At 42.7% G+C, this 72,089-nt stretch overlaps 2 protein-coding genes across 2 annotated transcripts; both read left to right on the forward strand.

Moving 5' to 3' along the window:
- The first annotated feature begins 4,442 nt into the window (after window positions 1-4,442).
- wbp1la (WW domain binding protein 1-like a) lies at window positions 4,443-11,012 on the forward strand. Its single transcript, XM_054600221.1, has 4 exons — window positions 4,443-4,615; window positions 6,572-6,674; window positions 7,471-7,632; window positions 9,126-11,012. Exons 1-4 carry the CDS (start codon window positions 4,547-4,549, stop codon window positions 9,602-9,604), a joined length of 813 nt encoding a protein of 270 aa, XP_054456196.1. The 5' UTR covers window positions 4,443-4,546; the 3' UTR covers window positions 9,605-11,012.
- Window positions 11,013-37,716: 26,704 nt separating this feature from the next.
- LOC129091905 (NACHT, LRR and PYD domains-containing protein 12-like) lies at window positions 37,717-54,651 on the forward strand. The gene is made up of 9 exons (XM_054599586.1): window positions 37,717-37,831; window positions 37,968-38,187; window positions 38,353-40,153; window positions 40,249-40,422; window positions 43,595-43,768; window positions 46,355-46,528; window positions 46,897-47,070; window positions 53,410-53,456; window positions 53,625-54,651. Exons 1-9 carry the CDS (start codon window positions 37,829-37,831, stop codon window positions 54,167-54,169), a joined length of 3,312 nt encoding a protein of 1,103 aa, XP_054455561.1. The 5' UTR covers window positions 37,717-37,828; the 3' UTR covers window positions 54,170-54,651.
- Window positions 54,652-72,089: the final 17,438 nt, after the last annotated feature.

Raw genomic sequence — 72,089 nt, forward strand, 5'->3', positions numbered from 1 at the left:
GGGCTGTTTTCGACTCTTACATTGTCTTTTTTGACTTTTTTTTTTTTTACATACATTGACTATATACAATGACTCTTAAAACTTTTTTCATACTATACTATGATGTTTATAAGACTTTTTAGACATACTATACTATGAACTTTTCAGCGTGCGACACTATGCCACAGGCTAGCCGTTTCCACCTGCTTCCAGTCTTTGTGCTAAGCTAGGCTAACCTTTATTCTGATTCAAGCTCTGTGCTTAACACACAGGCACGAATTTGACATCCATCTTTTTATCACATTCAAGCAGTTTTCCCAGAATGCTGAAGACATTATTTCCATGTTCTCCTGTCCAGCCAAAAACTGTTAACAGCATTAAGGAGGGTCAATGTTTTTGGTCAGTCACTCGGTTGACACCTCACCTGAGCCTTCGGTGGGAACCTCCACGGGTATCCACTCCAAGCATCACTCCAGCTAGCCTAAACAAACACAGAGCGACCACTGAAGGCACCTGTCACACATGGAAATCCACCATCCTCATGACTCATTCCCATTCACACAATGGCTAACCTGTAATTTACCCCCGGCACTTAACAGGACCGCCACCGTAACACGAGGAGATGCAAAGAATCGACCGCTGTTTTCTTTGGCCAAGTTCACTGGAGCTGAATGGAGCGGACCGGGTCTCTTTTCACTGGATGCAAGGCTTGCTTCCTCCAGCTCAGAGGCCTTTACTGGCCAGCTACCCGCTGCAGAGGTTGTGGCAGAGACGGTGGGGGGGGGATCGGATATCAGAAGCAAACATTCACTGCTCAGGTGTTTCTGGAGACATTATTGGATTCAACGTGTTGGTTCAAGGAGCAGACTGTCTTTCCTATGAACTGAGGAGCTTCAACTTGGCTTCAAAGGGGGGGCCACACTTCTACTTGGAGAGTCCTACTGAAGACATATGTGTACCAATGAGGCCATCTGGTGTTCACACGGTGAAGTTCACATGTTGATCACGTCAGCAGAATGATAGACATGAAAACACTCTATAACTTTAGATTATAACACTGTTTTTTGTGTGCATTGACTGGTTCAACCCATTTAATCCCTATCTTAATAATATTGCTGTTGATGTGAGAAAACTCTAACAAGGGAGCTGCATATTAAAATTAATTTTAACATTGGAAATAACTGAAAGCTACTTCATGCTTCTGTCATGTGAGTCCATAAACGTGTCATTTTATACAACTATGTATCACTAAAGCACTATTTCATAGGTGCGATCGATTTTGTCACATGTGATGTATTGCATTCTTTTGTTTTTCAGATATTACACGTAAGTGAAAAATCCCTGAATGAGTATCAATCCGCCGCTGAAAATAGTCCCAAACAAATGCTCTATGTCCTTCTGTTTGAGTAACGTTTGTTTAAAGCTACAGTGACCAGCTGTTTTAGGGAATTACTAAACTTCTTTCTCTTTAAATGTAAAAATATATTTGTTAGGTGTTTAAAAACTGTGGATTGACTGATTATGTGTCTCTTTTCTTTCTTTTACCAGGGAAAATATCTTTATGTATGCAACCACCGCTGAAGTGGAATATGAACAAACTGCCACACATGGGTGTGTTTAGCCGCACCTTCTGTCACATCAAGAATACACACTCATATCATCTAAAATACCTTTATAAGATATATCAACTGTATCTGTGCCACCCTCCCAACCCACACCCCCCAGACACAGCTTCCCCAGCCTCCCATACCAAACCCTCCCAGCTCTTATACCCCTCACCTGTCAGTCATTCCCGGGTCCCTGGTGCTCATGGGACCACAGGCCTGTCGGACCTCCAGCAGCCCCTCAAAGAAATATCCTCCCTCCCGTAGCCCTCCCCTACCTCACCCCCCATCCCTCTCGGGCCCTGCCAAACAAAAATAAAGTCACATTGAAGAGAGAGTGTCCGGGGCTCCTGCTTTGCAGATCAGTCAGTGGATACCTGATTGTCACTCACGGGGTCGGGCCCTTAATCCTATTGTCTCTCCGACAGGATTACTCTCTTGTGGTCCTTCTCTCCCTGTGGCTGCGCGCGGGAGAAAGGCCAGATTAAGGGGATTAGCGCGTATCCTCCTGACTTGTCAAACTGGGATGTAAGGAACCATTGACTTTCTTGGGGGACCCTGAATGAGCGGAGGGCAGAGAGGTGCCTAAAAGAAGAGGTCATGAAAGGCAGCGAACAAGCCCAAATTCCCCGATAGGACAATGTGATTTGTTTGCTTTTGTTCCTTCGAACTGGGCCGAAAAAGTTCAAAGGAGAAGAGAGCGCCGAGCCAAAGAGATGGAAGGGAAGAGGAAGAGAGAGGAGGGGAAGTTAACTCGGCCGATTTCATATCACTACAAAGAAATTCATGACAGTTAACATAACTCTGATCTACGGGACTATTAAAGTGGCCGACTTGTGGAGAGTAATAACGGGAGGGGTCAAAACTCCAGTGACAAGTTGATTATAAAGAACATAGCAGTGTAAAGGCACCTGAGTTATACTCCAATTTTAAGGGTGCAACGTATTAAATCTGACCAGAATTACGTTTTAATTATTTAAAAAATGAACTTACATTATCAACAGAATGTGAAGAGGTTACAGTGTTGATGTCATGTCAAAGACGTCTATGTATTGTGTAGCAGAGATACCAATACCAGCTAGCTCAGGCCCAATCCTGTCTTCTAATACCACTTGTAGCTTCCAGAGGTCATAGTGAGGCACTGTAGCGTCCAGTCTGTCCTCAGTCCAACATGAGAGGATGAAGATGTAGAGCTCCCTCCACCAGGAGGATGCTTTTGCCGGCAGTAGAGCAAGAGACTATGCCGGGAGACAGTACCCCCACTGAGCTGTAAACAGTTAGCTCAGATTTGGCCAGTGAAAACGCTAGCACCGGGGGTCTGATCCATGGAGGTCTGATTTCAGGGAACATGAATCAGCAAACTTTTTGTCACTGCCATTACACAGGTTAGCCACATGTGAGGATTATAAAATAGTTGTGTTATTTTCACCAGCTCAGAATTTGTTTTCTCATAATCTCGTTAATTTAAAAAAAGATTTTTGTTTTTCATTTAATAGTTTCATCTCATAATCCTGAGATAGTAATCTTGAGCTAAGGTAGCTTGTAATGCAATCATTCATATTTTCTCTGTTTTCCTGCAACAAAATTATTATTCTAAAAAAAGTTTAAAAAATATGGTCTTGTTTTTCTGGATAACTAGATACCTAAAACTCACAAGAGAGGCTTGTTTACTTGAGAACTTGATTAAATGAAAACATGTCCTGCCTGTTTGATATGTAATATACTACTGATGATATGTAATATACTACTGATTGTAAGTCGCTTTGGATAAAAGCGTCTGCTAAATGACTGTAATGTAATGTAATGTAATGTAATGTAATGTTTAGTTTAATCCATGTTTATATTGTTTTGGGGGTTTGAGAGAATAGGAGACTTCTGTCTTTAAATGGTATGATATTATTATTTCTAAGACGTTGTACGGGCACCTCAGGACTGATTGTCCAGATGTAGAGCCCATTCTGATCTGCTGGACATTGCAATGTTTCTACGGGATCAGTTAAACCGATTCACGGATAAGATGCATGAATGCATCTGAAATGCATTCATGCTGGCTAAGTGGTGACTCAGCTTCAGTTGCACTCATGTCATTTATAAGCATCTCAAATGCTGGATTCAACTAAACAGGTAAGACATGTTTGTTTCCATGAAATCGACCTCTGAAGTAAAATGCAGTGGTGGAAGAACTACTCAGATATTTTTCTTAAGTACAGAAATAGCACAATATAGAAACACTCTGTTTCAAGTAAAAGTCCTGCATTCAAGGTCTTGCTTAAAGGAGCAGTGTGTAGCATTTAGTGGGATCTATTTGTAGAAAAGGAGCATAATATTATAATATAAGTCTTCTTTAGTGTACAATAGTCTGGGGAAAAAACGTGTTTTTGATACCTTAGGACAAGCTCTTATATATTCTTCAGGAGCGGTGCTTCTTCACGTAGTACACACTGAACATTTAAGTCAAAATCTTTAACCATTTGCATCAAAATATAAACTACTCAAAGTACCAGAAGTATTCTTGCAGGACTTTGGGGTGTATCGTTAATTCAGATTAACACAGCAGATTTTACCCCATGCAAACTTTTCTCAGACTTACTGAGATGATTACCTTGTTCATCAGAAAAACAGGGCAAATATTTCTTTCCTTATGCAACTTGAATGCAACACTTCCGTATTTGAAAAGACTGTTGAATGCTGGTGCTGAGGTTAAATTGCCCCCGCCTGCCTGGTGACAGATGACGCGCCAGTCAAAGCACCGTTTCAGAGTGACAACAGAAACAGCCAATCGCCGTCCATAGAAACCGGCTACGTCGAAGAATGGACCAATGGCTGAGAGCGAGAGCAGTCTGATTGTTGAGGCTTAGCCGGACTTGTTTTGTTTCGGTTAGCCACCGAGACTGACTATTTGTGAACAATGCAACTGTTACTATACAGTATAGTGTTTAAGATATACTAGTATCTAATATTTTATGGCAATGGGGTCACTTAAGTTCATCGCTGGACAAGAAAATGCAGCCACGGAGGCCACAGTCGCAGAGGTAAAGGCTGACTTAGTCGACGTTTTTTGAACAGCTAACGTTAGCTTAGTTAGCCTGAAGGCTAAACCTTATTAGCCCGAGTTTGACTGACCAAGTTATCTTTCTTTCATTCCTTGGTTGCTAGTTACAAGCTTGTAGGTGGATATATACAATTTAAAAAAGTCCCTGCTTGGAGGCCAGTTTCTTTCGGTTACAAACAAGGGTAGTTAGTGTTACTAAACTTAACTAGTAGTGCTGTTTGAAATAGTACATTAGAAGCTAACTCTGGTAAAGTTAGCAGGGTCTGGCATTACACTCTTTTTTAAAATTTTTATTTCCGTGTTAACGCCACACTGTGTAATAAGAAGGATTAGCAGTAAGAATCATAACCTTACTGCTGAAACAGGAAGGACTGTCGTACACTGTGACGCTGTATGACGCTCCCGAATCAAGGTTATAGATATGAATGAAAAATCAATGTTGTTAGGGATAGAGCTAACATGGCCACAAATACTGAGGAGCTCTTTAAGGACATCTCAACCCTAGGGACACTAACTAGCTAAACGTGGTTACAGATATCAAAATACAGCATGTGAGCCATTGTGAATATTTATGCAATGGCAATATGGCTGACATTCATAATCAGCTCACACAATCTGAGAGGTGTGAAACCAGTATTGCAATAAACATCTGGAGTTTCATAGACTGTGAAATGGGACAAGGTCTGCAAGCACTAACTACAAAATCAAATTAAACAGTGATTAACTAAAGGGACACATAGGAATGTAATCTAATATGTGCTGGTTAGCTGTACTGCGTTGCATATAATTAGTCTTTGCTTGGGGAGTATTACTACTGCCTCAGATAGAAATGGTAGTTTAATGTTGGAGAGTATCCACAGTAGTGGCTGCCTGTGTTCCAGCCAGTTCCATTTGGGTCTGAGGAGTGATGCAGAAGTGTTTACTCAGGCAATGTGATATCTGGTTCCAGAGGCTCTGCCCAGTTTGATCCAGACAGGATTTCTGGGCAGCTGAGCTCAAGTTTGTTCACTTCGGCGGAAGAAGCAACAACATTTAAAACAGAGACATAAAGGTTAGAGGTCAAACAGTTAGTTTATCAGTCGATCTACAGGAAATTAATCCAAAACTATTTAGTTAATCATTTAAGTTGGGGACAACATGATTTATTTATGCATCACAGGGAAGCTTGTTTTCAATGCTGTAAATGTTCTACAACTAGGGTTGCAATGATACAAGAGTCTCACGGTAATAGAAGTTACGGTTATCATATCAAACTGTCAACATTTGCTTTTCTACGATATAGAAACTGGAGAACTGGAGAAACTGACACAAGTGTGTGTGTGTGTGTGTGTGAGGGAAAGATAAAAACAGGAGCAGTCTGGGTGTACTGTCACACACCTACAGTCTGTCAATGGTTAATAATCATAGGACATTATTTAAGTAGCTCCCAGCTGATGTTATTGTTCATTTAGTAGTTAATGTTACCTTCTATAGTGCTGCTAACATGTAAACTATGTTTTAGTATACAATAATATATAATCAGGTTTATAATTGTGGTTATTATTATAATTCTGTTCTCATTGTTAATTTTAACATATAGTGATAATAATAATTATAATACTTGAAGGGTAAATCACAATATTTTCTGAGATGGTAATTGTACCATGACAATCTCCCACCATGACAGCCCTACCTACAGCAATGGTGTTTGAATAAAAATCTTGCTCAGAAGTACATTACAAAGTAAGCACTTTGTGAGTGTATGTTAATATTTATTATAAAATGTAATAAGGGAAATATTTATAATGTGCTTGCCATGCAAGAAAGTGTAATGGCAAGTAAAGTTCTATGACTCTGTCAGGATGCTGTGTGTTGTTTCAGTTCGACCCAGTGTGTGTGACAGAGCGGTGTGTGTGTGTGTGTGTGTGTGTGTGTGTGTGTGTGCGTGTGTTTACAGGACAGGCTGGTGTGCCAGGGAGTAAACAACCAGAGCTACTTCTGTGAGTCAGGTCACTGCTGTGGAGAGACCCAGTGCTGCAGCTACTACTATGAACTGTGGTGTGAGTAACCAACCTCCCCTTTATCCACTCTGAGTGTTTCAATGGTTTTGTAATGTGTCAATAAATCAATCTGCACAGCTCATACTATGTGCATTTTCTATATTTTTACTTAACCTTAACAAACACGACACAAGAAGAAATCTGAGAGAAGACACAGAATGAGGAGTGGATGTTTGGAAAAAGATCAGGAGTGGTACCAGTTAAGCGAGTGGAGCCGGGTCATGTGACTAATCTATCACTTACACTCAGCACTTGTTTTGCTGTTCAGCTGCCCGGCTGTTTCTCCTTAAAATTGCATGTTGGTGCTTCTGTAACTTAAAGACTCCCAGCCCTTCAGAGCAATGTCTGACATTTTTGATACATCAAAGCCAACCATTAGCCAAAAATTGAAGAAGAACTTGAAGGGGTTAAACCGGTGAAGGGGCGTTAATAGTAACCAAGGCCCTCTTCAGACCATTATCATGCATTTTTAGTGATCCGATCACAAGTATGATCCGATCATCCAAGACGCATGTTGATGGCAGGTCTGAACAAAGACACGCTGTCAGATCTCGATACTTATTCAGCAGTGACACAATGTCAAAAACAATCACTGAAAGTTGGCACGTTATAGTAAAAACGAGATATTGGTCTTGTTTTTTCAATGAAAAGAATTAAGTAAAGGAAAAACGTGTTCATACTCTTTTGTCAGTACTGAAGCTGAGATTTTGACTGTTAAAAAATACTTTGTCTTTGTTCTTTGCACCATTTGTCTAGATTTGTATTAAGTGTGTTCTGCACTGTGGGCTCCCTGCAGGGTTCTGGCTGGTGTGGACTCTGATCATCATCCTGACGTGTTGCTGCATTTGTCAGCACTGGCGCTCCAAGCAGCGCTTCCAGCAGCAACGCCGGCAGAATGAGATCAACCTCATCGCGTACCGAGAGGCTCACAACAACTCCCAGCTCCCCCTCTACCTCAGTGAGAGTCTGGCACGCCGCTGCCTCTGCACATTCCACACATAGCTAGTCTCTACCTCCATGACACATTGTATAAGATCCTGCTCCTCATACAACTTTTCACTCACAAACAAGTACATGTACAACACACAAGACTGAACATAGGTTCACATTTACTTGTACTTTTCTATAACAATGCTCAAATATCCAGTATGTGTAGTTAAAACTTTATTGGTTCTTAGTACTTGATGTGTGTTGAAATACATTCTGAAGTTCAGCTGAAGATATGATGAGGCTTTAGCAGTTTGAGTAAAACAAATCAAGTGGGTATCTTCCAAAGTTACAGTCTTAAGTACAAAATTCCTGCCAAAAAGCGACAAAGAACTAAGAGGAACTGTAGAGTTAGTGATAGTTGACCCCCTTTTTCACTTAAAGTGGCCCTATTATGCTTTTCCACTTTTTCCCTCTTCTTTAGTGTGTTTATATATATTTTTTTACATGTCAAAGGTCCGTAGAGTGTAAAATCTGAAGTCTGCGCCTAAAAGGAGTTACCCTCCCCCTCATAAGCTCCTGAGCTGCCTGAAACGGCTCCATTTAATTCTCTCCTTCACTTCCGTAACTTTATGAGGTCACAATGTTACAGAAGTGACGTAAAACTCCCCGGCTAGTTTGGCCCACCCTCAAACAACAAAAGAGAGAGAGACGGAGCTGAAGCTCCGGAGGAAGAGTTTTTTGAAATGTGAAACGTTGACCAATCACAACAGAGCGGGCTAGCTGACCAATCAGAGCAGACTTTGCTTTCTGGAGGGAGGAGCAAGCGCTACAACGGAGTGTTTCAGAGAGAGGGTGAGAAGAGGGATAGGATAAGAAAAACAAGGAGGATTATGAGCATTAACACATGTAAACATGTTGTAACTGAAACTTGAGATAAAAAATATGCACCCGGAAAATAGCATAATAGGGCCTGTTTAATTTTAATGTTTCATTTGGTTCTTTGTCATCCTGATAAATGTTGAGTAGAAAAACTGTAAATACAGAGCTTACACTCGGCAAATTGGATGTTAATGCTGACATATACATTTCATACAAAAATATTGACATTAAGGATTCAATATGGTTCATAAAAACACATTAAATCAGAGAAATGCAAGCATAGACTATAGTATACACCTGGTTTACCCATCAAACCTTTTTTTTTAATTTTGTTATAGAAGCTTTGACAAAAACTAGTAAAAAGATATTTGACAATTACCTCTAAACTTGTGAGGCAAGAGCCTGGAAGACGTTCAAATCAGGGAGCAAAAAACATAAAATAAATACCCACAGTTGTGCATACCATGACGTGACGTGCTAGAGCACAGTGTGTCACTTCAAGCCCTTGCAACCTCTCACACACCATTTACCAGGTGACGTCAGTTAAGTCCATGAGGGTTCAGGTTTTAAGGCTTTAGGGGGGACTTTAGGACTCTGACATGTGATCCTGACATGACTTCTCTGTATTGTGTCACTCTCCAGGGTTCCTGCCCACCTACCTGCTGCCAGCCTATGAGGAGGTAGTGGACCGCCCCGTCACGCCTCCTCCTCCCTACACCCCTCTACAGTCATCCCCACTCACAGACCCACCTGAGGAATCACCATGCCTCCCCTTGGCCATCTCTGTCCCTGGTGAAGCCGACGCGTCACCCCCAGCCTCTCCGGAGGACGTGCAGACCCACCTCCACGGAGCTCACAACCCCAACAAGGATTCGACGCCGGGCAGGTACCGGCGCTTCACCGGGGACTCCGGGATCGAAGTGTGCGACGGCCAGGAGCTGTGGGATCAGCGCAGCCTTTCAGAGACAGAGGAAGAGACAGTGGAGGAGGGGGCGGGGCCAATGGAGGACCCGTGTGATAGCTGCGGTCCCGACACCTTCGAGCGCGGCCGCGTTAGCGCTGCAGTGGTTCATGACAACACAGATGGACACACGGCTGTGGAGACAGAGTCTCTTAGGTAATCCACAAGAATGTCTTTAATATCTGCAGTAAACTCTGCAGCGGTCTCTGATGACAATGTTCACCTTTGGTGCTCAGGGGTTTGGTCTGTTTCACTAACACCAGTGTGTGTGTGTGACAGGCCTGGACAGAAATGAAAGATATGAGTACATATTTTGACACTTTCTAAAATGTAAAGCTACATTATGCAACTTCTGGTCTGAATCAAAGTACGTTTTTAGCGAGGCTCTGCTCCTCCTCCTCCTCCTCCTCCTCATTTTGACAGTTTACGTTTGGACAGTTGCTCATGTTGACGAGCCTTGAAATGTTCTCCTTCCAGGAAGCAGCACTGATGTCCATGTTTTTTATACTCAAATGGTTCTTTTAGCTTTGCTCAACGGTTCTTTGAGTCCTGAAGGGGCTGTTGTTAAATTTGACCGTCTTAGAGTGGTAACTATGTAATGTAAACCAGCTCAAACGGTTTGTTTTGATTCTGGCTCATACGCAGAAACTGATATATCAGCTATAAACCCTACTATTAATTAACTGTAACTGTTATCTGTTTAATATCTCAGGTTGTAGTAGGGCATGTAGGGCATTGTAGTTCTTCAGCCCCAAATTATGATGAAGTACCTCAAGTTGTCAGGTATTTTTCGGCATATTTTTTTTTTTGTGTGCCAAAAACAGACAATCATTTCTGGTTATAGTATCCATAACGGTTTCCGGACAGGTTTTCCACAAAAATGACTGTAAAATGATATATGTCATTATCATGATCTAAAATTACACGTGGGTTTTATCCAGTTTTCCCACCTCCTTACTTCACGGTGGTTTGGAACAAGTTTTGAAGTTGGTAAATTCGGCTCTGTGCTACGTTTGGTTTTCAATTGACTGACCTATAAAACAACTTTATTTGTTGGACTCTGTCGCAGACACATTCTGAATCTATAATTACACAACACTTTGTTGAGTCCTGCTTAATATACATAAGCATTGCCATAAAGATGTCACATACAGAGACAGCATTCAGGTTCAGAGGACCATGTGACTGAGCGGATGACTACAGCTATGAGCTACAGCCTCCAAACTTGTGTTAGCTCATTATAAGATGCATATTGTAGCTTTAGAGGAAGGTTGTCACATGATTGGAGGTTTGGCAAAAATGTTTGTTTATTTCATTTTGATGCTGAGACCTTTTTTGAACGAGTGAGCAGTAAATGAGCTAAATGTTGCAGGACTGGGTCAGAATTTAAAGGGATCTCATTTTGAATTGTTCTCCGTGAATGACAAACTACAGCATCATGACCTGCCTTCAGTTAAGCCAGTGTCCGTCTTCATTTGCACCGATGCAAAAATATCACGAGTTATTGTAAATTATCCATCCAGAAAATGTCTTCAAAGAAAAATCTGTACTTTTTTTTTTTTTTTTTTTTTTTTTTTTTCAGATATATATATATTTTTTTTCCTATCCATCAGTTAGAGCTAAACGTTAAAGGCTGTGTCGTCTTTGAGGAGGGTCGTTGAGAGACCTGATGTTTGATTTTTAATCAGTTTGCCATCATTTGGAAAATGCACATGATACAACGTGCCTTCATGTTTATACTCCACACAGGATGGGTTCTTCAGTAAATGATCAGTTTGCTGGTGTTCTGTGAGGTGCCATAGTGCCATAATGTGTAGCCTTATATAGCCTTTAAGTAGCGAGTATTTAGGTGAACTTGATCACAGCTCTAGAGTCTCTGACTTAGAGTTAACTTCAGTGTACCCGGTGATACATTCATCCTCCTTTAATTCATGTTGTGTAGTGCAGGATTTGTGTTCACAAACCATCACCAAACTCTGAGATATGCAAAGAAGAATATCTAAACATGATACTGTAAGTGTGTTTATTCTGCAAAAGCGCGCACACACAGGTTTGTGTTGGTAGTGTGTTGATCCACGAGCATGTGTGTGCGTATACAAAGGGAATGACTGAAACACTCCATGTATGAAACGTGTCCTTAGGGTGCATTGAGGGGTCTTTTCTCCAACAGAGTCAGTTCAGCACTTTTCCACATCTACAGCATAGAATAGTGGTCTACAGCACCCGGTGCTACACTCTGTGTTTATATATGCTCTTTATAACCTGCTAAATGAAATTCTATTTTTCTGTTGCATTTTTGTACAAAATATGGTTATTAAACGTTATGGAGAACACATGGCTACTATTCTTTATTTTATAGACATAAGATGTTTTAAAACATTTGGTATTTATTTGTTTTCGAGGCAAAGTAAAGAACTAAACACTATATGTATAAATACTATACACTGTATGTATATATATATACACACACACTGTATACTGTATCTATACTGTATGTACATATACTATACACACTGTATACTGTATCTATACTGTATGTACATATACTATACACACTATGTATATATACTATACACACTGTATACTGTATGTCTATATACTATACACACTGTATATATACTATACACACTGTATACTGTATGTATATATACTATACACACTATAGTGTATATAAACTATACACACTATACTGTATGTACACTATGTACATAAACTATACACACTATACTGTATGTATATATACTATGCACACTGTATACTGTATATAAACTATACACACTGTATACTGTATGTATATATACTATACACACTGTATAAGGGTCTGAATACTTATGACCATGTGATATTTCAGTTTTTCTTTTTTAATAAATTTGCAAAAATTTCTACATTTCTGTTTTTTTCTGTCAAGATGGGTTGCTGAGTGTACATTAATGCGAAAAAAATGAACTTTTTCGATTTTAGCAAATGGCTGCAATGAAACAAAGAGTGAAAAATTTAAAGGGGTCTGAATACTTTCCACACCACTGTATTTACACTATACACAGTGTATACTGTGTATTGTATATATACTATGTAATGATGGCCCAAGTCTATCTTGATGTCAACAGTTGTGAATGGGGAACAAGTTCATGTTTACTTTCCATTGTATATTGAAAGTGTTGTACTAAATGTTATCAGTGGCCTCTAATGTTAACATGGCTATGAATTATTGTTACTATTATTTGTATTTTCCCCACTTGTATAAAATGGGGCAATGTAGAAGTGACGTAAGGGAGAGAATGGAGCTCCTGGCCATTGTATAGCAAAGGATCGGAACCAAACTTTGGGGATTATACATCAGGAAACTTCACTGGACTACTGCAAGAAAAGACCCACCAGCTAAACGGACTGTGGTGAGTTGGGGTGGGTTCTACAGATAATTGAAAAGCGGCGTCTCGCCAAATAAATACAGCATGCTGTGTTTTAAAATAAAAATATTTTTTACACTTGGAATCTGTGTGACATCATGTAGAAAGCACTGAAGGTCACTTACAGTTGGATCCTCACTGATCCTGATGTGAGGAGCTTAAATCATTAAAGAAGTAACCGGTGCTGTGCTACGTGCATAAAATGTGCACAGTATCTCTTTCAATTCGAAGACGCACCTATCGATCGTGCTGCTGTGTGATGCTATGATTCAGTGTGTAACATGTCGGATTAGTGAGTCATTACCAATACAGTCACATCACTAGGCCTCAATGTAATCCCTGTTTCTACTGATGTTCTGTTTGTTCCCTGCTGCTGTTTATATGCAGCCTCATAATGTCCATTAACTTCTTGTCTTACAACAGTAGAGTCCATTTGTGCGTCTCCAGATTGCTGTGCCACGTCCATACTTAAAGTGCAACATTTGGAGGGAACTTCATTCATAATTCATTTAATAACTTTAAGGCAGATGAAGGCGGGAGGAGAGGACGAGTGAACGAGAGAGTTCATTATGAACACTATTTGTAGAAGCTGCTCTCCTTCAGGACGTCCTGATTGAGAGCAGATACAAACCTAACGTGATGAAGGATTTCAGTGGAAGAACCCTTTAATGACCTACTAACATTCATATCTGCAGACCTGATGGCTCGATGTAAAACTAGAGACTGGTGATTCTTTTTAATGATCTACTTAATTCACTTTCTAAAGACTATCATTGATTATTACAGAACCAGCTCCTGTTGTTAACTAGAACCTTTAGATACAATTTAAAACATCTTTATGACATATCATTGATGGTTTTATTGATCAGCCTTAGTGTTGTTAATATCATAACTTAAAAAGATACCAGTACTTCTAGGTTATAGCCAGAATAATGTCATACAGTTGTATTTATAATGTAAATATATATTCAGAGTCAGACACAGTGAATTTTGATTTGACTGTTTATTTTATTTAGAGTGCGTTTTTTATTTTTTTCTATTTGTATTATTTTCTTTGGATTTTTTTTCTTTTAATTAATGTTTTGATTTCCTTTGGATAATTTAAAGTTTCCAATCTGCCTGAAGTGCATATCTTTGGATTGTGGGAGGAAACCTGAGCACCAGGAGGAAACCCACGCAGACACAGGGAGAATATACAAACTCCACACAGACAGACAGGTGGAGGTGTCTCTGTGAGGCTGCAGTGCTAATCACTCAGCCACTGTGCCGCCCTCCATCAGCTCCCGGTAGATCTGGAAGTCTGTGAAGTCCACCAGGGCCTGGAGAAAACCACAGAGAACATGTCTGGTATGAATATATCATACAGCACCAAAGCTCTATTAAAAATATTTACATTCAGAAGAGAATCAGAGCTTCAAACAGTTCACACCTCAGATATTATTCTAACATGTTCTACCACAAAGATATTTAACATCATGTGTGTCTCACCTCTGTGTCTTTGGTCACATGTCGTGCAGGTTACACAGCTCGGATGTCAGAGTCAGCAGGTGAGGCGGAGGTGCAGGTAGCTGGAAACATCTGGAGGTGGAGGTTCAAGCTGCACCTTTCTGCTAGTATCTGAAGGTGGAGATGAAGACTGCAGGAAGAATCTGAAGAATCTGGAACAGGTTGTAGGTGGAGCTTTCTCTCACAACATGCTGGTGGTGGTGGAGGTTGTAGGTGGAGGTTTGGGTTACAGTGGTCAGAATCTTCAGGTGGAGGTTAATGACAGAGGACCTAGGTACCTGTTAGTATTTGAAGGTGTAGACGGAGGCTGATGGGTTGCTGGTTAGGGATGCAGTTTGGAACTGTAAGAGGCTGAAGGTGGAGCAGGAGTCTGGAGTTGTCTAACAGAACCAACAGGTGGAGGCCAGGGCTGTAGACTGCTGGGGAAGGATGGAGGAGGCTGGAGGTTGAGGTTCGAGCTGCAGCCGTCTGCCAGAATGTGTAGGTGGAGGCAGTGGCTCTTGAGTCTGGCAGAGGGCTTCAACCTGAACCGCAGTTGGAGGCAGTGGCTTCATGTTGCTGGTGGAGGCTGGAGGTGGAGATTAAGGTTACAACTGCCTCCCAAAGTCTGCAGGTGAAGGCGGCAACTACAGGTTGCTGGCGGAGGCTGTAGGTGGAGATCTGGTTTGCAGCTGTCTGCCAGCAATCTACAGGTGGAGGCATTGGCTTTAGGTTGCTGGCAGAGGCTGTAGGCGGAGGTTCTGGTTGCAGCTTTCTACCAAAATGTGCAGATGGAGGCGGCAGCTACCGATTCTGTCAGAAGGCTGCAACCTGAACTGTAGTTGGAGGCGGTGGTTTCAGGTTGCTGGTGAAGGCTGTAGGTGGAGGTTGGAGTAGCAGCTGTCTGCCACAATCTGCAGGTGGAGGCAGCATGTGCAGATTGCTGGCAGAGGCTGTGGTTGTAGGTTGTAGGTGGAGGTTCAGCATGCAGCTGTCTGCCAGAATCTGCAGGTGGAGGCAGCACCTGCAGTTTACTGGCAGAGGCTGTAGGCGGAGGTTCTGGTTGCAGCTTTCTACCAGAATGTGCAGGTGGAGGCGGCAGCTGCCGATTCTGTCAGAAGGCTGCAACCTGAACCGTAGTTGGAGGCGGTGGTTTCAGGTTGCTGGCGAAGGCTTTAGGTGGAGGTTGGACTTGCAGCTGTCTACCACAATCTGCAGGTGGAGGCGGCACCTGCAGTTTACTGGCAGAGGCTGTAGGTGGAGGTTTGGAGCTGTCTGCAGGTGCTGTCTGTAGGTTGCTGGCAAAGGCAGAGGTGGATCTGGTTGCAGCTTACTGAAAAAGGCCCTAGTTGGAGGTTGGCAGAGGCTGTACATTTAAGGTGGATGTTTTCAGGTGGATGGTGGAGGCTGTAGGTGGAGCATGGAACAAGAGTGTGCATGGAACAAGAGTGTGCTGCATTTACTGATTCAAAAAGGAGAATTATGAATCAATCCTGCTTTTGATTTGAGTTGTGTGACTCATTAAGAAGACTTAAAGTATAGAAATACTTAACTTAAACTATGAATAATAATCTTAACTTAAACTTTTAATTAAAATACTTAAAACTACAAATACTTAACTTAAACTACAAATACTTAACCTAATAATACTTACTTTAAACTTCAAAATACTTAACTTAAACTTAAAATACTTAACTTATACTACAAGAACTTAACTTAAACTACAAATACTTAACTTAATAATACTTAACTTAAACTTATCATTCTTAACTTAAACTACAAATACTATTATCACATTTCATCTTATTGAGCTATTCAGATGTTTTCATCTGAACTCTATCTCTTAGCTCTTTTTGATGGAGGTGTCGTCGGCTTTGGTTCTCCAGAAGTGTCGACATGGTGAAGCGGAGGATGGACTCCAACCCCGTATGAGACTTCCATGTGGACACGTCCGTCTTCATCAGCTGATGACGTAAACGAGGACGGTCCAGTCTCTCCCACAGCTTCTGCTTTATACGACGTCCCAGCTCCAAACTGTACGGACGAACCCGGCCAGTCTGGAACCTGTGAGAGGAGGAAGAAACAGAAATAAATCATAATTATTCATTAAATTAAAAAGCTTTAATCTGGAAAATAAATCAGTGACATATTTTTAAGTAGCAATTATTGAATAATATAATAATATTCTGAATGAAAGAGTCAAACATACGTCAGCATATCATCCACCACATGATGGTAGATCTGCCGGTACTCTTCCACAGAGTGGTTGAGGATCGTCAGAGGGCCGTCGTGGTGCAGTGGAGCAGAGGAGGACTGGGGGCCGGGGGCCACGTTGGAGACCACTGGCAGCTCAGCAGGTGGGATGGTGGACAGAGGCCTTGGGGACAAAGACAACGGCATGTCATCAGCTGGAGTGGAGGACTGAGGAGACACACTGTTTACCACCTCTGGAGTTTGAGCAGAAGGTTTGGAAGGACGAGCCGCGGAGGTCCGCTTCCTCTTCTGGGGACGGTTGGCAGTGGGAGCAGAGTGCTGCTGGTTTGGGGTTGAATTCAACACCTGGGGAAGGTGAGCAACACACGAGAGGACGTCAAGCTCCAGATTACTAACAGTTAACAGTAGACTGTGTCCCTAAATATTCAATATGTTCTGCCATGTTAACTTTATAATTCTCTGGTTCTTAATGATCACATTGTGAACAATCTGGAAGATAAACTTTATTTAAATCCAGAATATGAAAGTCAAATGTCTGACCTGGTTGTCCCTGCAGCATGGACACTGTCTGCAGGCTGCAGGCTTCCTGTCTCTCTCTGGCCGGCGTGCACTGACTCTCCTTTGTCTCCAGTAGTCGTGGTCTCGCAGGTGGATCGGCTACAAAACACTCACATGTTAGAACGAGGCTTCACAAGAACAGGAAACGCAACAAACAGCACTGAAGAATGTGAACTTCATAACACAATGTTCTGCAGTAAAATTTAAATTTTCCCCTGAAATATGACGTTAGTTTTACAACCATGTAGCCTGTTAGTCCTGTCAACACATGGAGTTCTGTTGTTCCCTAAAATGTCCCCGTAAAAGGGACACATTAATCTGCCAGGGGGCCCGGAGATAAAAACATGCTACTGGTCCTCTATTAACTCCTGATCCGCACACACTCTGATCAATGTGTTCAGTTTATTTGTGCTGATTAAACACATTAATTTAGGAATATGCAACACGTCAGTGAAATAAAAAGAGACACAGGGGTCGTCTTCAGGACAAAGTCAGGTCATAAAGCAGAACCCACCTTAAGGCCCTTATAATATCAGTATCTGTTATGTTTTAATGCTTCATATTCATACAAAATAATCAATTCAATGAACACAAACAATAAGTTTTGTTTGGATATATAAGGTCACAAATCTGCTGGGAATTAAAGGCCTCTATAGTTGAAGTACTATGACTAGTATGACTACACTTAAATTCACAGTATCACTGTGTATCTCAGCTGGGAGCTGCTGATACATATTTGTGATATTAATTGTGTTATAATATATATATTAAGATAACATTTATATCAGAAAGGCAGCCATTATTATGAGTAGTTTGGTCTTTTTTAGTGATTAGATGAATTGATCCGGTTCAGTCCAGTTCTGACAGTAAACTAATGACTTTCTACATTGTTTATAACAATGAACTAATCATGATTTCTGCTTCAATATTAATATTAATATCTATTCCATGTGACCCCGGGGTGGGTTCAGTGTTCATGAGTCTGTTAACAAAGTATCAGTGAACTATGAGGCCCTGAACGCCTCAACGGTAAAACACAGAGAAAACAAGGTAGACTTTAAAGAGTTCAAATCTCACATTCTCCATGATGGAAGTCAGTTGTGTCTCTGTGAGTCTTTAGTTTAGTCGGGAAGCAAAAAGTCTTCAGTAGAGGAGATAATCTTTGAGAAAATGTCGATTGAAACTCGTGAACAAACTTTTCTTGACCGTCTGAGGTTTTGTTTTCGTTCAAATGATGAACTTCTGTAAATGCTGCACCTGAAGATGAAACCATAGCAACGATGGAATCCTTGACGGCCATTTTGTTACGAGCGTTCTTACAGTCACATCTCACCTCTGTAATGTAAAGTTTCATCCACTCAGCCTGCTAAAGCCCTGAGATCAAGTCCACATCTGACTAGGAAGAAATGACGAGCTCCTTTATTACAGACGGCTCGTTTGTAGCTTTAACTGACGGACGCGCGCGCACACAGACATCAGCAGTAAAACATATTCACGTCTATTACAGATTAAAATGCTCATCAAAGTGTGTAACATGTCAGAATATATTTACATCACTGGGTCTCAATGTAATCCACGTTTCTACTGATGTTCTATTTGTTCACTGTTTATATGTAACCTAATATTATTCATTTTAATTATGAGTTCATTAAATACTCGTAGTCATCACACAGCAGCAGAGTCCATAAATGTGTCTCCAATTCTTAACGTGCACGTGGCATGAAGACTGAAATCTTTATTATTCTAACTCAAGCATCCTTCTAGTTAAATCTATAATCATGGAGGAGTCAGATATTCATTTATATTTATGAATCATATTCAAGACAAGTTGCCCACAGTAACTTAACTTGAATTCTTTACACTCTTATAATGCTAACGATGGATTTAAAGTGTTGTGTTGTGTATGTGATGGTGGATTAATATTGAGCAAAACAACTGAGTGGGCCCTCCACTATACCTAATATTGTGGACTTTGTTGTCTTTTAGAGAAGCCCTGTTTTATGATCAGTCGGGGTCCAGCAGTGAACTTTTACCCTCAACAGGTTAATGTGACTTCCTGAGCTTCATACAGATGTTATGACAGAGATCATCTATAAACTGGATATCTTAGAGAAATAGAGCTAAAAGGAAATCCTGCTGAAGTCTCTTATTGTATTAATGACATTTCAATCAGTCAACAAAGGTCACTTTCCCTTGTTTCCCTCATTATGAACACTATTTAAAGAAGCTGGCCTCCTCCAGGATGTCGTAGCAGACCTCCACCACCTGAGGGCGCAGCAGTACCAGACATGTCAGGGAGAGAAGAGTTGAAGTAAAATCACAACACAAGAGCATTGAGAGCAGATACAAACCTAAGGTGATGAAGGATTTCAGTGGAAGCACCCTTTAATGACCTACTAACATTCATATCTGCAGACCTGATGGCTCGTTGTAAAACTAGAGACTGGTGATTCTTTTTAATGATCTACTTAATTCACTTTCTAAAGAGCCAAAGAGCTTTTTCACAGCAGACATGTTGAGTGGTCATAGTGTCTGATCTTAGTAGGAAAAGACCAGGAGTTACTGAGAACATTAACATGGCTGTGTTGTGTTCAAGTGACCCAGTGAGCCAGCACTCATTTTGTTATTCACACAATCAAAACGTCTTCTGTGAAAAAGGTTCATCAAGTCAAAACTATTACTACAAATAATGCTAATATCTAAAATAATCATGAGCCCCTCAGTGATGAAGGTCACATGTTTTTTTACTATAGAATATAATAGATTATTACAGAACCAGCTCCTGTTGTTAACTAGAACCTTTAGATACAATATGGAACATCTTTATGACATATCATTGATGGTTTTATTGATCAGCCTTAGTGTTGTCAATATCATAACTTAAAAAGATACCAGTACATATAGGTTATAGCCAGCATAATGTCATACAGTTGTATTTATAACGTATATATTTATTAAGAGGCACTCCTGCTCGAGTTGCAGTTGTCTGCCACAATCTGCAGGTGGAGGTGGCAACTGAAGTTTACTGACAGTGTTAGTAACCGTGCTGTTTGAGTTTTTGTTTTTCCAGCAACATGTGCTTTTTGTTTACACTTTGATCATGTGGTGTTGTCATGTGTTTTCTGTTTTTGTTTTGAAAAGTCATGTGGCCCTGACTCCACCCTGTCTCTGTTTGTTTTCCCGCCATTTTGTGTGCACACCTGATTTCTGTTTGTGGTGATTGGTTTGTGGGTATTTAAGTCCGGTGTGCCTTGGAGTCTCTGCCAGATCGTGCCAGTTAATTCCTGAGCCTTTCCAGCGTTCCGTAAATCTTGTTATATTCTGTCTGCCTGTGATTTTTGACCTTTGCCTGATTTTGACCTGCCCTGTTTGGATTCTGTGTTTTGGATACCTTTGCCTTGGACTCTGCTCTGACTTTTTGGATTGTTTGACCTCTGCCTGCCTATTGACTACGAGACTGTTTTTGCCCTTTGGATTGTTGCTTGAGAACTAAATTAAATCTACTCTGAACCAAGAGCTGTGTGTCTGCTAGTGGGTCCTTTTCTACTGAATCCCTAACAGACAGAGGCTGTAGGTGGAGGTTTGGAGGTTGCAGGTGGAACGGGGTTATTCAGGTTTAGCATATTAAAGCAGCTGTCTGCAGATGGAGGCTAGGACAGCAGATGTTTTGTTTATTTAGTTATTTGTTTCATGTTTGAAGTAAATAAATACATATAAATTAAACTAAATGTTCAGCATTTTCTCCTTTCCTTTCCTTTGGTAAGGTCCAGTGAGATAGGAAAGGAAGCATTGAAGCACCTTTCCTCAGCATGTAAAGGATTCAAAAAGCTCTTATCATGGAGGACTCTTAGATCCTTCAGACTCATTTCACTCAATGAGGAACCTTCCTGAGCTAAACAGACTATTGGACTGCAGCCTGAGGTCCAGTCCCAGGGTCCCCCTAAGGCCTTAGACCCTGAACCCTCAGGAACTGAACCTACGTCACCTGGTAAATGTTTAAGTGTGAGAGGCTGAAGGGCTTGAAATGGTATAAATAGGAATGTGACCCATCCTGTTAACTTGACGACATCATAACATGTCATGAACAACTGTGGGTATTTTCTGGTGGGCTTTTGACTCCCTGGGTGACGGCCACAGGACCTCTGCCAGGGCTGGTGGGTCTTGTGTTGCTGTAGTGTGTTGTGTTGTCTGTCTTTCTGGGTTCCTGGTTCCTGATTGCTTAGAGCTTGAGGCCATCAACAAATTGGAGTCAGCTGACCTCTGCTTCCAGTCTGTAAGCTCTGCCCTGCCCCATCCTTTTCCCCTGGAACCACCTTGTGCTACGTTGGACATTTGATTTGCTGTATTCTTTATTTTTCACTACCTTAGTTAACCTGACAGTTTGTTTCCCTGCTCGTATCCTTTGTTAGAATTCACATTTGTTAAACTATTTAAATCTTTGTTAAATGAAACTTCTTTCTTTAGTTAATCCCTCACGGGTGCTTCCATATTTTGCTGTGGTCTCAGAGCCGGACCAGAACAAATTAAGGGCTCGAACTATTTCAGATTTAAGCGGTGAGTATAGTTGATCGATGAGGTTTTGTTGGTAAGACCTTCATTGTTGACTCATCTTGTAATGTGGAGCGCTTTGCTGTAGGTTCTCTCCTTCCCTACGGTGATGTGGGCGGGGTGACGTAGTAGTAGTGGGTTCCTGTGTGGTGACGTCAGGTCCAGGGACTCCAAGGAGTTGTTTTCTCATATTTTCTCTAGTTTAGTGTTGTCGGGTCACAGGATCATGTTGTGTCTCTTTAAATCTCTTTTTTCTGCAAAATAGTCTCGGGACTAGAGGGGGGATGTTTTGACCTCTTTTGAGGCAAAGATGTGGAGCCGACTCCCCTGTAGGAATATCATGTTTCTCCTTTGGGATGGGTTCACTTATGAATATAATGTGTGTCATTTATTGTGATGGACAAATGATGTGTGAATGTGAACTCAGATGGAGAGCACTGCGTATTAACTTGTCTGTTTTACTGAACACTTGTTCTACACTCTGATTACAGATTACATAACAGAAAACTAAATCAACAGCGCCTCCATAGGTAAGGCATTAGTTACTACACACCCCAGTGTGGGTCAAAAGTGGTTGCGAGCAGTTGACTCTGGAGCACGTCGTAGTTTTGGCAGTGTTGCCAAGACATCCTGTTTTCATTTTTGGCCTTTGTTATGAGAGACGTGGCAACTTCCATCAAGACTTGCCACACCTGTCAGTTGAGACTAATCAAAAAATAAACGTGACATTCAAACTATTAGCAAGTTTAATTGTGGATTTCGTGGGCCCCCTTCCTCGTTCAAAGTCCAATGCTATGTATTAGTTGACAGTTATGTGTCAGTTGGCCAGGTACCCAGATGCATATCCGTTACGCGCACTGACGGCAAAATCAGTTGTGCTCTAAACCAGTTAATTTCAATCTTTGGGATACCAAAAATCCTCCAGAGTGACCAAGGGTCAAAATTTTCCTCATGTTTGTTTGCACAGGTGTTAAAAAAACTGAGTGTCAAGCATAACCAGTCCTCTGCATACCATGTGGAGAGTCAAGACTTTAAAATCGCTGTAACGTGCTAACTGTGTGCAGATGAATCACACAGATCATACTGTTCGTGGGCTGTTGGCTGCTTTGCAAGATAATTGGACCGGACCAGAACACTAATGACTGGACATTGACCAGCAGGATACTGGGCTGAGGTGTGCGGTGTTTCCGGGTCCTCGGCCTGTTCTGAACACCAGAGCATCTTCCCCAATTTCTCTTTGTGTTGCTGCTTCCTTTGTTTTGGCCCCTGTTAGCCAGCAGGATCTCTCCCAGCCGGTTTGGATAGATATACACTGAGTAACTTAAAGTCTGATGTTTATAAGAGTCTGGCGATCATAGGAAGTGTTAACCCGAGTGGTCTGTGCAAAAAAAGTCACTGAGTAGTGCAAAGAAAATGAGATATGAACACATTTTAACTATTTTGAGACCGTTTGGGACTAATCGTCATGAAAAAAAATAATGTTAATGCCCTTTAATCAGACCCCCTCCTCTTCTCTCACTACAGCGTCTTCAGATTTAATTTTTTAGGTAACCTCTGTGTAGCATTACAATCACAGCACAGCTAATGTAACCGGCGTGGACGTGGTTTCATCTTTCAGCCCTTTGCCAACTGTTTTTTGGAAAATTATGCAGTGGGTGGACTAAGCTCAGACCTGGAGGTGAAGCTACACTTTAACAACCAGAACCACCAACCTCACCGGGTACTTTACAGTAACTGCTCACTGCTCCTTAATCTAGGATGGGTTAAATGCACCGACTAAATTTCACCATGCTGTCTACAATGTGTGACAATAAAAGTTTGAGGGTTATATTATACAGCGACCAGGAATCTAAAATTAAATACATTTTTTTGTTGATAATCACTCAACATATTATTATATAACCAATAAATATTGTATTGTTTCACTGTTTATACATACTTATACAGCAGAACAACTGTTAGAAGTTAAACCTAAATACAGTATTGTGATTTTTATCTATGCATGTCTGCAAATCATGGAAATATTGATAATTTACAGTCTGAAAAGTTTATTTAATAAATGTTTGATGTTATACAAACAAATGAGATGCTGTGTGAAAGCTGCACATCAACACTTTGAACTGGATCTCTCAGCTTGACATAAATAAAGTTATGTCACTATAAATAGAACACACTCAGTGTGTTCACTGATGAAGAGACTGACTGAGCGTTGCTTTACTAGTTTCCGTGTAGGTTTACCGACGCTTACGTTTGCATTGAGGTGCTGTGATAGAAATTAATAAAAAAATGTAGTAAACAAAAGTAGTTTCTGATCTACTTTTAAGTGAGCTCTGTGACTTTCAAACACAAAATGTTGTTAACAGTTACTCTAAAGTGATAAAGTTGATTTTTTTTTTGTATACCAGCTGCTTAGAGAGTTTACTATATGATCAGTATTTAGTACATTCTGTGTACAATTATAGATTTGAGACACAGACTCTGGTGTTGTTCATCCAGCCGGGGGCGTCCTCTCACTGCACATCGAGTCCCAGAGTCCTGGAAAAACTGAAGAAGTTTAAACTAATGATTCAAACTTATTATTATCTTTAATTTAATAACACTTTGACATAAACAGAGGCACTGTTTAGTCCTGAAATGTAATGAGATTTTATGTTTGAATAAATAAATAAACTGACAGTGTGTGTAGGGGTGGTTATATGCAGTATGTCTATATACAGTGTACACATGTCAGTATACAGTGTTGTATACAGTGTGCAGGAGTTATATAATCATTTAATTTGTAGATATATATAATATATAATTTACAGGTACTATGTAATGTAAATGACAGGTAGTGGTTGTTTAGATTTATTGACACTGTGCCTGGTGTTCATCAGCCTGTGGAAAGAAACTGATCTTGGTCTGGTAGTTTTGGTGAACAGTGTTCTGTAGCGTCTACCAGAGGGGAGAAGTTTTTAACAAGTATGAGGACAATAACCGTTGTGTCCTCTGTAAATTTCAGGAGCTTAACAGACGAGTCTCCTGAAGTTCAGTCTTTGGTGTAGAGGGAGAAGAGCAGTGGGGAGAGCACACATCCCTGAGGGACTCCAGGACTGATTGTCAGGGTGCTGGATGTGATTTCCCCAGCCTCACCGCTGCCACCGGTCTGTCAGAAGGTTTGCAATCCACCGACAGGTAGAGGATCAGACGGTTAGCTGGGTGACAGTTTAATTTCTCAACAGTAAGTTAATCTGTGTCTACACCGCCTCACTGGTTCACTGTTTTTATACAAATGAAATGATATATGGCTTTGAATTTGTTGACTGTTTTATTTTGAAGATCCCTGCATCCCGTGTTTGGTTTGACTTCCTGTCTGTTTTCCCTCCTCTTTTCTGTGTATCACCTGTGTTGGATTAGTCTCACCAGCTTTGCTCTGTTCTCTTTGTTTCTTCCACCAATCAGCTGACCTCATGTCTGCCCACCTGTGTCTTATTGTCTGATTAGTTTTGTGTCTTTTCTAGTGGTTGTCAGTTTGTCGTTCATATTTTGTTGCCGTTTAGTATGTGACACACATACGCATCTTTTTATAAAACACATTTAAAAAACAAAGAATGTTGACCAAAGTTCTTTAGAGAGAGATCATTTCAACTAAAACACAGACATAATTGCAATTGAAAAGAGAACAAAACATAAAAACAAACATGTATTCACTGATGACTATTTAAAGGCTTAAGAGACAGGTAAAGATATTGATGGAGGGAAAGATCGATTAGTGAGAACTGGTGTAACGGGTGTTTTAGGGACCCAGATGCAGCACGACCAACACGAGGAGTAGTTAAAATGAGCTTTATTCAGGACAGTACAAGCAGAGGGAAACCGGGCAAGATCCAACGCACACGCCGAAGTCCGGCTGGAGAAACGCCAAGCCGTCACAGGAACAGGCACCAGGAGGAGCAGAGGCAAAACTCGTGGTCGGGGATAGAAGGCTTAGGCGTTTACCAGTGCAGAGACGAGGTAGGAGAATCCAGAACAGACGGGGTCGGTAGCGGGAGATCAGTCCAAAGCTGAATGCGGGAAGGTCTGGCATGGTGTGGAGAACAATCTGGCAGGGAGTGTGAGTGAGACAGGGGCCGTTTCTCAATACCAAGTATGGTCAAGTATGGACTTGCAAACTTGCAAGTTCATACTTGGATAGTTCGACTCGGGAGTACAAACTCCCGAGGACGGGAGGACGCAGTACGGTCATTTTGCAATTGGAACAGCAGCGAACTTGATGACGTCACCAACATCACGACGTCACCAACTCAGCTCGTCGGTCCCGCCTACTCCGGTTATCTTCAGTCATATATATTGACAATAAAACGAAATATGATATAAAACACAACCCTGCCTTTTTTCGTTTTCATTTAGAAAATATTAAAATATTAATATGTATATGTTTTGTGTTACATCTGCAACCACAACCACAGAGACACCGGAGCCAGCGGCACATCTGGAGAGGCCTTGCCGAGATCAGGCTGCTGTCAGCGGGCTGCATGAGCACCACCGCCCGGTCTCCTCTCTGGTCCTCTCATATCTCTATATCTATCTATATCTATATCTATATATATATATATATATATATATATATATATATATATATATATATCTCCGGTATATATATATATATATATATATATGGTATCATCTCTGGTCCTCTCATATCTCCGACAAACGTCGGCGCTTTTTTCAAACAGGCTCTATCTTGATAAATTGACCGCATATTTTAAGTCTTAACAACTACATTCTCGCTTAAAAAAATGTTAAAACTAAATTCCGTTACACAACAACAGCAGTATTTAGACAGTTATAACTGACAGTTGTGAGCCGTCTCCGCTACTGTCGGCTCTTGTTTGCTGGTGAAATGCATTCTGGGATACTTGGCTGTCCAAAGTCCACACAAGTCTACTCCGATGCATCCCCGATATAATGGGCGGAGCGAGGACACATCCGGGTATTTGGACCGTACTTGGCTGGATGCGAACTTGTGTATTGGAACAGTACTTGGGCCGCGCTAGATGACGTTTCACAAGTTCACGAGGACACAAGTACAGAGAAGTTCACATATTGAGAAACGGCCATGAGCTTAAATTCTGAGAGTTGATTACAGAGCAGATGCAGCTGGGTGGGCAGGTGAGTGTGGTTGAGCTAATGAGGTAGGAGTGACTGAGAGGTGAGTGTGAGGCAGAGACAGGGAGTGGCTGGCAGGTGAACTGAGTGAGCTGATTAGGTGAGTGTGAGGCAGAGTGACAGGAGTGAGCTACTGACAGGGGAGTATGGAAGCAGAATCTGTGACAACTGGAGTGAGATTATAACTGGGAGTGTTAAATAAAGAGCAGTGATTGGTCAGCAGATCTCAGAGTTCAGAGATATAACCATAACCATGTCAGTCCATGCAGTACTTTAAAAAATATGAAAATAATCTTGAAACTTTATTTGGTAGTTCTCTGGTAACCAGTGAAGAGAATCCAGTACATCAGTAATGGCAACCCAGGCCAGTGAAAGCTCAGACCCATTGATCAGCAGGTTCCTTTATATGAATCAATATTCATGAGATGTTTGGTTGAACATAATAATCAATCCTTTATTAGTCCCACAATGGGGAGCCCATTTAACCCATCCCGGAACATGAAGGCGGGGAGCAACTTGGGGTTAGGTGTCTTGCTCAAGGACACCTCGCTGCCAGTAGAGGGGTTTGAACCACCAACCTTGTGGTTACGGGACAAACGCTCTACCTCATCCATGATCCATGCGTGCACATTTGTCGATTGTTATTTATAAAGGGAACATTGCCTGCAGGTTTGCAAATGCACAGTTTTAATTGTTTGATTTTCTTTTGGGAGCACATACACTTTAAGTATGGATCCTAGCACTGTTTAATAAATGAGACCACTGATCTCTGTTCTTGCTACCAGTAAAGAGTCTCTGCTGCATCTTGAACCAGCTGGAGGTGAGATAAGACTGACTACTATCTGATTACAGAGACAGAATCCCATTAATCTAGACAAGAAAGTATAAAAGCATGAGCTATGGTCTCTTCAGTATGGTAACGGGACAGATAGAAATCATGGAAATAGGTTGTGCTGACAACAGAGTTGATTTATCTATCAAATTTTTAAAATCAGAATCAAAATAGTTCTCACGGGGTAATTTACATTAAATGACAGAAGCCAACAGTGTTGGTTTGTGTGTTGAAGAAGATTGCAGGGACGAAGATCAAAACCTCAGTTTTATTCTGGTTTAACTGTCAGAAGCTTTTTGACTTCCTTGCAGAGAAAGAGGCCATATTACCAACAGAGGCTGGGGAAACACTCTTCTTCCTTCAGATCATTTTAACTCATTGTTGTTCTCTCTCTCATTGAGTCTCTTTCCATAAATGTTCATGTCTGAATGAAGCTGTAAGGTCAATGTAAAAGTCTCCTCTGTCTGAATGAATAAATGTCATCACTTTAACAAATACATGGAGACAATGTTACATATTTAATGTCTGATAAGGGCTTAAAGACCCAGTCTGGACCCTGTGGTTTAAACGGACCAGAACCACTGATGGATTTTATCTCTAACTGGTCTACAACATGAAACCTTCCTGCTGGCTTCATTTATAACTCTAGAGGTGAATTCATGTCCTCTTTTAAAGTCAATAACAGTGTTGGAGTGTTGATGTTGTCAGTGATGAGGAGCTTTATGTTCTCAGGTTTGTTCCAGTGTGTCAAAGTCTCAGCAGGAAGAGGCTGTGGGTTAAACTTTAACATGGATCATATAAAGTCATATAAACATGATACAGCTGATCTTTGAACTGGGTGCTGCAGGTTCAGACTGGTTTATTAAATGTTGGAGTATGACAGCAGCCTGCAGAAGCAGAGGACTGAAGAAGAAGAAGAAGAAGAAGAAGAGGATTTAATCCTGATGGAGCTCATCGTCCCACTCAGATCAACAGAAAACTATTTTTCCACACAGACTGGGTCCAGACAGCAGAGAGCGAAGTGGAACTTTTATTCATTCCAGTGTGTTTCATGACAAACGAGCTGATCTTTGTTGGTTCATGTGTTGACCTCCTGTCTTTGATAATGACTCCACAGAACAAAGTTTATCTGACAACAAGTACTTGAAACTACAGCTGGCTGTCTTTAAAGTCTACATGCAGAAACAGATTAGATTTCCTGATGAGACACAAATCAAATGAGACTGAAGACTAATGAGGAACCCGTCTGTCTGTCTTCATCAGGTGGTTGCAGGTTATCACCAACATGAAAAGGTATCACACTCAACACTTTACTTTACATTTGATACTGTTTTACCCTTCAACATATTAATTCTTACTAACTTGATGTTTACTGTTTCTCTGCTACTTACTAACTTTGGATTACAGTTGTTAGTATCAAAGTTTGGATCTAATCTAACACACTCCAAAAATGAATGGTTTAAGATTAATGTCATATGAACAACTTCTTTGCTGAGAAATTTAGTTTCCTGTAAGAAATTTTGACTATGTTTTGAGTGGCTTTGGAAGCTGTTCATCATTCTGTAATTAGGTTTATTATTGGTGGTGTTTATAGCACTCATGCATCCTGTTGAAAACAGGATTTTCCTGGCTAAGACTATAAAGCTTTGGTAAACTACCACCTTACATCATCTTTGGATTGGAACTTTGGATCTAATCTAACACACTCCAATGAATGGTTTAAGATTAATGTCATATGAACAACTTCTGCTCTTTAGCTCGCAAGAAATTTTGACTGAGTGGCTGGTACTGCCCGAAGACGGTGCATATATTAACAGCTCTAAGACAGCTGTATCATTTAGGTTAATTTCGAGTTCATTTTGGGTTAGTTTGGGGTTCATTTGAGGTACATTTGAAAAAAAAAAGTGAGTCCAATCGCCAAGATATTATTATGGTGTCAAAAATATGAACTTCAGAGCAGATTAGAAAACTTTAACTAACTGCTTTCTTTGAGAAATTGACGTCAGATTTAACATGGAGTCTAATGGAGCATTTGGTTGGAATTCAATTTGCTTTCAATCACATGGAGTCAAATGTGTAAGACTGTTGGATTCCATAGACACATGTCTACGACCAGCACATTATTTCCTAGGTTCTTTTCACAAAATGGTTTATGAAGAGTGAAAATTGTGGCGATAGGAGCAAGTTGTTTGGAAAAATTACAGAAGATTTTACAGCTCATCTGCATTCATTCCATCCAATACACGCCCATTATAAAATCTGAAAAAGGCTTACATTCTTCTGAAACTTAAACCCTGATGTCATGAAATCTGTGCTATCAAAATACCCATTTTGCCCACGTTAAAGTATGACGAGTCAGTCTGAGCCCAAAGTTGAGTGTTTTTAAGCTCTCTCCATGCCCAAAACACATTCATCTCTATGGGGAAATTTCTCGCCGTTTTTCCCGGTTCCTAGTAGAAGAAGAAATTGTTGTAGTAATAGTGAAGTAGTAGTAGTAGTAGTAGTAGTAGTAGTAGTGCTGATCACTGTGTAAACTGCTGGGCGAATCTCTGAGAAAAGTCATAGCACACGATTCCCGATTTGGCCGCACGTTTTGATGTATTTTGATGCATTTGCTGGCAACGCTGTGGGAGGAGTAGTCGGACAAAATATGCAGCGGAAGATGGAGAATAAGTCGAACTAGAAAATGCATTTCCTGCTGAAAAGTAGTAGTAAAAGTAGTAGTAGTAATAGTAATACTAGTAGTAGTTATAGTATTAGTAGGAATAGTAGTAGTAGTAGTTGTAGTAATAGTAATAATAGTAGTAGTAGTAGTTGTAGTAGTAGTAGTAATAGTAGTAGTAATAATAATAGTAGTAGTAGTGCTGAGTCACTGTTGGCCATAACTGGCCAGAACTTAAAATCTGTAAGTCATATTGATTTAATAACTTCATTTTGAGAATCCCAAGAATCTTCTGAAGACGTAGACATGTAATTTGTGTGGATAGTTTTAAAAATGAAATTGGGGCTATATGAATTCAATTGAAATGAAATTAATTGAAGAAAACTGAAAATTAGAAATTATGTATGAGAGAGTGGAAGAGATCGAGATATAGAGAAACAGAGATTAGAGAAAGAGAGAGACAGACAGACAGACAGACAGACAGACAGAGAGGAAGAGAAAAAAAAGAGAGAGAAGACAGACAGACAAACAGAGAGGAAGAGAAAAAGAGAGAGAGAAAGAGACAAACAGACAGACAGGTAGATAGAGAGACAGACAGACAGCTGGGCTGAACAATTTGATAGTTGAACGTTTTCTGTAGCTGAAAGTATGCAGAACTAGTTAGATGCCAAAAACGTACAGAAGAAATATTAGAAGAAGAGGAAGAAGATTAAAGTTTAGAAGAACTGTTGGAATGCTTAATCAGCATTCCAAAAATTAAAGCTTAGAAGAACTAGCTGTCAAACTCCTTCCCCTAATCGTAAAACCATGAGTCCAATGGACAACATTTTGATATCTTCCGAAAGATAAGACTGATGAGCGCAGAGATGTACTTTTTATGTTTGCTTCAGAGCAGATTAGAAAACTCGTACTTTCTGCTTTCTTTGAGAAATTTGTCTTCAGATTTAACATTGAGTCTAATGGAGCAGTTAGTTGGAGTTCATGTTGCTTTCAGGCTCATGGAGTCAAATGTGTAAGTCTGTTGGATTCCATAGACACATGTCTATGACCAGCACAACATTTCCTACGGTTTGATCAGAAGAAAATTGTATAAGGAGGGAACATTTTGGGAAAGAGAGCAAGTTGAAGCAAGAATATTTTTCTCTCTCTCTCCACTCTGGTGATGACATCATACACTCTAGGTCTAAACATTCCGTGCAATACACACCCATTATAAAATCAGAAATGGTCTGAAAAAAGCATAAAAGTTCAATTGTGTAAAAATAAAAAGTGTAAAAGATATTTAAAATGCTGAATCATAGCTTAATAGTTGAAGGTTTTCTCACATTTTTAAAGTTTAAATGGTGTCTGTAGCTGAAAGTATGCAGAAGCATTAGGCTTTCAAAGTTGAAGAAGTTTGAGGATTTGAAGATTTTCTCCATAGCTTAACCAAAAAAGCTTAATCATATTAAAAGTTTAAGGGTTAGAAACAAGAAAAGTCATAGCACCCATGTCCTGAAAGAGCTGAACAATTTGATAGTTGAATGGTTTCTGTAGCTGAAAGTATGCAGAACTAGTTAGATGACAAAAAATGTACGGAAGAAATATAAGAAGAAGATTAAAGCTTTGAAGAACAATACTTGGAATGCTTAATCAGCATTCAAACAATAAGCCCGCAGGATTATATAATTTGTGCTGTTGTTAAGTGCTCATGTCTTAAATGTATGACGTATGCAGAACGGACAATCAGTGTTGTAGTTGTACATGTGGCGCTCTCAGTAATTATACACATAAAAAGGAACGTATGGCGTCGTTCTTTGAGTGTTCACTCGTCAGTAAAATAGACCTCTACAGGCATTACACTATGGACTAGCTCCAGATATCAGATAAAAGACTCAATCTGCAGCTTTTCACTCTGAACAAAATAAATATTTTGTTTTCTACTCAAAATACGACACAACCCGAGACATTAATTATCCAGTCTCAATATCTCAGGCGTAAGTCCTGATTTCAGTGACCTTATAGCTCCAACCTTTTGAATCAATATGACAGACAACGACTTGGCGATATATGGGTAATTTATTAAAAAGGGAATATAATGAATGTACGACAAGATTATTAATTAAAGAACAATACAAAACATGAATGAATGGATTTCAGATAATCAGGTAATATTATATCAAATAGTGAAGGAAAGTTGCGGGTTCCTCTTTCTCCTATCTCTGCTCTATCTGGTCAATCTATATTATTATTCAGAGCTTTTATATCTCCTACACCAACTCTGGATCACAGTACGGTACCTGTGGCTCTCAGCTGGCTCTCAGCTGGCTCTCCGCTGTCTCCGGGGTTCTCCCTCAGTCAGCAGGCAAAAGTCTCTGAATTCTTTGGGTCTTGCTTCAAGACGGGTGTTGGATCCGGTCCAGTGTGTGGAGAGGGATGGAGCTCTGAATAGTTCGCTAACTGAGGCTACTCGCTGATATTCTCTAACTAATCTCGTTTTGGCCTAAACGATAATAATTAAAGTTGATGTCTCACGAGATCAGCAGATCTTCACTAAAAATAAGGCGTGCTTGAAAGAATAATTCTAAGATGTTCCAAGGAGTTTGAGGAGGAAAAATACTGGCAAAACTGCTGTTCTAAAATAAAATAACACTTAACAAGACACCTAACACGGACAAAAACGAAAAGGACAAGAGGACAGGAGGAATAAGAGGAAATAAGAGGAAATAAGAGGGTGAACAAAGCAAATCTCCTGGTTTTATCTGTTCAAGATAGGTGTCGGGTCCCAGGGTGTGGCTTAATTTTATGGCTTTGTTTTTGTCAAGATTTGGGATTCCTTTGTCCCTAGTGTCGGCGGTCTTGTTTAGTAAATTGACTAATCTAACATTTTAAACAAATAACCCACATACTTTTCTTCACTATGAGTTTAACAGACCTTACACACTTGTACGGATACAGAGATGGAATTTCAGTTACATACATTTGGTATACAGGATTAACAGAGGTCATGCATGTCCGATATGTGTTATTTCCAATTGACCACTGGAGGGCAATATGGTCACATGATGAGTCCGATCTGAAATATATGAAAATGAATTTAACTCTGTTTTCCACTCCACAATTATGGGAAAAAGATGTGTCATCCTGAAATCAAATGCCCAATACTTTGATTGGGGTTATTGAAGGTTTCACAGACTTGTGCAGTATTATACAGGGATACAAGGAATAATTGCAGAGATACTAAGGGTCAGTTCCTCTTCCTTGACCCAAGTAGTTTATGATGTGACCTGGGAAGACCAGATGTTCAGTTATCAGATAGAAAAGAGAGGGGGAGGAGAGGAAGAAGGTTATTCATTGGTTCGGATTTTCCCGGGCTGACTTCGTATCTTGACTTGAGATCTTCCTCTCAGCCTGTGGAGTGTCAGCCCTGCTAAAGTGTATTGAAACCTCCTCTGTAGAGATGAAATGCCAGAGAGGGGGGGGGAATTAATGTCTCGGGTTGTTAGTGACTTCAGGCCTCTCCAACCTCGCTACAACTGTATACGTCTTTGGAGTATTCAATAACCCCACTCAGTGTTTCACATTTGGTTTCATGAAAATACGTCTTTCTCCCGTCTTTATGACGTGGGAAACAGAGTTAAAAATCATTTTTCTGATATTTCAGATCGGACTCATCATGTCACCATACTGCCCTCCAGTGGTCAATTGGTGATAACACATATCTGACACGCATAACCTCTGTTAACTTCTGTATACCAAATGTATGTAACTGAAATTCCATCTCTGTATCCATACAAGTTTGTAAGGTCTATTAAGCTCATAGTGAAGAAAAGTATGTGGGATATTTGTTTAAAATGATGGATTAGTTAAGCTACCAAACCAGAACACACCGAAACTAGGAAACAAAGGAATCCGAAATCTTGGCAGAAACAAAGCCATAAAATCAAGCCACACCCTGGGACCCGACATCTATCCTGAACAGATAAAACCAGGAGATTTCCTTTGTTCATCCTTTTGTCCTTTCGTTGTTCGTTTATGTTATATGTGTGTCTTTTTAGTCTAACGGAGCTCCTTACACGTGACCGTTATTTTATTTTTTGAAACAGCAGTTTTGTCAATACTTTTCCTCCTCAAGCTCCTTTGAGCACCTTAGAAATGTTCTTTTAAGCAAGCCTTATTTTATTTTTAGTGTACATCTGTTGATCTCGTGAGATATCAACTTTAATTATTATCGTTCAGGCCAAAATGAGATTAGTTTGAGTATATCAACGAGTAGCCTGAGTTATCAAACTATTCAGCGCTATATCCCTCTCCAAACACCGAACTGGATCCAACGCCCGTCTTGAAGCAAGACACAAAGAATTCAGAGACTTTTGCCTGCTGACTGAGTGAGAATCCCGGAGACAGCGGAGAGCCACCGGTCCCCGAACCCTCAACTTCACCCTCTTCACCTCCGACGGACCGGAAAGTCCGACGGCAGACCTGAAACTACCAGGATCGCTAAGCAACTGCAGGGACCCGCAAAAGGCATCTGGACCCCACGGCACAAAGAAAGGAACTATCAACGTTACTATGATCCAGAGTTGGTGTAGGAGATATAGAAGCTCTGAATAATAAATTAGATTGACCGGGTAGAGTAGGGATCAGATAAAGAGGAGTCCGCAACTTTTCTTCACTATTTGATATAATATTGCCTGGTTATTTGAAATCTATTCATTCATGATTTGTATTCTTATTTAAAAAATAATCCTGTCATCCATTCATTTAATTACCTTTTTAATAAATTACCCATTTATTGCAAAGTCGTTGTCTATCATATTGTTTCAAAAGGTGGGAACTATGAGGTCACTGAAATCAGGACTTACGCCTGAGATATTGAGACCAGATAATTTGTTACCAAATTATTGATCGTATTTTTATTTGTTTCTTCTATTCAGAAGTGGTGCCCTGCAATTTTTTTACGTAAGCAATCTTTTTATTTGAACGTTGTTATTAACAACGCTACAGCTTTATCGTTCCTTATTCAAGAAGATCAGAAACTCCTGCAGACACACATCAACCATCGGTTCCTCAATATTCAACGCTGTTGTTCAACTTCAAATCCAAGCCTAATTCCGCTAATCATCGATTCCCAGAACTTCATCATCGAAACCCTATCTCCCTCAACCTTGTTGTTTTACTTGGAAGAGTGTCCACTATTTCCACGACATGACCAGTACATCATTACCTTTCCACTGTTAAATCTTGTCACCATGACCTGTTTTTGTTACCTTTTCCCATTCCATGATACCATTAAAAATACTCATGCCATGACAGTTAACCTTATTGGAATACGCTTCCAATGCTTATTCCAATAAAACAGAGAGGAGGGAGTCCCGCCCTCTAAAACCACTCTGCGTGGGGAACATGACAGCCAGACCAAAGCTCAGAGGTGAGATGACCATCTCTAGCTGTCCAGGACTCTTCTCCATGTCACAAAGTCTTTGATTCACTGACTCTGTTTCTGAATATGGGATCAGGATCCACCATAGACCAGACTGTCCTGGGCCTGGACCTGGCGCTGGACCTGGACCTGAAGCTAGACCTGAACCTGAACCTGAATCTGAATCTGGACCTGAACGTGATCCTGATCCTGAACCCAGCTGTGTGTCCATGAAGAGTGACTGGTCTATGGATCGTCATATATCCTTCAAAGATGGACGCCGTTCTGTTGATCAGAGGTGAGGATTTAAACTGATGATGAAAACAAAGTGAAGATGATGATGATGATGATGATGATGAGTTCAGAAGGTCACTAAGGTAAAACTCTCTGCTTTAACACCACATCCTTCCTCTCTTCATCCTGATTGGACAGCATTACTCTTAAACCATTATGGTCACCTCACTGCATAATTTCCTGCCTTTGCTGCACTGAATACAGCTTCAACATCAACACTGAAACATTTCTAAATGAAACATTGATTTCATACAAAATGTCTCCTAAAACTACCAGGATACAAATACACTGAGTACAGTAGTTATATTAAATCACTGAATTTATCTCTTGTTTCTATCAGGAGGAAGCTGGAACAACCTGAACCCAGCTGTGTGTCCATGAAGAGTGACTGGTCTATGGATCGTCATATATCCTTCAAAGATGGACGCCGTTCTGTTGATCAGAGGTGAGGATTTAAACTGATGATGAAAACAAAGTGAAGATGATGATGATGATGAGTTCAGAAGGTCACTAAGGTAAAACTCTCTGCTTTAACACCACACCCTTCCTCTCTTCATCCTGATTGGACAGCATTACTCTTAAACCATTATGGTCACCTCACTGCATAATTTCCTGCCTTTGCTGCACTGAATACAGCTTCAACATCAACACTGAAACATTTCTAAATGAAACATTGATTTCATACAAAATGTCTCCTAAAACTACCAGGATACAAATACACTGAGAACAGTAGTTATATTAAATCACTGAATTTATCTCTTGTTTCTATCAGGAGGAAGCTGGAACAACCTGAACCCAGCTGTGTGTCCATGAAGAGTGACTGGTCTATGGATCGTCATATATCCTTCAAAGATGGACGCCGTTCTGTTGATCAGAGGTGAGGATTTAAACTGATGATGAAAACAAAGTGAAGATGATGATGATGATGAGTTCAGAAGGTCACTAAGGTAAAACTCTCTGCTTTAACACCACACCCTTCCTCTCTTCATCCTGATTGGACAGCATTACTCTTAAACCATTATGGTCACCTCACTGCATAATTTCCTGCCTTTGCTGCACTGAATACAGCTTCAACATCAACACTGAAACATTTCTAAATGAAACATTGATTTCATACAAAATGTCTCCTGAAACTACCAGGATACAAATACACTGAGTACAGTAGTTATATTAAATCACAGAATGTATCTCTTGTTTCTATCAGGAGGAAGCTGGAACAACCTGAACCCAGCTGTGTGTCCATGAAGAGTGACTGGTCTATGGATCGTCATATATCCTTCAAAGATGGATGCCGTTCTGTTGATCAGAGGTGAGGATTTAAACTGATGATGAAAACAAAATGATGATGTGTTTCTATCAGACTCTCTGTTGTGAGATCTCCAGTTTTTAAACCTTTACTGACTCAGATTAAGTTCTCTGAGCACAAACACTCTTCTTCATTGAAACACATTCACACTGGGAGCTACCCAGTACAAGCAGTCTGATACTGAGACACTCCACTGGAGCAGCGGCAGGTTCTGGGTGCCTTGCTCCAGGGCTCTTCAGCAGTGTACAGTGAAGGAGGGAGAGTTACATGGAGGGCTTGGTGAGAGCTGTTGGGACTAAACCAAACTGACTGGTGAAGAAAACAGTGAGCTGAAAGACAGAGCTGTTGAATCTCAGTGGGATCAGCAGGACTAGTAGACCTTTACCAGTACAGGGTGTTTGTCTCTGTGTGGACAGACAGAATGGGAGCTGATTCTTAATGATTCCTCCACAGAGAGGATCAGGAGAGCTCACAGGTTCCCAGAGGTCAGTCTGCCCAGCAGCATCAAACACACCTGGACTCCATATTTATGGTCTGTACATGTACAACTACTTTTACATCTATTCTGTTCACAATCATCTCCATGCTACACTTTTTAGACCAGTGGATTGTCAGTCTGTCTAACATGGATCTGATGTTTGTGTCCTTCATATAATATTACGTTCCAGCTGCTGGAGGAGAACATCCTCACTTTTGTGAAGAACGAGCTGAAGAAGATCCAGAAGGTTGTGAGTTCAGATTACCCAGAATGCTTGGGGGTGGATGAGGAGCTGTTGGACGGTGAGGATGAAGAGCAGAGGAGGAGCAGCAGAGAGGCATTTCTGAAGATCACACTGCACTTCCTGAGGAGAATGAAGCAGGAGGAGCTGGCTGACTGTCTGCAGAGCAGTAAGAGGATTTCTTTAAAGATTTAACATGCTGGATAAATGGGACGTTTACTAATGTCCCAGGAGATGGACCAAATATATTCAGATACTCATTCTTTGAGGATACGACATGTTGAAATATATTCTTTGACTCATTGATCTTCTTTGTTGTGTGTTCATTCAGGAGGTCATACGGGAGTTTGTCAGCGTGAACTCAAATCTAACCTGAAGAAGAAGTTCCAGTGTGTGTTTGAGGGGATCGCTAAAGAAGGAAAGCCAATCCTTCTGAACCAGATCTACACAGAGCTCTACATCACAGAGGGAGGGACTGCAGAGGTCAATGATGAACATGAGGTCAGACAAATTGAAACAGCATCCAGGAAATCAGACAGACCAGAAACAACCATCAGACAAGAAGACATCTTTAAAGTCTCACCTGGAAGAGAGGAACCAATCAGAACAGTGATGACAAAAGGAGTGGCTGGCATTGGGAAAACAGTCTTAACACAGAAGTTCACTCTGGACTGGGCTGAAAACAAAGCCAACCAGGACATACAGTTCACATTTCCATTCACCTTTAGAGAGCTGAATTTGCTGAAAGAGAAAAAGTACAGCTTGGTGGAACTTGTTCATCACTTCTTCTCTGAAATCAAAGAAGCAGGAATCTGCAGTTTTGAAGAGTTCCCGGTTGTGTTCATCTTTGACGGTCTGGATGAGTGTCGACTTCCTCTGGACTTCCACAACAATGAGATCCTGACTGATGTTACAGAGTCCACCTCAGTGGATGTGCTGCTGACAAACCTCATCAGGGGGAAACTGCTTCCCTCTGCTCGCCTCTGGATAACCACACGACCAGCAGCAGCCAATCAGATCCCTCCTGAGTGTGTTGGCATGGTGACAGAGGTCCGAGGGTTCACTGACCCCCAGAAGGAGGAGTACTTCAGGAAGAGATGCAGAGATGAGGAGCATGCCAGCAGGATCATCTCCCACATCAAGACCTCACGAAGCCTCCACATCATGTGCCACATCCCAGTCTTCTGCTGGATCACTGCTACAGTTTTTGACAATGTGTTGAAGACCAGAGAGGGAGGAGAGCTACCCAAGACCCTGACTGAGATGTACATCCACTTACTGGTGGTTCAGTCCAAACTGAAGAACGTCAAGTACGATGGAGGAGCTGAGACAGATCCACACTGGAGTCCAGAGACCAAGAAGATGACTGAGTCTCTGGGAAAACTGGCTTTTGATCAGCTGCAGAAAGGAAACCTGATCTTCTATGAATCCGACCTGACAGAGTGTGGCATCGATATCAGAGCAGCCTCAGTGTACTCAGGAGTGTTCACACAGATCTTTAGAGAGGAGAAAGGACTGTACCAGGACACGGTGTTCTGCTTCATCCATCTGAGTGTTCAGGAGTTTCTGGCTGCTCTTCATGTCCATCTGACCTTCATCAACTCTGGTGTCGATCTGCTGTCAGAAGAACAAACAACCTCCCGATTGTCTGAAGTCTTTAGAGACAAACCTAAACTAACACATTTCTACCAGAGTGCTGTGGACAAGGCCTTACAGAGTCCAAACGGAAACCTGGACCTTTTCCTTCGCTTCCTCCTGGGTCTATCACTGCCGACCAATCAGACTCTCCTACGAGGTCTGCTGACAAAGACAGGAATAACTTCACAGACCAATCGGAGAACAATCCAGTACATCAAGAAGAAGATCAGTGAGGATCTGTCTGCAGAGAAAAGCATCAATCTGTTCCACTGTCTGAATGAACTGAATGATGGTTCTCTAGTGGAGGAGATCCAACAGTCCCTGAGTTCAGAACATCTCTCCACAGATAAGCTGTCTCCTGCTCAGTGGTCAGCTCTGGTCTTCATCTTACTGTCATCAGAAAAAGATCTGGACATGTTTGACCTGATTAAATACTCTGCTTCAGAGGAGGCTCTTCTGAGGCTGCTGCCAGTGGTCAAAGCCTACAACAAAACTCTGTAAGTCCAGAGATGTTAGATTATTATATAATAACCTAAATATGCTGCTATCTTTCTACTTATTGCTTATTTTTTGCTCATCCTTGTCTCTTCAGACTGAGTGGCTGTAACCTCTCAGAGAAAAGTTGTGAAGCTCTGTCCTCAGTCCTCAGCTCCCAGTCCTCTAATCTGAGAGAGCTGGACCTGAGTAACAACGACCTGCAGGATTCAGGAGTAAGGCTGCTGTCTGCTGGACTGGAGAGTCCAGACTGTAAACTGGAAACTCTAAGGTCAGATCAAGTTAGTTTGTCTTCAGTGATTTAAATGTGTCTCTAAACTATCAGAACAGCCTCTCTCTTTCCGAATCTTTGAATTTGTTCATCAGGATTTCAGATTTCATACACCTCTTTTTCACTAGGAAATGATCCAGAACTATGGAACCAGAGGAACTAATCTCAGAGACTAAACTAGAGTCCAAAAGTCCTTTTTGCGAATTTATGTTTGTTTTTCCATCACGTCTTAAGAACCTTATAGAACAGGCAAATTTGATCCACAGTGGACTAAAAACCAATGACTGCGTTTAAAACATAATTTTCAATCACAATAAAACATCACAGGGTCATCCTGTTGTTCCTCTTATTTATGCTTTGTGATGATATGTTTGATATAATTAATGAATAAAAAGGAGAAATGCAGAGGTGGAAAGAGACTGAAAACTTGAATGTCTTTCTCTACAATGATGATCTGCTGAGAGTTTGATGGTTGTTTATTTCTGCTTTAGAACGTAACCGACATGGAATCAGCATATGAAGTTTAATTTCCCTTTTTCACTCACTTTGTTCTCTCTCTCTCTTTCTCTTTCCTAATTTAAATGAGTCAGGAAGATGACAGAAAAGCCTAGATTTGTATGTAACACTAATAAACTATATGAAAATAAATATCCACCCCTCATCCTGATATTAATACTACAGTACTTCCTCTATACAGTAGAGCACACTGAATTGAAATGTTCATCTTGTTTAGAGCAGCAATAATTTTAGCCACTTAACAAATTATCTTTGTTTCTTCTGATTGTACTTTAGTACAGACTCATTATCAAAGAGGATTTCAATTTAATTAAACTGTTCATTTTCTTCTTGTTGATTGCTGTCTCTTCAGACTGAGTGGCTGTAACCTCTCAAAGAGAAGCTGTAAAGCTCTGTCCTCAGTCCTCAGCTCCCAGTCCTCTAGTCTGAGAGAGCTGGACCTGAGTAACAACGACCTGAAGGTTTCAGGAGTGAAGCTGTTGTCTGCTGGACTGGATAGTCCACACTGTAAACTGGAAACTCTCAGGTCAGATCAAGTTAGTTTGTCTTCAATGATTTAAATATGTCTCTGAACTATCAGCTCCATGCAGTGTAAACAGCCTCTCTCTTTCTGTATCTTTGAATTTGTTCATCAGGATTTCAGATTTCATAAACCTCTTTTTCACCAGGAAATGATCCTGAACTATGGAACCAGAGAAACTAATCTCAGAGTGTACTCCTTCAAAGCCCAGGCAGACTTATGGAATAACATTCTACCAAAGTTAAATACAGACAAACGCAACAAAAATACCTTGGTTGTCTTCTGCTGTCCTTAAAACTAATTTAAAGCCAATTACAACCACAGAAATCTTTCACCAGAGTATTAAATAGTCTGTCCTTGCCGATGTTGCGAGTCATACTCACACGTTAGAAACTTAAACAGACTTGAACTGAGACTTCAAAATAAAACAAGTATTCATTTCGTACTAAATTCAATAACAAATGCAACTGAAAAACATTCTCAATTCTGACATTTGCTTTTGGAAAAAATGAATTAGTCATACAAATCATGTAGATTAAACAGTATAATGGCAGGATTTACACAGAGACTATACTATGGTTACATTTTTTTTTTGTGAATTTCTGTTCATGTTTCCATCAAATCTTAAGAACCTTGTAGAACAGGCAAATTTGATCCACAGCGGATTAAAAACCAATGACAGCGTTTAAAACACAATTTTCATTCACAATGAAACATCACAGGGTCATCCTGTTGTTGCTTTTATTTATGCTTTATGATGTTATGTTTGATATAATTAATGAATGAAAAGGAGAAATGCAGAGGTGAAAAGAGACTGAAAACTTGAATGTCTGTCTCTTCAGTGACAATCTGCTGAGAGTTTGATGGTTGTTTATTTCTGCTTTAGAACGTACCCGACATGAAATCAGCATATGAAGTGTAATTTCTCTTTTTCACTCACTTTATTCTCTCTCTCTCTCTCTCATTAATTTACTCATTAGCTCACTCGTCCCCTACCCTTGTTAACATCCACTTTTTTCTCTCTCTTTTTTTCTTGTTGAGACTAGAACAGCAATCATTTTAAACATTTCACTGAACAAATTATCTTTGTTCCTGCTGATTGTACTTTAGTCCAGACTCAGTTCATTTTAACACAAATGTTGTTTTTCTTCTTGTTTGTTGTTGTCTCTTCAGAGTGAGTGTCTGTAACCTCTCAGAGAGAAGCTGTGAAGCTCTGTCCTCAGTCCTCAGCTCCCAGTCCTCCAGTCTGAGAGAGCTGGACCTGATTAACAACGACCTGAAGGATTCAGGAGTGAAGCTGCTGTCTGCTGGATTGGAGAGTCCACACTGTAAACTGGAAACTCTCAGGTTAGATCAAGTTTGTCTTCAATGATTTAAATGTGTCTCTGAACTATCAGCTCCATGCATTGTAAACAGCCTCTCTCTTTCTGAATCTTTGAATTTGTTCATCAGGATTTCAGATTTAATGAACCTCTTTTACACAAGGAAGTTAACCAGAACTATGGAACCAGAGGAAATAATATCAGAGACTAAACTGGAGTCCAAAAGTCCTTTTTGCGAATTTCTGTTTGTTATTCCATCCCATTTAAGAACCTTGTAGAAAAGGCAAATTTGATCCACAGCGGATTAAAAAAACCGATGGTGGAGTTTAAATCATAATTCACATTCACAATGAAACATCACAGGGTCATCCTGTTGTTGCTCTTATCTATGTTTTATGACGTTATGTTTGATATAATTAATGAATGAAATAGAGAAATGCAGAAGTGAAAAGAGACTGAAAACTTGAATGTCTGTCTCTACAGTGACGATCTGCTGAGTTTGATGGTTGTTTATTTCTGCTTTAGAATGTCACCGACATGAAATCAGTGTACGAAGTTTCATTTCTCTTTTTCGCTCACTTTGTTCCCTCTCTCTCTCTTTCTCTCTCATTCACTCATCAGCTCACTCGTCCCCTACCCTTGTTAACATTCACTTTTTTCTCTCTCTTTTTTTCTTGTTTAGAATAGAACAGCAATTATTTAAGACCTTTCACTCAACAAATTATCTTTGTTCTTTCTGATTGTACTTTAGTCCAGACTCACTTCATTTTAACACAAATGTTATTTTTCTTCTTGTTGATTGTTGTCTCTTCAGACTGAGTGGCTGTAACCTCTCAGAGAGAAGCTGTGAAGCTCAATCCTCAGTCCTCAGGTCCCAGTCCTCCAGTCTGAGAGAGCTGGACCTGAGTAACAACGACCTGCAGGATTCAGGAATGAAGCTGTTGTCTGCTGGACTGGAGAGTCCACACTGTAAACTGGAAACTCTCAGGTCAGATCAAGTTAGTTTGTCTTCAATGATTTAAATATGTCTCTGAACTATCAGCTCCATGCAGTGTAAACAGCCTCTCTCTTTCTGAATCTTTGAATTTGTTCATCAGGATTTCAGATTTCATAAACCTCTTTTTCACCAGGAAATGATCCTGAACTATGGAACCAGAGAAACTAATCTCAGAGTGTACTCCTTCAAAGCACAGCCAGACTCATGGAATAACATTTTACCAAAGTTAAATACAGACAAACAAAACAAAAATACCTTGGTTGTCTTCTGCTGTCCTTAAAACTAATTTAAAGCCAATTACAACCACATCAATATTTCACCAGAGTATTAAATAGTCTGTCCTTGATGCTGCATTGCCGATGTTGCGAGTCATACTCGCACGTTAGAAACTTAAACAGACTTGAACTGAGACTTCAAAATAAAACAAGTATTCATTTCGTACTAAATTCAATAACAAATGCAACTGAAAAACATTCTCAATTCCGAATATGGGAGAAATGAATTTATCATACAAATCATGTAGATTAAACAATATAATGGCAGCATTTACACAGAAACTATGGTACAACCATCCTTTTTGTGAATTTCCGTTCCTGTTTCCTTGGCATCTTAAGAGCCTTGTAGAAAAGGCAAATTTGATCCACGATGGATTGAAAAACGATGAGGCGTTTGAAACATAACTCACATTCACAATAAAACATCACTGGGTCATCCTGTTGTTCCTCTTATTTATGCTTTATGATGTTATGTTTGATATAATTAATGATTCGAAAGGAGAAATGCTAAAGAGACTGGAAACTTGAATGTCTGTCTCTACAGTGACGATCTGCTGAAAGTTTGATGGTTGTTTATTTCTGGTTTAGAATGTAACTGACTTGAAATCAGTATATGAAGTTTAATTTCTCTTTTTCACTCACTTTGTTCCCTCACTCTCCCTCTCATTCACTCATTAGCTCACTCGTCCACTTCCCTTGTTAACATCCACTTTTTTCTCTCTATTTTTTTCTTGTTTAGAGTAGAACAGCAATTATTTAAGACATTTCACTAAACAAATTATCTTTGTTCTTTCTGATTGTACTTTAGTCCAGACTCAGTTCATTTTAACACAAATGTTGTTTTTCTTCTTGTTCGTTGTTGTTTTTTTCAGACTGAGTGTCTGTAACCTCTCAGAGAGAAGCTGTGAAGCTCTATCCTCAGTCCTCACCTCCCAGTTCTCCAGTCTGAGAGAGCTGGACCTGAGTAACAATGACCTGCAGGATTCAGGAGTGAAGCTGCTGTCTGCTGGACTGGAGAGTCCAAACTGGAAACTGGAAACTCTCAGGTCAGATCAAGTTAGTTTGTCTTCAGTGATCTAAATGTTTATCTATACTATCAGCTCCATGCAGTGTAAACAGCCTCTCTCCTTCTGAATCTTTGATTTTGTTCATTCAGATTTCATAAACCTCTTTTTCACAAGGAAATTAACCATAACCATGGAACCAGAGGAACTAATCTCAGAGTGTACTCCCTCAAAGCACAGGCAGACTTATGGAATAACATTTTACCAAAGTTAAATAAAGACAAACAAAACAAGAATACCTTGGTTGTCTTCTGCTGTCCTTAAAACTAATTTAAAGTCCATTACAACCACATAAATATTTCACCAGAGTATTAAATAGTCTTTCCTTGATGCTGCCTTGCCGATGTTGCGTGTCATACTCACACGATAGCAACCTAAACAGACTTGAACTGAGGTTTCAAAATAAAACAAGTATCCAGTTTGTACTAAATTCAATAACAAATGCAACTGAAAAACATTCTCAATTCCGAATTCGGGAAAAATGAATTAGTCATATAATTCATGTAGATTAAACAGTATAATGGCAGCATTTACACATAAACTAGGGTACAAACATCCTTAATGTGAATTTCTGTCATGTTTCCTTGGCATCTTAAGAACCTTGTAGAAAAGGCCAATTTGATCCACGGTGGATTTAAAAAACGATGAGGCGTTTGAAACATAATTCACATTCACAATAAAACATCACAGGGTCATCCTGTTGTTCCTCTTATTTATGCTTTATGATGTCATGTTTGATATAATTAATGATTTGAAAGGAGAAATACAGAGATGGAAGAGAGACTGAAAACTTGAATGTCTGTCTCTACAGTGACGATCTGCTGAGAGTTTGATGGTTGGTTATTCATGGTTTAGAACATAACCAACATGGAATCAGTATGGGATGGGTGTTACAAGTATATGAAGTTTAATTTCAATTTTTTCAGTCACTTTGTCCTCTCTCTCTCTCTCTCTCCTTTTTTAAAATGAGTCAGGAAGATGACAGAAAAGCCTAGATTTATTTTAAACACTAATAAACTATATAAAAATAACTATACACCCCTCATCCTGATATTAATACTGCAGTACTTCCTCTATACAGTGAGCTCACTGAACTGAAATGTTCATCTTGTTTAGAGCATCAAGAATTTTAGCCACTTCACAAATTATCTTTGTTCCTGCTGATTGTACTTTAGTCCAGACTCAGTTCATTTTAACAGAAATGTTATTTTTCTTCTTGTTCGTTGTTGTCTCTTCAGAGTGAGTGTCTGTAACCTCTCAGAGAGAAGCTGTGGAGCTCTGTCCTCAGTCCTCAGCTCCCAGTCATCTAGTCTGAGAGAGCTGGACATGAGTAACAACGACCTGCAGGATTCAGGAGTGAAGCTGCTGTCTGCTGGATTGGAGAGTCCACACTGTGAACTGGACACTCTTAGGTCAGGATTCATCAATATGTTCAACTAATGTCCACTTAAATCCTGATTTACATTAATGGATACGTTTGTAACCTGCATAAGATTTTGTCTGCTAGCTTGATTTCAATCAAATATTTACTTCTTTAAACATATACAATATTGGGTTTTTTCTCACTCTGTTATTACAACTCGAAATATCATAGAGTTACCAGTAATGTTCTCTGATTTTAATGGACATTAGTGGCTGTTTGGTTGTGACTAGAAACCAATCAGTCCCAATGTTAATGTAACCCCACAGCAGTCGACAGTATCTCAGTACTACAAAAACCTTCCAGCCCTCACAGTTCCCTCAGATCAAGTGACATGTGTGTTGTTTGGTGTGTTTGCAGGATGTCAGGCTGTCTGATCACAGAGAAAGGCTGTGCTTCTCTGGCCTCAGCTCTAAGCTTCAACCCCTCCCATCTGAGAGAGCTGGACCTGAGCTACAATCATCCAGGAGAATCAGGAGTGAAGCTGCTGTCTGCTGGGGTGGAGGATCCACATTGGAGCTTGGAAACTCTCAGGTATGAAGAGGCCTGCTGCAGCCACAGACAATCAGTCTGACAGAGGAGGTAGAGCTGGTTAATATGACGCTGACCTCAAACTACCAGAGACTCATCAAACTGTTTATGTCCTACATCAGACGATCAATACAGACAAGTAGTCAGGGAACAGTAGCCAGGATGAGCCAGAACAAGGAGGGAAGGTGATGAAACTGTTGTTTTTCTGGAGCCTTGTCTTGTTTCAACATTAGAAAATAGGACAGTGGTGTATCCTGATACGTTGACGGCCATCATGGTAGGTTGACATGCCTCAACGTCGTCAGGCTGCAGGTTTGTGGGCTCATATCAAACAATAGTTGGATGTTTTGATGCTCGTCATCTGCCAGCAGTTTGTGTTGCCCTTCAGTCCAGACATTATTGTGAAAAGACAAACACACAAAGAATCAACCTGTTTAAACCATCATGAATCATCTTAATAGGAATGTTTTGCTGTTTTAAAGGAGTTCAGCTTCTCCTGGTTTTGGTTTGTTTTGCACTGAGAGCGAGTTCCCTGGCTGATGATAGTCGACTTGTTGAAACTACAGGTGACAGTTGCCCACAGCCGCTCAGTGGAGAACCAACAGCTGATTGTGGACATGGTGTGTCAGAGCCCAAAGAGGATTATTTGGGACTGGACCAAAGTTATAGGGGGACACAGGCAGTGCTCTGTGGCTGCAGATAGACCTGAACTGTAATATTCTAAACCTCCAGATTACAGATAATAGAAACCAGTGTTGACTGTTGCTAGGAGACGGGATGTGAACAGCAGTGTCAAAGTCAGACACTTTGTACATTCAATTCAGTTTTCAATTCAGTTTATTTTGTATAGCCCAGAATCACAAATTTGCCTCAGAGGGCTTTACAATCTGTGCACATGCGACATCCTCTGTCCTTCCCTCACATCGGCACAGGAAAAACTCCCCTAAAAAACCCCTTTAACAGGGAGAAAAAAGGAAGAAACCTATGGGAGAACGACAGAGGAGGGATCCTTCTCCCAGGATGGACAGAATGCAATAGATGTCATGTGTACAGAATGAGCAGCATAACAGAGATACAACACATTCAATGTATATGACATAAATGATTCATATAATAAGACTACTTATAATAACAGCAGCAATTATTACAGTAGAATTATAGCCATGAAAATAGGGATAGTAATGTGACTAATAATAATCGAAGTAGCAGTGGGTGTCAGTCGGCTCACAGCAGGAGGCACGACTACGGTCCAGGTACCACAACGATTCATGGAAACCTGCAGAACGAGAAAGCAAAAGGGCTTCAGGGTGGAAGTAAAGCTAAAATGCTTAATGGTACAGGTAATAGTAATAGTAATGTGACTAGTAATAATAATGGTGGTAGCAGTCGGTGTCAGCAGGGCCGTAGCAGGATGCACGTCCACGGTCCAGGTACAGCCATGATTTATAGAAGCCTGCGAAGCGAGAAAGCACAAAGACTCCAGGGTACAAGCAAGTCAATAAGCGTAATAGTACAGGCAATAATAATAGTAATGTGACTAATAATGATAGTGTTAGTAGTAGTGGGTGTCAGCAGGGCCTCAGTAGGTGGCACGATGACAGTCCAAATATAACCCCGATTCCTGTGAACCTCTTGGGATGGCCGGTTGGTTTACCAGTTGGCATTCAGGGCAAGAGGCACACCAACGGCGCACCACTCCCCCAATAGAATCGGGCCATTATCCGGTCTAGTGTTTTGTCATACCCCATGTGCCCAGCCATTGGGTTATAATGAGCCGCCCGGAAAACCATTTCCGACGGCTTTCCGGCACCAACAATTGGGTAATATCTTCACCAGTCTGAGTGTCACGACTCACTCTATACAGTCTATCCCTAATCAATGAAAAGTGTGGGTATGTCGGTGGTGTGTCAGGGTGTACCATGTGACCATCAATTTGTATCACTTGGTCGAAGGCAAAGCGTAGAGTATTGTCACGAGACTGCTCCAGTGGAAAATCTTCCATGGAGTGTATTTCGGGAACCTGCGGGGCCCCTTGTGAGGGCACCACCGGTTCCCCCTCCCCTTCAGCAGCGTCGGACAACCTCGCATCACCACTGAGCACAGCACACATCCCACATGTCCCTGCCGGTCGCAATCGCACACCCACACATTGCCCCACTAACGTATGGAACCCAGACCAATCCGTGCCTAAAATCAGTGGGTGTGCAAGGCGGGAGCTAACCGCAGCCCTAATTCTATGCGTTTTGCCCCTGTGTTTAATTTCAACTGACACAACAGGATATCTGTGAACATCCCCATGCACACACCTTATCTCCACCCACTTTGCCTCTACCAACGCCCCGGGCCGAACCAAGTTCTGGTGGACCATGGACTGTGTACAGCCCGAGTCCACCATAGCCTGGTGTACACCCCCTTGAATCCTTACCGGAACGCTGTATGTCCCCCCCGGACCGGAGGAGGGTGCTGGCGGGCCGGATCACCTGGCCGACCTCCATCAGTGGACATTCTCTGCGGAAGTGACCGGGCTGCCCACACCTCCAACACTCCTGCTCTGACGCCTGAGGGGCCCCCTGTGGGTTGGGAACAGCGCCTGGAGCCTGGCGATGGGAGGAAACAGAGGGAGGGTTATTGCGAGGTTGAAATGCATGAGCTTGTGGGGGGCGATGGAGGGGGGCTGAGGTGAGGAACTTCCTGCGAGGAGCAGGAGTTGGTCGGACAGGCGCTGATGTCCACCCCTCTGCTCTCTGTCCCCGGGGGTGGACGGCGAGGTGATCCTCCTCGAGGATAATGGCCGCCCCCAAGTCCCCAGGTCAGTGGCACCGCACCCATTCCGACATCCCAGTCGGGAGGCCCTCCACAAACTGTTCGATCGTGATCCTCTCCAGCATCTTCTGCTCACCGTCAGACTCCCTGGCTGTAGCCACCTGTTAGCTGCGTCCCTCAGCTTCTGGGCATACACGAAAGGACGGTCGGTGGGTGTCCATTTCGTGCCCCGGAACCGCCGACGGTGGTCCTCGGGAGAAACCCGTCCTATCAAGGACGGCTTTTTTATGTCCTGGAAATTTCCCCTCGAGGACGCTGGCAGGCCGAGCGCCGCAGTTTGGGCCTCCCCTGACAGCAAGGGGAGCAGGCGCACTCAGGTCCAATGTATCTCGTTTTTGCTTGGGGACCACGCCGCCACCGGCCACCCGCACGCCGCCGCCGTCCCCTCGAACATCTCTAGGAAGGTCTGTGGGTCGTCTTCCGCGGACATCTTGTGGAGCGCGATGCCCGTGAGCGGTGATGGAGGGGGTGGAGCCGCCGCCCCGACCGGGACAGCAGGCTCTCCAGGACCCGGGTCTGCATCTCCGCCTGGCTGTGGAGTGCCTCCATCTGCCGCCGGTTCACCTCCGTCTGTTGCTGGTGCATGGCCGCGATCTCCCCCAGCATCTGGGCCAACGCCGCCACCGGCTGTATCTGCTGCTCCGTCATCACCGTGTTGAGGCCCCACGTTGGGTGCCAGTGTAGCCGACTCTCGACTACCGTAGGTTCTCCCCAACACAGATACGGCTTCAGTGGGTAAGTTTAACAAAGGTATATTTATTTCATCCAAAGTACAACACAAAATGCGGACCGTCGTGCGCTCCGCTTCGCTGCCCGGCTTCTCGGGCGCACTCGGTCCCACGTTCCCGGAACGCCACCACTCTGATGGCTTCACGCTCTCGCCTCAGTCCTTGTTCCTCGTGTGTGACTGTTCCTCTCCCGAACTCCCGTCTGCTACTGTTTAAGTACAGTCAGCATAATTAGCACCACATTGCAGCCGTGTTGATTGAACTCACCACGGCACTGTTCCCATGAACCACTCCCACACCTCTCTCGCCTGCAGCTGAGCGCAGACCACGCCCACTGCCACAGCGTTACTTCACCATTTCAGGGGACAATAAACAAAACAGAAATAACACAAATTAAATGTCACGGATGTGGTGTGGACCCAAAAGCAGTACGACCAGGAGACAGATAAAGTTCTGGAGCTTTATTTAAAGCTGAGCACACAGCAGACAGACAGGCAGGCTCAGACTCACATTGGGAAACAGGCAGGGGATCAGGCAGACGGAAACCAGAGGAAGCGGAGGCTAAACTCGTGGTCGGGGACAGAAGGCTAAGGTGGCTAACCGAGGCAAAGGCAAGGTAGGGGAATCCGGTGGTAGGGGACAGAAGGCCGAGTCGTTGACCGGGGCACAGGCAAGGCAGGGAAGTCCAGACAGGCAGGCAGGCTCGGCAACGGGAAATTGCTGGAAGGTCTGACATAAATGCAACGAACGATCTGGCAGCGAGTGTGTGAATGAGTGGGGCATTTATACTGCAAGGTGTAGGTGCAGCAGAGTGAGCAGGTGAGAGGGATTGTGCTGATGAGGTGGGTGTGGCAGACAGGTGCACTGCATGAGGCTGATTAGGTGAGTGAGGGAGAGTGTGGTGAGAGAGAGGGGGCTGAGCTGAGAGCTGGAAGTGGAACTGGGAGTGGCCGGAGTGAACTGAGAGAGAGTGACAGGCAGGTGAACAGAGTGAGCCAATTAGGTGAGTGAGGAGTGAGACAGAGTGACAGGGGCCGTTTCTCAATATGTGAACTTCTCTGTACTTGTGTCCTCGTGAACTTGTGAAACGTCATCTAGCGCGGCCCAAGTACTGTTCCAATACACAAGTTCGCATCCAGCCAAGTACGGTCCAGATACCCGGATGTGTCCTCGCTCCGCCCATTATATCGGGGATGCATCGGAGGAGACTTGTGTGGACTTTGGACAGCCAAGTATCCCAGAATGCATTTCACCAGCAAACAAGAGACGACAGTGGCGGAGACGGCTCACAACTGTCAGTTATAACTGTCTAAATACTGCTGTTGTTGTGTAACGGAATTTAGTTTTAACATTTTTTTAAGCGAGAATGTAGTTAAGACTTAAAATATGCGGTCAATTTATCAAGATAGAGCCTGTTTGAAAAAAGCGCCGACGTTTGTCGGAGATATGAGAGGACCAGAGAGGAGACCGGGCGGTGGTGCTCATGTAGCCCGCTGACAGCAGCCTGATCTCGGCAAGGCCTCTCCAGATGTGCCGCTGGCTCCGGTGTCTCTGTGGTTGTGGTTGCAGATGTAACACAAAACATATACATATTAATATTTTAATATTTTCTAAATGAAAAGGCAGGGTTGTGTTTTATATCATATTTCGTTTTATTGTCAAAAAAGGCAGGGTTGTGTTTTATATCATATTTCGTTTTATTGTCAATATATATGACTGAAGATAACCTTTTAAAATAAGAGTAAGTGCAAAATGATAAAGTCAATCAGGACAGAACTGAATTAGCTTATAACAAAATATAACAACATACAACTTAAATCTATTCAGAGCTATTTCTTGACCCTTTTTTACTACAGCAGATAAATACTTAATTAGAATCGAAACCACAAATGGACCCTGCGTTGCTGCCTTCCGAGTCCTCAGTAGAGGAAAGACACGGAAAGTCCAACTGCGGGAGACACCAGGAGACAGCGGAGGGGACGGCAGGTCACTCATCAGAAACGGCGCACCAACAGTCCTTCCGGTCGGAATTGGCGTCCTCTGTTCCAGCAACCGACAAACTTTAGCTACACACAGACACTCGCAACAACATTCGGCAAAATCAACTGAGATTTAAGCAATAAATGAGCGTTAGCGTCCACAGCTTCAGTTTTATTCTGTTTTCTTGAACATTCATCAAGCTATCTACATCAGGTTTCTCTACGTTTTTCCCGTTCTGTCTCACTCTCTCTTTACACTAATTCTTCCTTTCTCTTTAACCCCGCCCCCTCCTTTAGCTACGTCCAATTACCGCAGGTGGGGCTGATTGATACCTTGCGTAACCAATCAAACACTATAACTCAAACTAAAGGCACAATCAGTTTATTTTAATTTTAACTTTAACTTAGTTAAACCCACTGTTTGCCTTCAATATTGTTTAGAACTGTTTATTTCAACTCTTATTCACTTATTTAAATCCTGCCTTATTTATGACTAAAGTATCTTAATCTCTCAGTTAACCATTTTTATTAAACTAAATTACTTTCAGTTTAATGCCTTACTGAGTCCTTTCATCCCACTTTATAATAAACTATTAGGAACTTCTTTTAATCCCTAACTTTTACACCAGGGCTACATGAATAAGTGAACATAATGTCGTCATCGGCCAATCAGAAGAAGCTACACTGAAGTAAAAGAATATCAGCTGATTAATAATAAGTGCTCCCTGTGAACATGAATACCAAAGCTCTGTGTATGAGAGTGATGTAATGTCCATGTTTCCATGCTGCTCTGACACCCCTCCTCCTTTCAGGGTGGAGCCTGCTGGAGTCCGATGGTTCAGACCAGGTCTGAGGAAGTGTAAGTGTGGTTTCATTTGACTCATGAAAACAAAGCAGCACACATTCAACCATCTACAAGCTGTGACATCACTCATTCAAATCTCTGATGTCATCATCACAGTGTCAATAGATGAACAGATGATAGATTAATAACTGCAGCTGTATTGTGTCTTGTTCTCTCCATCAGATTCCTGTGAACTCGCACTCGACACAAACACAGTACACAGAAAACTCAAACTGTCTGACAACAACAGGAAGTTGACACATGTGGATGAAGATCAGTCATATCCTGATCATCCAGACAGATTTGACTACTGGGAGCAGCTGCTGTGTAGAACTGGTCTAACTGGTCGCTGTTACTGGGAGGTCGAGTGGAAAGGAGGAGTTTATATATCAGTGAGTTACAGAGGAATCAGAAGGAGAGGAGACAATGATGACTGTTTGTTTGGAGGGAATGATCAGTCCTGGAGTCTGTTCTGCTCTGATGATGGTTACTTTGTCTATCACAATAAGACAAGAACATCCATCTCCTACTCCTCCTCCTCCTCCTCTGGTAGAGTAGCAGTGTATGTGGACTGTCCTGCTGGCTCTCTGTCCTTCTACAGAGTCTCCTCTGACACACTGATCCACCTCCACACCTTCAACACCACATTCACTGAACCTCTTTATCCTGGGTTTGGGTCCAGGTTCAAGTCCTGGTCTGGTTCCTCAGTGTCTCTGTGTTCTCTGTAGGAGGGAGAGTCTGCTCCTGGTAGAGAAACTTTCTCTGTGCTAACCAGATAGTTCAGTCTGTACAGGATCACACACAGCTGATGTTAGTTAGTACCAACCTGATCTCTCAGTGGTTGTAAATGCAGTCTGACCAGGTGAGGGGTACCTGAGCTGGTCTGGACTCTGGGGGGTTGAGTGCTCTCTGGAACTTGTGGGGTTGCAGAATGATGGCTGAAAGAGCTGAGCGAGGTCCATGTAATTACCTGAAATGATCAGTTGTCTGAGAGAAGGTGTGAAACATGTTTTACTTTGTGTATAAAACTGAGCTTTGTTGTCTTGAAACATTTGTTTGTGTGAAGAAAAACCTACGAATGTCAAACAAGATTCTTTCTGGATCAAATTCCACATCCGTGGAAAAATAATCACGTGTAAAGAGTTGTTTTGATTAGAACAAACTAAATTCATCATCTTGTGTCATTGTGTAACAAATGAACAAACTTTGATAAGTGACGTTAAAATAAAAAGAAATCAAAGTTTTGGGATGATTCGAGATAATAAACCACAAACATGTCAAAGCAAAAATGACAAAATCCATCTCAACACTGTATAAAATGATCGTTGTATTGTTCACTTTTACTTCCATTCATCACTGACGATTTGCTAGTTTGGGGACACTCATAGGAACAAATCAAAAGAGAGACAAAATAAGTTTGAACCAAACCACTGATCAAGAACCAACTCCGTTGTTTATTAAATGAAAGGCTGATCAATTCAGAGAGTTAGTGGATTTTCAAACATCACAGATCAGGTATAAAGTGATAAACTAATGAGGACCTGAAAGAGTCCAAATGATTTGGGAGGAATCTGCAGGTTTAAGGACTGATGTAAAAAATCTCTTGTGTTAAAGAGGTGAACTTGTGGAGCAGCTGAAGTGAGTAAATCAATCATTCAATAAAGAATAATTTAATGAACAAATATAAAAGAGATCAGACCGACATGTTGGCGTTAGTATAGTAGAGATAGGTTCACATTAGTCTGACGTCAAACCCCTAAAAGACTCAATAATCTGCAGCTTTTAACTCTGAAACTAAATAAATATTTTGTTTTCTGCTCAACTTTGTTTTCGTATAAAGTTTTAATTTCACTTCATTCCAAAAGTTTTCATCCAGTGGTCAGAGTGAGTAACTGCAGCACTCTCTCATGAGATCCGTCAGAGAGGAGGGGCTTACATTCGTGCAGACACCAACAACGTTTCATCAACCAGATGAAATCACCACTATTACTGCTTTCTTTGTGTTGTGGAAGTCCCAGATACGTCAGAAAACCAACGCTGTCGTGTCTGTGTTCATAACATCATCAGGAGGCGAACGGAGCTGCTTTCACTAAATGTATCAAGTCACATGTCGACTAAATGAATCTGGTTTACTGCAGTGCAGAATCAAAAATACACATTAGCTGTGATTTATTAAACGGAATCAAATGATACTGAAACAACTACACCATGATGTAGTTTCTGAATGGAGTTTGGATTGATCAGTGCTAGGCTATGTCAATAGTCAAAGTACTATTCCACATTCAGAGTGAACAGTGATGGATTTAATCCGAGCTCTGATTATAACAACCAGCTGTTATCACAACACATACGCACAAAGATCACAGAAAACTTGCTCTTTAAAAACATAACTGAGTTTTTTATCTCTACCAATACGGATGTAAAATCAACAAACATCTATTATAAACTACAGAAATACCTAAAAGCAACAAACATCAGGTGGTGTGTTTGTGTGTGTGTGTGTGTGATGAAGAGAGAGGGTGAAAGAAAAAGAGAGAGAGAGAGCAAGATGGCGGGCGTAGTCACTTCAGTGATTACCCCATGTGTGACTAATAATGGCGACAAGTCTGCAATCATTTAAGGGAGGGTTAAGACACACCACGTGTCTATGAAATAAGCGTAACGGTGTACGTGTGTGTGTGTGTGTGATTGTGTGTATGTGTGTGTGTGTGGGTTATTTTGAAAAGGAGAAGAAAAAGAAGAAGTAAGCACTCAAAACAAGGCAGATCCTCAGTGCAGCAGCAAAGTAGAACTAGAAAACTTCGCAAGAAATTTGACTGTGTGGCTGCTACTGCCCGAAGACGTTGCATATATTAACAGTTCTGCAACAGCTGTATCAATGAGGTTCATTTAGAGTCAGTTTGGGGTTCACTCGAGGTACATTTGTGGTTCATTTGAAAAAATAAGTAAGTCCAATCGCATAAATAATATTATCAACAGAGAGAAAAGACTCTGCCGAACGCGCTGATGTAATTTTTATGTTGATATGTTTTTGTGTGTGTGTGTGTGTGTGTGTGTGTGTGTGTGTGTGTGTGTGTGTGTGTGTGTGTGTGTGTGTGTGTGTGTGTGTGTGTGTGTGTGTGTGGTAGAAGCCAGTCACAACAGATATGAATTAAAGCAGCGAGCAGCACATTATCAACCCACAGTGCATTAAATTAAATACTCAGTTAATGAGAGTCAACGGCAACTCACCTAAGACGAGAAGTCAAAGAGGTCAAAAGAAGCTGAAGAACAGTATTTAAACAAAAGCCATAAAACAACAAGCAAATCACACTTCTCCTGTCAGAAGAGTCTAATCGGATTCGTCATGCTGTCAGTTTCCCCCAGCAACGGCAGATTCATTGGTTACATTACATTACAGTCATTTAGCAGACGCTTTTATCCAATTTTGAATAAAAACTACTGCTTTCGATGATGGGACGAAATACACACACACGCTCATGCGCACAAACACACACACAGAAATGCGCGCACAAACATACACACACACTCTCTGTCAATCAAATTACCAAGTTCATGAAGGACGCCTTTCTCACTGAGTTAAATCCCAATAAACAATCTTGTATGTCAGCCATTTTGTCCTGCTTAACCAAATCTATCACCATGCTAGCATCAAAATCCCTACACAGCGTCTCCTCTCCAAGACTTCAGTTGGTTGGTTTTAATTAAATATAATGTGGAGCCATGTTTAAAGCTATGTTTGTATGTGTTGTATGTGTTTAAAATGTGACCATGAGGGTTAGTTTGGGGTTAATTTGAGGTTAATTTAAGGTACATTTGAGGTTCATTTGAAAAAATATTTGAGTCCAATCGACAAAATAATATTATCAATAGAGAGAAAAGACTCCCCACTCTGCCCATCGCGTTGATATATTTTTTATGTTTGTGGTGTTTGAAATGTGACCATGAGATCTCTTGAGAATGAAGAGCTATCGCTCCTCTCATCTCTGTTTTTGAGATTCATAGGTCACACGCACACACACAAACTGCGTGCATGCGCTCATGCTTCTGTGCATGTGTCACTGGTTGCCATGGTGAAGGGAGCACCTGGGTGGACTAATTAAGAGAGGTGAGAGCAGACACTGATTTTGAACAAAACTAGCTGTCAAACTCCTACCTACAATCGTAAAACCATAATTCCAATGGACAACATATTGATATCTTCCGAAAGATAAGACTCTGACGAGCGCAGAGACTTTTTATGTTTGTTGTTTTAAAAAATGTGAGCTTCAGAGCAGGTTAGAAAACTGTAACTATCTGCTTTCTTTGAGAAATTTACATCAGATTTCACAGCTCTCTCCACGCCCAAAATGCATTCATCTCTATGGGGAAATTTCTCACAGTATTTCCCGGTTTCTGTGGAAACCGATGTGCAAATCTCTGAGAAAAGTCATAGCACACGATTCCTGATCAGGCCGCATGTTTTGATGTATTTTGACGCATGTGCATTTAACGCTGTGGGAGGAGATACGGAAGAAGGAGAATAAGAAGAATAGTATTATTAAGCCCTCAGGCTTTACAGCCTTGTTGCTACACAGCCACACAGAATAACTGTTACTTCATCACACAGAAGCCGACTGGCAACTCAGATCTGGCAGCCGTGACACTGGACCTTTAATTTATAAAGTTCAGTTTACCAACTTTACTTGCGGTGGCTGATCCAAACACAACACTATCAGAGTAGCAACAAGCACAACAGTTATGTTTTTACAGCACTGAAAGGGACTCAGCTGTCCATAAAATACACAATACACAGTAACAGTACACAGTAACTGAAAGGGTAACTTAAAACAATACAAACATGGTTTCAAAAACACCATGACCTATCTTTGCCCAGACAAAAGCCTCTTATTTGAGATCGCTTCGTAGTGGTTTCTGGGTTTCTTCGGACTTGTTTGGTGGAATTCCTCCTGCCTAGGATCGGGGACCGACCCGCACTATGTAGGCGGGTTAAACTGCCATATGGCATACTGGGACAAATCCCAATGTGGGTTTCAGAGCCTTCAGCAGAGTCAGAACAGAGAACACTGATCATTATACACCATTTTCAAACCTTATTATACTTGCCATTTTTAATCAGTCAAATTTGGCTCGTGGTTCATAACACATTTATTTTTGCTTTAGCCGGACTTTAAGTTCATGGCTGATGAACAAACCTGGTGGATGGTTGGTAGGTTGAGGATTTCAACTCAGATTTATGTTTTCATGGGGATGGCAGCCTTCTTGTATAGAGCTCTCAAATATAAAACTGTTTGTTTTTTAATGTTGCTATGCTCTTGGCCACTATGGATGGAATAAATAGATTTATATTGAGATGTTGTGTCATAATTAGTGTCAACCTCAATGTTGATAAGGCACAATGTTTAAAAAGGTACTCAATATCGTAAAGGTTTCCTTCTGTCATCTGGGTTCATCCAATAATCCAATGGTTGGACTAAGTGTATTTCAATCAGGAGAGACTTCAATAGTCCAAACACTGGTGGTGGTGGTGACGTAGTGAGGCGTTGCATCCGATGATGAATGAGGAGCATGACTGTGATGCCGACTGGAGGTGAGTGGGGTGGAGGAGGGTCGCAACTGATCGTGCTGAAATGATAACTGATGTAGCAAAGGAGAACACTTTTAGAGTTTGACAGCATTGTTGTGATTGGCTCAAGGAAACCTTGGCAGACTCTGGTTTGTTAACTTTAAGTGAAACCCACAATCAGCTGATAGAGTAGTCACAGGGAGAGAGTGACTGAGATTATGAATGACAAGGAGTGTAAAGATAGTCTTCCTGACTGATCTTCCACTAAGCTTCATGAATCAAGAGCTTGAGACAGCCCTGTTCTGTCTGGTCTCCTGCTGCCCCTCCTCCTGGTTGAACCATTCCTGTGGAGCGAGTAGACTCACAACACCCTTCAGAGTTCAGCAACCTCCCTGGGGAGTAACAAGAGGCCTGGGTCCCTGCAGTCTAGGTGTTTGGCTGTAGGTGTAGACACACTTGGAAGCAGGTGTCTTGGTGCTTTTCCCCCCCACCATCACCAACCAACGTTGCACCCTGTTATAACCCAGGCCAACGCGTCTGGCTCTCTATGAGGGACCTTCCCCTCAGAGTGGACTCCAAAAAGATGAGAATCCCCCCACCTTCAATGTCTTTAAGATCAAACCTGTCAAGGAGTGCCCTCCCCCAGACCCTCACAGCCCTCATCGATCGGGCACCTGGTCATCAACTTCCAGTGACGTGGAAGGAGAGTGGAGTACCTGATGGATGTGGTCATTGATGTTTGCAGCATTTTATCCCTCATCACTGACATCCACCAGGCTCAGCCTGTTCAACCGTGTGGGATGTCAGGAACCGTCACTAAAGGGGGTGTTGCTGTTACAAAGTCCACCTCTTCTTGCTTTGTTTTGATCTGGTTCTACATTTTCACTAACTCCTGTTTCATATCCTGACACGTTCTCAGGCTTTACAATCAAATTCCTTCAACTGGTGTCACAATCTTGGTCTTGGTTTAGTCTTTTTCCTGTTTTATTTTGAAGTTCCCTGCCTGTCGAATTCCATGTTGGTTTGACTGTTTCACCAGAGCTCAAGGTCCCTTAGCTCCAGCGGCGAGAGCTTCAGGTTGATGGTGGGGATACAGGTTACAGCACACTATCACAAGCTTCAGATGGAGGCAGCACCTGCAGATTGGTGGCAGAGGCTGTGGGTGGAGGCTGTAGGTGGAGGTTGGGCTTCCAGCTTTTGCAGGTTGATGGCCAAGGTTGTAGGTGGAGGTTTAGTTTGCAGCGGTCTGCCACAATCTGCAGGTGGAGGCGGCATATGAAGATTGCTGGCAGAGGCTGTAGGTAGAGCTCCAGCTTGCAGCTGTCTGCCAGAATCTACAGGTGGAGGCGGCACGTGCAGGTTCCTGGCAGAGGCTGGAGATTGAAGTTCCGAGGTTGCAGGTGGAACAGGATTATTAAGGTGGAGCACATTAGAGAGGAAGATGAAGAGGAAATGGCGCCAGAGGTCGGCAGCCTGTCGCAGCAGCTCTCTACCAGCTTTGCTACTTTTGTATTTTTTCTGCTATTTTTATTCGTTGTTGTTTTTCTTTTTTTTGGTAATTGTATGTTCCTGCTTCAGCGTTTTAGTTGTAGCGTTTTTTCCCCTTTCTCTGCACACAACTGGAACTTTTAATCATGCTGACCTACACCCGCGACGAGCTTCTGCGCTACCGGAGCGGAGCCGGCGTTCCCTCCGCCCGTATAAACGACGCGATATGGAGACAACCCCGTCGAGGAAAAAGAGCCGGAGTGAAGGTCCGGGAGAGGATGGAGGGGGACAGGAGAGTTAAACCTTTTCTCCCCACGGTCATTATGGGGAATGTGAGGTCCCTCGCTAACAAAGTGGATGAACTGTCAGCATTGGTGAGCAACCAGCGGGCCTACAGGGAGTGTAGTTTGCTCTGCTTCACGGAGACATGGCTGCACGGGAAGATACCGGACAGTCTGCTGAACCAGCCGGACAGTCTGCTCGAACAAGCCGGCTTCACGCTGGTTCGGGCGGACAGAGGGAAACAGAGCGGTAAGAAGAGAGGAGGAGGTCTTGCCGTCTTTGTCAACTCTAAATGGTGTAATCCCGGCCATGTCACTGTGAAGGAGTGTATCTGCACTCCCGACATTGAGCTCCTGGCGGTGGGTTTGAGACCCTTCTATCTACCGCGGGAGTACTCGCACGCCATTGTTGTTGTTGTTTACATCCCACCATCAGCTGCAGCGAGGAGCGCGAGTGACGTCATCCACTCTGTTACAGCGGGTCTTCAGACTAAACATCCCAACTCTCTCATAATGATCAGCGGGGACTTTAACCATGTCTCCCTCTCTCCTGTCCTGACCAACTTCAAACAGTATGTCAACATTGCAACGAGAGAGAACAAGATCCTGGACCTCTTTTACGTAAATGTAAAGGGGGCCTACAGCTCCTCTGCCCTCCCCCTTGGTGAATCTGACCATAACCTAATAAAACTTGTGGCCACCTACAAGCCACTGGCTATGCAACAGGCGGCCAGCACAAGGACTGTGAAGGTTTGGTCGGAGGACGCTGAGGAGACCCTCCAGGAGTGTTTTCATGTCACAAACTGGGAACTGTTCCAGGAGGACTACGGGGAGGACATCGAGGGCCTCTCTCGTTGCATCACAGACTACATCCACTTCTGTGAGGACACCATTGTGCCAACAAAGAAGGTCCGCTGCTACCACAACAACAAGCCGTGGATCAGCAAAGAGTTGAAGGGCCTTCTCAACAGGAAGAAGAGGGCCTTCATGGCTAAGGACAGAGGGGAACTTCGGGCTGTTCAGAAGGAGCTGAAGAGAAAGCTGAGAGAGGCTAAGAACAGCTACAGGGAGAAGATTGAGGCTAAGATGGGACAGAACAACACTAAAGAGGTGTGGAATGGGATGAAAATGATGACAGGCTGCAGTCTGCCTTCATCTGGAGTACAGGGTGACCTAGCACTCGCATCGGAGCTCAACCTATTCTTCAATAGGTTCGACACTACCCCCACCCCGGTGTGCTCCGATAGTGAGGCTAGGTCTCCACCTAACACCTCTCCCCCATTCACACTGTAGCCGACTCTCGACCACCGTAGGTTCTCCCCAACACAGATACGGCTTCAGTGGGTAAGTTTAACCAAGGTATATTTATTTCATTCAAAATACAACCCAAAATGCGGACCGTCGTGCGCTCCGCTTCGCTGCCCGGCTTCTCGGGCGCACTCGCTCCAACGTTCCCGGAACGCCACCACTCTGATGGCTTCACACTCTTGTCTCAGCCCTCGTTCCGCGTGTGTGACTGTTCCTCTCCCGAACTCCTGTCTGCTACTGCTTAAGTAGCTTCAGCCTAATTAGCACCACATTACAGCTGTCTTGATTGAACTCACCACGGCACTGTTCCCATGAACCACTCCCACACCTCTCTCCCCTGCAGCTGAGCGCAGACCACGCCCACTGCCACACACCTCCACCGCCCGACTTAGGCCGGGGAGCCGTCCGGCCTAGCCTACTCCCCCCCCACCTGTGAGCGGGAAAGGAAGTCTGCCACAGCCATCTGCACCCCCGGCCTATGGACCACTTTGAATTTAAAAGGCTGCAACGCCAGATACCACCGAGTGATCCGGGCGTTGGCATCCTTCATGCGGTGGAGCCACTGTAGAGGGGCATGGTCCGAATAGAGGGTGAATGGGCGTCCCAGGAGGTAGTAACGCAGGGCATCGACCGCCCACCGGATCGCCAGGCCTTCCTTCTCCACTGTGCTGTAGCGAGACTCCCTCTCAGAAAGCTTCCGGCTGATGTAAAGCACTGGGCGGTCGATCCCCTGCACCTCCTGGGACAAAACGGCCCCCAGCCCCCTATTCGAGGCATCAGTCTGCAGGATAAAAGGGAGAGAGAAGTTAGGTGTGTGGAGAAGAGGTTCCCCACAGAGGGCCTGTTTTACCCTCTCAAGCGCCAGCTGGCACTGCTCCGTCCACTGGACCGGATCTGAGGCACCCTTTCGAGTCAGGTCAGTCAGGGGGCTGGTTAGGTCGGCGAAGTTGGGGATGAACCGCCGGTAATACCCTGCCAGCCCCAAGAACCGCCTCACCTCTTTTTTGGTCTTGGGCCTCGGGCAGGCTGCAATCGCTGCTGTCTTGTCGACCTGGGGACGAACCTGCCCTCCACCCAAGTGGTACCCCAGATACCGTACCTCCCTCCGTCCAACCGCACACTTCTTCGGGTTGGCGGTGAGCCCAGCCTGTCTCATAGACTCAAGCACCGCGGACACCCGCTGCATGTGCTCCGCCCAGCTGTTGCTGTGGATGATCACATCATCCATGTAGGCGGCAGCATAAGCAGCGTGTGGACGCAGTACCCGGTCCATGAGACGTTGGAATGTGGCTGGGGCACCGAACAGCCCGAAAGGAAGTGTGACGAATTGGTACAATCCGTACGGAGTGGAGAAAGCCGTCTTTTCCCTGGACTCTGGAGATAAGGGAATCTGCCAGTAGCCCTTGGTCAGATCCAGTGTCGTGAAAAAACGAGCCGTGCCGAGCCGGTCCAGGAGCTCGTCGACCCGGGGCATTGGATAGGCATCAAACCGTGACTCGTCATTCACCTTGCGGTAGTCCACACAGAACCGTATAGACCCATCCTTCTTGACAACCAGAACAATGGGGCTACACCAGGCACTATTGGACTCTTCTATTACCCCCATCTCCAGCATAGCTTCCAATTCTTTCTGAACTACCTTTCTTTTGTGTTCAGGCAACCGATAAGGCCGTGATCGTACTGTCACGCCTGGGCGAGTTTCAACATGGTGTTGTATAAGGTTGGTGCGTCCTGGCAGAGGGGAGAACACATCAGCAAAGCGCTGCTGCAACGCAGCCACATCTGCTCTCTGGGACTGAGTGAGATGGTCTTCACAACGGAGCGAGGCTGGATTGGTGGAATTTGGCACCTCAGGCCCCAACTCATCCCTCTCTTTCACGGTAGTCACCAGAGAAACAGGCTCTGCCTCTCTCCATGCTTTGAGGAGGTTGAGGTGGTAAATTTGTGTTGCCCCTCCCCTGTCAGAACGCACAACCTCATAGTCTACATCGCCCACTCGCTGTGTGACCACAAAGGGCCCTTGCCACTTAGCGAGCAGTTTGGAGCTGGAAGAGGGAAGTAATACAAGTACTTTATCTCCCGGTGCAAATTGTCTCAGCCTAGCCCCTCTGTTGTACAGGCGTTGTTGACGCTCCTGGGCCCTGAGCAAATTCTCCCGTGAACATTGCCCCAGTGTGTGGAGTTTTGCTCTCAGGTCCAGGACGTATTGAATCTCGTTTTTGCTTGGGCTCGGACCCTCCTCCCAGTTTTCCTTAACTAGGTCCAGAACCCCACGTGGTTTTCTGCCAAACAGCAGCTCAAAGGGAGAAAATCCTGTGGAGGCCTGGGGCACCTCCCGCACTGCAAACAACAGAGGGTCAAGCCACTTATCCCAATTTCCGACATCATCGTGTATGAACTTACGGATCATGGACTTCAAGGTTTTATTCAGGCGCTCAACAAGGCCATCGGTCTGTGGGTGGTAAACGCTAGTCCGAATTGCCTTGACGCCCAATAAACCGTATAGTTCCCTTAATGTGCGTGACATAAACGAGGTGCCCTGGTCGGTCAGAATCTCTTTCGGGATTCCAACTCGGGAGATGACCTGAAACAGTGCCTGCGCAACACTCTTTGCAGAGATAGTGCGCAGCGGCACCGCTTCAGGATATCGCGTTGCGTAGTCCACCAGAACTAACACAAAGCGATATCCTCGAGTGCTCCGGTGAAATGGCCCGATGAGGTCCATGCCAATGCGCTCAAACGGGACCTCAATTAGTGGCAATGGGCGCAATGGAGCTCTTGGGATGGCCGGTTGGTTTACCAGTTGGCATTCAGGGCAAGAGGCACACCAACGGCGCACCACTCCCCGAATCCCAGGCCAATAGAATCGGGCCATTATCCGGTCTAGTGTTTTGTCATACCCCATGTGACCAGCCATTGGGTTATAATGAGCCGCCCGGAAAACCATTTCCCGACGGCTTTCCGGCACCAACAATTGGGTAATATCTTCACCAGTCTGAGTGTCACGACTCACTCTATACAGTCTATCCCTAACCAATGAAAAGTGTGGGTATGTCGGTGGTGTGTCAGGGTGTACCATGTGACCATCAATTTGTATCACTTGGTCGAAGGCAAAGCGTAGAGTATTGTCACGAGACTGCTCCAGTGGAAAATCTTCCATGGAGTGTATTTCGGGAACCTGCGAGGCCCCTTGTGAGGGCACCACCGGTTCCCCCTCCCCTTCAGCAGCGTCGGACAACCTCGCATCACCACTGAGCACAGCACACATCCCACATGTCCCTGCCGGTCGCGATCGCACACCCACACATTGCCCCACTAACGTATGGAACCCAGACCAATCCGTGCCTAAAATCAGTGGGTGTGCAAGGCGGGAGCTAACCGCAGCCCTAATTCTATGCGTTTTGCCCCTGTGTTTAATTTCGACTGACACAACAGGATATCTGTGAACATCCCCATGCACACACCTTATCTCCACCCACTTTGCCTCTACCAACGCCCCGGGCCGAACCAAGTTCTGGTGGACCATGGACTGTGTACAGCCCGAGTCCACCATAGCCTGGTGTACACCCACTTGAATCCTTACCGGAATGCTCTATGTCCCCCCCGGACCGGAGGAGGGTGCTGGCGGGCCGGCAACCTGGATCACCTGGCCGACCTCCATCAGTGGACATTCTCTGCGGAAGTGACCGGGCTGCCCACACCTCCAACACTCCTGCTCTGACGCCTGAGGGGCCCCCTGTGGGTTGGGAACAGCGCCTGGAGCCTGGCGATGGGAGGAAACAGAGGGAGGGTTATTGCGAGGTTGAAATGAGTGAGCTTGTGGGGGGCGATGGAGGGAGGCTGAGGTGAGGAACTTCCTGCGAGGAGCAGGAGTCGGTCGGACAGGCGCTGATGTCCACCCCTCTGCTCCCTGTCCCCGGGGTTGGACGGCGAGGTGATCCTCCGCGAGGATAATGGCCGCCCCCAAGTCCCCAGGTCAGTGGCACCGCACCCATTCCGACGTCCCAGTCGGGAGGCCCTCTGCAAACTGTTCCATAACGATCCTCTCCAGCATCTTCTGCTCACCATCAGACTCCCTGGCTGTAGCCACCTGTTAGCTGCGTCCCTCAGCTTCTGGGCATACACGAAAGGACGGTCAGTGGGTGTCCATTTCGTGCCCCGGAACCGGCGACGGTGATCCTCGGGGGAGAAACCCGTCCTATCAAGGACGGCTTTTTTTATGTCCTGGAAATTTCCCCGCGAGGACGCTGGCAGGCCGAGCGCCGCAGTTTGGGCCTCCCCTGACAGCAAGGGGAGCAGGCGCACGGACCACGCCGCCGCCGGCCACCCGCACGCCGCCGCCGTCCCCTCGAACATCTCTAGGAAGGTCTGTGGGTCGTCTTCCGCGGACATCTTGTGGAGCGCGATGCCCGTGAGCGGTGACGGAGGGGGTGGAGCCGCCGCCCCCGACCGGGACAGCAGGCTCTCCAGGACCCGGGTCTGCATCTCCGCCTGGCTGTGGAGTGCCTCCATCTGCCACCGGTTCACCTCTGCCTGTTGCTGGTGCATGGCCGCGATCTCCCCCAGCATCTGGGCCAACGCCGCCACCGGCTGTGTCTGCTACTCCGTCATCACCGTGTTGAGGTCCCTGTTCAGGCGCCAGTGTAGCCGACTCTCGACCACCGTAGGTTCTCCCCAACACAGATACGGCTTCAGTGGGTAAGTTTAACCAAGGTATATTTATTTCATTCAAAATACAACCCAAAATGCGGACCGTCGTGCGCTCCGCTTTGCTGCCCGGCTTCTCGGGCGCACTCGGTCCAACGTTCCCGGAACGCCACCACTCAGATGTGACTGTGAAGAAATGTTCACGTGACTGCGTCCTCAGTCAAATGGTCTGATAGAAGTTTGGGTCCAGTCTGATGAACAGCTACTTATGGGGGGACTAGAAGTATTTTATAACTATTACAAACTGTTTATTTAATCTTTTTCTCAGAGATGCCAACATGTAGTTGAGTTACGGCTCTTTCACTTTGCTCTATTACAGATTAAAATGCTCAAATACATTGTTTAGGCTAATGTTCTGAAGTCTGTAAAGAGTTAAATTAATGAGTTTTACCAATAAGTGTTATCCCCGCACTAATGTGTTTATTCACGCCGTTTGTTTGTATTTATTATCATTTCCTTTTAGTTTATTAAATACTTGTAGTCATCACACAGCAGCAGGATCGATATGTCTCCACATTGAAAGAGGCGCTGTGCGCATTTTACGCAAGTGGCACAGCATCGTAAACTTCATTTATGAGTCCTATTCAAATCCCCTGATAAGACAACAGGATCAGTGAGGATCTAACAGTAAGTGACCTGACCGTCATAAAACATCTGGAACACAGCAGCCGTCCTCAGGATGAGTCCAGCTCCACCAGAGCTGTCGGGACACCAAACTCCTTTTCCTCTGGATACTAAATAAATAAATGAATAAATAAATGTTCTGTCCTGTCGAGTTGTCGAGTAATGATGCTGCTTAAATGAAAAGTCTCACAATATTGGCAGCAGAAACATTTACTCATGTTATTTTAAAATAAGTGATACAATACAATGACTGTAGTCGTCTCATTACCCGGATGAGACGACTCAGTGTATTTTACCCACAAGCTGCATTCATGGTCCAAAAAACTTGTTTTGTTTAGTGTTACTTCAATTTTTTACAACATATTGAGAACTACATTGATTAAACGGTCCAACATTTTGGTAAATGAACCACATGAAGCAGAAATATACACATGACATGGCTTGATACTAGTAATATCATTTTATTCTTGTAATATTGTGTCTGATGAAGACAAATGTTCATGCATGAAAATGATGGGGAAAACATTCTCAACAAAAATGAGAAGATTGAAATGTAAGAGGTCTGATAATACATTTAATTTGTATAACACTTTAAAAAGGAACTCAAAGTCACTTTACATGGTAAAAAATGGCCTCTGTAACTACTCCACCTCTCTGACCTTCAGTTACATACATCAAACTGTAAACTACAGCTTGTGCTGCTGAACCATGAATTGTCTGAATTGTTTCACCCCTACTGTTCATATTTAAGGCTGATATAAGATTCACTCAATGAAAACAACAAACTTACAACAAGATAGAAAAACATGTTTATAAATGTTTGTGATCCAGATCTTTATACCTGGAAGAATTATTATGGACATATTATCATTATTATTTTTTTCTTCACCTCTCCATCAGGTTCATTGAATGTCATAAAGAACCTCCGTTAGTTTGCTGTATCTGTGCTGCTGCACTGACTGCTGTGATTGATGGAGGCGGTGTGGGACAAACAAACACAAGTGGTTTGTGAATGTTTTGTTGGGAAGTAGAATGTAAAGAAGCAGTGATGAAGCTGCTGTAACATGTAAACACCTTGTTGTTGTCCCAACTGTTTGTTGAACAGTAGATATCGATATCGATACCGAACTTAGTGCGGACACCCGATCGGCATAGTCCGCTGCAGCTCAGAGCTCCTGAGCTCAAACGATCCTCCAGCCTCCCGGTAACGCGGATTACAGGTGTGCGCCACTGCACCTGAAAGAGAGATCTACTCATCCAGAGATGTTTAGGTTGTTTTTTGTTAACAGACGTGACTTCATCAGGGAGCTTTGGTTTCTGTAGTGAAGCCTGGTTCACCCACACAGCTGCTTCCACTTGTTGCCTCATTAGAGCTCTTGTCAGGACTGTGTGGATGTGCAGACCGAGCTCTGTTAACACCTTCTGACTCTACTGTTCTCTGACGTCTGTTAAGATGCTACACCTCATATCTTTATGATTTATCAGTGATTGATTTAACACTATATTAATAACTATTTGATACACATTTCATTTTTTTAATGATATTTGAACAATTCTTTTATAAACATAAACAGGACTTTTCACCTTCTCTAAATAGTCCTTCATGTTCCTTTATTTTCTAAAGGTTTATATCAACAGTTAATGACTTGGAAGTTTGATGTGGAAAACCTGCAAATTACTGTTTAGTTCAGCTTTAGTGTGACGAAAACTTTGTGTTCAGTTTTCATAAGTGAAGCATGTTCAGGGTTAAATGTTGGATTACACCACATTACACCGTCACCAGACTAGACTTCTCCTGTACTGCTAACAGTCACATCCACAGTGGACAAAGATTCAGAAGGAATGGAGTTTAGATTTATAATATTAAAGTAGTAATGAAAATGTCCCGACAGCTCTGATGGAGCTGGACTCATCCTGAGGATGGCTGCTATGTTTCAAATATTTAGTTTTTTTACACCTGGAATGTGTGTGACATCAAGACTGTCTGATATGTAGAAAGCACTGAAGGTCACTTACAGTTGGATCTTCTTTTGAGCTGTGCTTTCTGAACACTTTCTACCACAGAACTGTTCAAAATAAAACTTTAATAACTTTAAGGCAGATTCTGCTCTCTGTACTGGACTTAAATAAAGGCTGATGCTCAGCAACACTGTCATCCACAACTGTTTGTCATAATATTGTAACATGTAGGTGGAATGAATTTTGAATAATGTCATACTCAACTGAATTAATATCTAATAGGCTCCAGGATGTAAAGGTGTGATGTCCTAGAATATTGTGATGTCCTAGAATAGTGTGATGTCATAGAATATCCATCCTCCCCTCGATGCGGTGAAGTCGTCCTGTCCCCTTAGCAGAGAACAGGAGCCTCAGGGTTAGTAAATGTTATATATTTGTTAAACTGAACAAACTTCCTGCCACCAAAGCCATGGCCTCAGGGTGAAACGGTCTACAAGTGAGCACAACACCTGGTTTGTCAGGTGTGTGTACTGATAGTACTGATCAGGGAACTGAAGAGGGAACACAGAAAGATGGACACCAGAGTGACAAAGAGGGAACAGTGGAGGAATAAAAGAGAATATATCCTGGCAGCAGCAGGCAACGTGGTGGGCCTGGGCAATGTGTGGAGATTCCCCTACCTGTGTTATAAGAATGGAGGAGGTAAGCTGGAACTCAAGGTCCATAAACTGGAGCAACTTTTAAAAACCAATGAGGTCTTCTTCATTACATCTGCAATGAAGAAGAGAGAGCAATGCATGTGTGAGTGTTTGTGTGTTTAAATATATATATATATTTATTTATTAAACACACATATTTATACATATACATAAGATAAAAAGAAATAATTCAAATTAAATTTGCAAAACTTTAAGAAAGCTCACACTGTATAAATTCAATGTATTTGTCACATGGATAAGTAAAAGCATTGGTATTTGTTGGCAACTCAGTATCTACTAATTTCAATCAGCTAAAAAAAACATGAAATTGTTCAAAAATGTACCAAGCAGATGTATTTTTACTTGTTATACATTTGGCACTTGCTGAAAAAAACAGCCAAGCTACTACACCATGTAAAGCAGTTTTCATAAGTGAAGCATGTTCAGGGTTAAATGTTGGATTACACCACATTACACCGTCACCAGACTAGACTTCTCCTGTACTGCTAACAGTCACATCCACAGTGGACAAAGATTCAGAAGGAATGGAGTTTAGATTTATAATATTAAAGTAGTAATGAAAATGTCCCGACAGCTCTGATGGAGCTGGACTCATCCTGAGGATGGCTGCTATGTTTCAAATATTTAGTTTTTTTACACCTGGAATGTGTGTGACATCAAGACTGTCTGATATGTAGAAAGCACTGAAGGTCACTTACAGTTGGATCTTCTTTTGAGCTGTGCTTTCTGAACACTTTCTACCACAGAACTGTTCAAAATAAAACTTTAATAACTTTAAGGCAGATTCTGCTCTCTGTACTGGACTTAAATAAAGGCTGATGCTCAGCAACACTGTCATCCACAACTGTTTGTCATAATATTGTAACATGTAGGTGGAATGAATTTTGAATAATGTCATACTCAACTGAATTAATATCTAATAGGCTCCAGGATGTAAAGGTGTGATGTCCTAGAATATTGTGATGTCCTAGAATAGTGTGATGTCATAGAATATCCATCCTCCCCTCGATGCGGTGAAGTCGTCCTGTCCCCTTAGCAGAGAAACACCCCCAAAGCATAATGTTTCCACCTCCATGCTTGATGGTGGGGATGGTGTTCTTGGGGTTATAATCAGCATTTCTCTTCCTCCAAACACGGCGAGTTGAGTTGATGCCAAATAGCTCGAATTTGGTCTCATCTGACCACATTACCTTCTCCCAAGCCTTCTCTGAATATAGTGTGTTACCAATGGTTTTCTTGGTGACTGTGGTCATAGAATAGTGTCGTAAACTGTGTCCCAATCCAGCGGCTGCATCCTTCGGAGGGTTTATTTGTAGACCGATTGCGTCATAGCGGCCGCGACGAGGCTGTCCCATTTCGTTTTTATGACATGGCGACTAGTGGACCAGAAACGGGAGAATTCACATATAAATGTAGTTATTGGGTTTTAACTCACATGAATATCTACAGACACAAGTGTTAAAACTAAATACAAAGGGCCTGATCAGATCACACTTGTGTTAAAATGATCGGTTAACTTACGTGACGCTATTAACTAACCAGCTAACGCTACCGGGAGCCACTGCACTATTTACAGCAGCTCGTCCATTTTAATATTTTAACTTTTTTATACTCTTTTATGACAACCGCAGCTGGTTGCTAGGAGACGGGAGCGGCAAAAGGGTGAGGGCGCGAAAGCTGGTGACGTAAACAGGAAATCATTTGTGGACCAGACCGTCTCATTTCGGGGACCGCTCGGTCCAGCCTTTCGCGGTATTCAAAGGACCCGGCCTTTGTGATGTGTCTGGAACGCCAATGACTTTAATCATGACATCATGAAACTGAAGCCACGCTCAAACTCCTCGCTCATTGGTCTAGAACTTATGACATCATCTGTGACATCACAGTCCTCGCTCCAAAAAGTTAATAAATAGGACCTGCTCCGATCAGGTTCAGACAGCTGGACAGCTCTCTAGCTGGAGGAGAGCTCACCGGAGCTTCTGCTCCAGGCTGCTGG

Source organism: Anoplopoma fimbria, chromosome 6 (assembly GCF_027596085.1).
Source record: "Anoplopoma fimbria isolate UVic2021 breed Golden Eagle Sablefish chromosome 6, Afim_UVic_2022, whole genome shotgun sequence".
Lineage (NCBI taxonomy): Eukaryota > Metazoa > Chordata > Actinopteri > Perciformes > Anoplopomatidae > Anoplopoma > Anoplopoma fimbria.

Coding starts and splice junctions, on each gene's coding strand:
- LOC129091905 (XM_054599586.1), top strand. Junction 40,423..43,594: donor TGTAAACTGGAAACTCTAAG/GTCAGATCAAGT, acceptor TTGTCTCTTCAG/ACTGAGTGGCTGTAACCTCT. Junction 47,071..53,409: donor TGGAGCTTGGAAACTCTCAG/GTATGAAGAGGC, acceptor TCCTCCTTTCAG/GGTGGAGCCTGCTGGAGTCC.
- wbp1la (XM_054600221.1), top strand. CDS start 4,547: ATGGCAATGGGGTCACTTAAGTTCATCGCTGGACAAGAAAATGCAGCC. Junction 6,675..7,470: donor CTACTACTATGAACTGTGGT/GTGAGTAACCAA, acceptor GGCTCCCTGCAG/GGTTCTGGCTGGTGTGGACT. Junction 7,633..9,125: donor CCAGCTCCCCCTCTACCTCA/GTGAGAGTCTGG, acceptor GTCACTCTCCAG/GGTTCCTGCCCACCTACCTG.